The sequence below is a fragment of the Solea senegalensis genome, linkage group LG12 (assembly GCF_019176455.1).
Source record: "Solea senegalensis isolate Sse05_10M linkage group LG12, IFAPA_SoseM_1, whole genome shotgun sequence".
Taxonomy (NCBI): Eukaryota; Metazoa; Chordata; class Actinopteri; order Pleuronectiformes; family Soleidae; genus Solea; species Solea senegalensis.
Window position 1 is genome coordinate 17,650,060 of NC_058032.1, and position 60,948 is coordinate 17,711,007.

The 60,948-nt window shown below is 40.3% G+C and overlaps 5 protein-coding genes across 5 annotated transcripts; 4 read left to right on the plus strand and 1 right to left on the minus strand.

Annotated features, from left to right (window-relative positions):
- The first annotated feature begins 28,141 nt into the window (after nt 1-28,141).
- tmsb2 (thymosin beta 2) lies at nt 28,142-30,292 on the plus strand. Its single transcript, XM_044039734.1, has 3 exons — nt 28,142-28,285; nt 29,431-29,535; nt 29,806-30,292. The coding sequence occupies exons 2-3, from the start codon at nt 29,436-29,438 to the stop codon at nt 29,841-29,843; spliced, it is 138 nt and encodes a 45-aa protein (XP_043895669.1). The 5' UTR covers nt 28,142-28,285; nt 29,431-29,435; the 3' UTR covers nt 29,844-30,292.
- A 4,508-nt stretch (nt 30,293-34,800) lies between these two features.
- Nucleotides 34,801-36,780, plus strand: LOC122778710 (protein Wnt-8a-like). Its single transcript, XM_044040798.1, has 6 exons — nt 34,801-34,871; nt 34,978-35,011; nt 35,122-35,260; nt 35,547-35,672; nt 35,767-35,909; nt 36,058-36,780. Exons 1-6 carry the CDS (start codon nt 34,801-34,803, stop codon nt 36,622-36,624), a joined length of 1,080 nt encoding a protein of 359 aa, XP_043896733.1. The 3' UTR covers nt 36,625-36,780.
- Nucleotides 36,781-37,142: 362 nt separating this feature from the next.
- LOC122778736 (protein Wnt-8-like) lies at nt 37,143-39,634 on the plus strand. Its single transcript, XM_044040831.1, has 6 exons — nt 37,143-37,207; nt 37,295-37,328; nt 37,441-37,570; nt 38,280-38,405; nt 38,512-38,654; nt 39,077-39,634. Exons 1-6 carry the CDS (start codon nt 37,143-37,145, stop codon nt 39,632-39,634), a joined length of 1,056 nt encoding a protein of 351 aa, XP_043896766.1.
- Nucleotides 39,635-47,781: 8,147 nt separating this feature from the next.
- Nucleotides 47,782-49,323, minus strand: syce3 (synaptonemal complex central element protein 3). Its single transcript, XM_044041053.1, has 3 exons — nt 49,284-49,323; nt 48,915-49,023; nt 47,782-48,277 (listed from the first exon to the last, which is right to left on the minus strand). The coding sequence occupies exons 2-3, from the start codon at nt 49,021-49,023 to the stop codon at nt 48,123-48,125; spliced, it is 264 nt and encodes an 87-aa protein (XP_043896988.1). The 5' UTR covers nt 49,284-49,323; the 3' UTR covers nt 47,782-48,122.
- An 819-nt stretch (nt 49,324-50,142) lies between these two features.
- On the plus strand, nt 50,143-52,357 carry foxi3b (forkhead box I3b). The gene is made up of 2 exons (XM_044040679.1): nt 50,143-50,923; nt 51,117-52,357. The coding sequence occupies exons 1-2, from the start codon at nt 50,323-50,325 to the stop codon at nt 51,689-51,691; spliced, it is 1,176 nt and encodes a 391-aa protein (XP_043896614.1). The 5' UTR covers nt 50,143-50,322; the 3' UTR covers nt 51,692-52,357.
- Nucleotides 52,358-60,948: the final 8,591 nt, after the last annotated feature.

The following is a 60,948-nucleotide window of genomic DNA, read 5'->3' on the forward strand; positions in this document are numbered from 1 at the left end:
CATTCAACATCATTTATGTTTGACTGTGATGTTAATGTTAATGTTGTTCCATTTTCTGCAGGAGACCGGTGCTGTGGAGCCTGTGGCTAAGGTCTTTGAAGCAGAAACGGTGCATATCTACTGCAAAACAACATCATGTAGAATATGAAACAAGTTTCAACAGATCTTTAAAAGCATGTTCAAGACAGCTATGGAAAATGGTGAACAAACTAGAGGAATGGCTAACCTGATTTATTGCAGTGTGACTTTTTGTTTTTCAGTTTTGTTCTTCTTTTTTTCTCATTTTTAGTCTTGTGTCGTTCTGAATGTTTCTCTGACATTTGGATTTGACGTTTAGAGATTACATTATTGTTGTTTTTACTGCATTTGTGTTTATTTTGTTTTATACTATCATAGTTGAATAAAATGAACTTAAACTTGAAATATAGTTTGCAGACTTTTCCTGCATTTTCCCCTCTTTAAACTCACATCCAGCAGCAGTCCAAACACCAAATTCCCCTTCAGCCTTTTGCCTGTGTACTATATCATGCAGTTTTTTTTGTTTTTTTTGCATTCATCTGCAGCCAAGTTCAGCCTTTCAGATCAGAGACCTTGATTTAAATGAAACCTGCAGGTCCAGAAGCCCTCTGATTGATGTGAACAGGGGATAGGAGAGGAGGCAGTGTGACTCACTTTGATATTACTTGTTCCAATTTAGCCTCTGGCGACAGGTGAGTTTGATGAGAAGTGTCTGTGGTTGTGAGTGGATGCTCATACTGTAGATCCAATGGCCAATAATAAGGGTCGCTTTTTTACAGACTGTACTGAAAGGAAGTGGTGTTGTGACAAACAGTTGTATGTCAGATGCACACAAGCAGAGAAATCACAAACTAGCAGTCACGGAACACCATCCACATCTTCTTTTTCACAATTCTGTTTTCATCCGTGGATTGTCAGCGAGTGCAGTACTGTGACTCTCTGGTTACCCCCTTCTCTGCTCTATGTCTGCTGGCAGTAGGGAAACTGTGTGGCTCATTATCCTCCATTAGGGTTTTTGGCTCAATCAGTGTGGAGGCAGCTCTGGGCCGGATAATGAGCGTGGCTGAAATCACAGAGGACAGGCTGAAGCTAACAGCCTCACAGAGCAGGTGCCGCTCGAACACAAATCACACTATGCTCTGCATCTTCACCAGGACTGCAGTACAACAGCAGACATAGCCATATGCATAACTGTATATATATATATATGAAACATGGTCTGCACAGAAATCAACAAAAACAACTCCTTTTATTGACTGAAAGGAACCAGGCTCACTATGATGCCATTTGACATATTGTCTTCTTCCTCTTTTCTCGTTCTGTTCAGAAAAACACTGGCACCACAGAGGTCTCACTTACCCCCACTTAACACTTGCATCACGTAATAAACGCATCCCAAAGCTTTCTCTGCCATACAAAATAACACCACTTCATCTATCTTGATTCCTGTCTCTTTGTACGCAGGCAGAGGCCGCAGGGACTGCACAGCCACACTTTCAGCGCCTTCAGTTTATTATTGGGCCGCTCTGAAACAAATGTTAAGGCAGTTAAGTCTCCATCCCCTCACATCCTGTGCATCTCTCTCTGCTAACGTCAAAAGATGGAGCTTTGTACGAAGTGGAACCAGAGAGTTCTATCACAAATGATCACACCTTCAACACTGATGATTAACTCCATTACCCTTCTCAGATTAGATGTTATCAGTAAATTGTTTTCATGCTGTGGATAATCTTGTTTTGTTCATAATTGGTGTCATCTCGCCCCATTTCTGTTTGAACAGCTATTTGGACGTAAGTGTGGATGTGGTTTGTACAACAGCTCTTTGTTTGGATGAAACACTGCAGTTACAGTGTTTGAACTGTAAACAACACTGCACAGGGGACGAGAGATTAAGCATTCACTCAACTTTCTCCTCAAACAGTGATGTCCAGTCATATTACAGCAACTGTTATGTGGGCATAACACATCTGTCTTTTTCTTATGTTTATGTCTAAATGTGCTGCTGCAGCCTCTGGGGACATAGTAAGAGTAAAATAAATTAAGGGTGATACATTTATCAAGTTAACAGACTGTTTTCTCTCTTAAAATCAAACTTTATAACAGTAAAACTGCAAGGAATGAGTCGAACTGCGCTGTAAACGCAAACTGCATCTCCTAAAATCTACTCTCATCTCTGCTGAAAGGAATCTATAGCCAGTGCCTTAAAAAAAAAATTGAGTTCTTAGTATTTCCACAATGTAAAATTACTTATTTTGCTCAGCGCTGATTATTCATGCCTATTGTCACTGTAAACTGCATATGTTCCTTGTGAGAACAGAAAGCTTGACAGACACAGCGACAGAACTCAAGGCTTAGCAAACAGTCTGTTGATGATTTCCTTGCCATAACATGCAAACTATCTTTTCTTTAGCCGAGTGCTTTACCGCCACAAGCACAGGCACGTACGCTTCAAATGATACGCAGACCATTTCATGACAGTGGATGCTTCACGAGCAGCCACCGCCGCTGAATGCCACACATCTCGTCCGCTGTGGCAAAAAAGTGATCAACCAGCACGATACCTCCCTTTCTTTGTTGGCAGTGAGGCTTACAGACTGAGGCAGAGACTGAGGCACACAGTGGAGGGCTTAGGCTGAGATCTGTTCATGAGCTCAGCCATCTAAGCGCTACAAATGACCCACAATATGCTTGAGTACCCACAGGGGAAATAAAGCTTCCAGACATGAGACTCCATCACCACCACGCTCAAGTGCGGGAAATGGAAGGGCAGAGAGCGTTTAACCATGCTTGCTTCACTGGCCTCCTGCGTCTTGTTAAAAGCCTATGGCCACTTATGACAGAAGGGATAGCAGAGATGATGGAATGTAATGGGCCAAGAGGAAAGGGGCTTGGCTGAAGAGGTCTGCTAAGTGAGGGGGAAGAAGATCTGAGAGCAGATGGTAGATATGAATGTCTTAACGCAGAAACGAGGAAAGTTACGCTCTGCCCACACACACACGTGGCTGTGTGTGTGTAAAAAGTTAGGCCTAAGGGTACTTAAAGTAAATGACAGTGCTGCTTGTTTCAGCCAGGGCACTTACAGTAATACCTGTTGCAATGTTGTACAATATGTGATATTGCTGTTATTTTCAATTATTTTCTCTGCAAAAAAAAACAGCACCAACAGCTTCTTCACATTTATTGTCGTTTCAAACGACATAAAGCCAGCCTCTGTGGTTAGCTCTACTAATAATCTGAATTCCTAGAAAAATAAAAATATATATGTATATATATATATATATGTGTATATATGTGTATATATATATATATATATATATATATATATATATATATATATATATATATGTATATATATATATATGTATATATATACACATATATATACATATATATATATATACATGAATATAAAAAGCCTAATTGAGATTAAAAATCTCTTTTCTCAAGGCAACACAACAACAACATGGTTTCTACACATGTACAAAGATCGACCAATGTGAGAGTCCGCGTACATACAGGGATGTTTTGAAGGAGAAAAGTTTCTGCAGTTTCTGATCATGATGATATCTAGATACTCGAGTGGTTGAGATCTTAAGAAAGTTAGACGGTTGTTCTTTGCCAGTGGAAAACAACACCAATTTAGATTTTTCTGCATTTAATAACAGCGAAAGTTCAGTTAGGTAGGTATGAACAACTTCAAAAGGCCAATTTCAGGTGTTCCACAGGAACAGTACATTGTATCATCATAGAAATGGCAAGCAGCAGTTGTCCCATAGATTGTTTACATATATCGAAAAAGCAGAGGTCTCAAAATGGAACCCTGGGGCACACCCTTTTGATGCTTTTCCACTACACACTTCCAGCACGACTCGTTTTAAGGATTTTTTGCTTTATCATTAGCGATAGTATCTGGTACCTGGTACTTTTTTAGTACCTGCTCCGGCAAGGTTCCAAGCGAGCTGAGCTGATACTAAATGCGCCGTTGACAGACTGCCGGCCACTGATTAGCAGAGTGTCGGCACTGGAGGAGTCAAGAGCGCGACGTCTGACTCAATATCCAACAGTTAGTAAGGAAATGTCTAAAATCTCAACATGTAACAGTCTGTGCTCCGGTCATGTTGGAAGTAAGATTCTGTGAACAAATCTTTTTAATTAGTCTAATGATTCAGTGCACCAAAAAGAACTGCTAGTCACTAGTTTGCAGTTGACTCCGCCCACGTTGAGGAGGTACTATAGTAATGGAAAACTATGAGTAGAGTCTAACTGAGCCGAGCTGAGCCAAGTCGTACTGGAACTGTATCGTGGAAAAGTGCCTTCCTGACGCAGGAAGACCCAGCGAACTGAACACACTGAGTTCTAGCTGAGAAATAGTTTGGAAACCAACCTCGTGTATGTTGTAGTGTTACAGAGGTGACGGGGTCTACAGTGTCAATATAAAGAGCTGCACATTATTTCCTGCAGACCAGCACCTGAATAATGTAATGGAACCAGACTGATGTGGAGATAAAAAACAATCTTTGAGGAAAAAATTGCCAATAGTCAAATTCAAAGTAAGAGACATAAGATAATATGTGCAATACTTTATCACAGTAGGAAAAGCCCAAGTGTCACCACTAACAACAATGGCTAAGTCTTATTCATATGACAGCGAACCAACATAAAACTAGGATTCAAAAACCAAAGGAGATGAATGGAGTTAATCTGTCAGCAAGTTTATTTACTATACTTGCATTTTTACTGTTGTGCTGTGGAAAAGGCACCTGGCTCCTATGCTGGCAACCAAACTGCAACAACAAGACTCCAGGATCCTTTTGTTTCCTCTAAAACTCCACTTTAATGATGCAAATCACTGTCAGTCTCTCTGTCATTTGACGTGCATACCAACACTAAAAAACTGTTTCAGTTACCTTTTTTTGTAAAACGAGTGCTCACTTAAGGCAGAACTGACTCCCGGCGAGTTTTAAATGTCTGACTGTCAGAATACACATGTTGGCCGGGTCTTGTTGGTTGTCACCCCACTGTGAGAAGGTCAGCCCCTCGCTGATTCAGAGAGAACATGCAGCCTCCTCCAGACTGAGTCCCAACCTCATCAACATGCTTGATGGCTACCGTTTGTGACAAGACAACTTAGGTGTTGTGTCATGCTGACCAGTGAAATATCAGAAATATCATATCTTATTTTCTGCTGTTTCGTTCTTGTAATGTACAAATAAAAATACCAGTTTCGACTATGCATTTGTCCAATATGTGACCGACAATAAAACAAACGACAACCTGGACTAAACTGTAGATACAAGGGGGATATAATTTAAAAAATGACAGGACAACTTAAACATTTAGGTGTTTCAATCTCGGGAACAATTCTAGAACAGTCCAACAGATGACTTAAAGAAGATTAAAAACAGAAATCAGTTTAAGAGAATATGCACAATACAAATTTTAGATAAATATAAGGCTGAAGAAAAGCAGTCTAATCCTGGACAGTAATGGAAATGACAGTGTTTAAAGTTTAAATGATGGCGTTGTACTGACAACATTAAGAACACTGTAAAAAATGTTGTGTAAATTTGGTGATGGGATAAAGTAGTTAGTAGTAGATGAATTGAGTTGTGTGTAATAGGAATGTGGTAGGAACATATAAGTGTATGCTTCTACCTTCTTTTTTTCAAACATGTGACGAGAAGGAAATGTAAATGTGTTATGCAAAAAAAATAAATTGTGAATGAAATAAATTTTGTTTAAATAAAATATCTATCCATCTATCTATCTATCTATCTATCTATCTATCTATCTATGTATCTATCTATATGATTTTAAACAAGTACTGTATGTGTGCTCACAATCACACTGCATCTTGTAATACATCACAATCTGTGTTTTCACTCCTCTACGACTATGTCTTCTGGCAAAACATCTTCCGAGCTAGTCTCACCGGATATGTCCAGGAGTGGGATAATGTAACTAAAACAAAACACGAAATGTTCAAGCCTTTGGCATTATACATATATACAGTATATTTCATGTTTACCGACAGGCAAGCAGCACGGCACAACAGCACTGAAGCCATTTAATGCTGCAGAAGATCAGCTGTTTGGGTTTCACTTTCTAATTCCACAGTCTGGCAGCATGGTACATCACTTAACATGGTCAAAATATAGCATGCAGTTAGAATGTTATTGATTTTGTCAGATGGGCGACAACATGTTTTCTCTGCTGTCCCCGTTCACAGCGAAACACTGCATAAATCCCATGTCTCTTTCTCAACAGGAAGCACAGGAAGCACTGTCAAGTGTATTGACAATGGAAAGGTACCTCATACACATCCACATCAACAAACATGAATTATCCTTCTATAAAACACAACTTTTTCTGTGTATCTCAATATAGGTGTGATCTTGTGATACTGGGCAGAATTCCTGCGCTGCACACAGGAAGTGATTTGCATTGTGCTAGTAAAGTGAGGCGGATGCAAACAGGTATGGAGATTGACTGAAAACACAAAGAAGAGGTCAGGAAAGGTTTCTTACATCCCTCCTGTGTGCAGACTGGGTTATTATTCCTTGACAGAGCCTGCTTTAAGATACAAATAATGTTACATGCTTTTCTGTTCACAAAGACCAAACCAAGGCAGAATAATAACATCAAAACAAACAGAACCATCACCAAAGGTTACATACTACAGCTTTAAAGGTTCCACGTGTAAGACAGGTGAAATTTTTTCCATTGTGCAGAAAAGGAACAGAATCATATAGTGTTTCTCTTTGTGTGTTGCACATACATCCAGGACCAAAATCGTCTAAACCACAGGAAGTGAGGACATTTTGACTCGTCCTCACATTTGTTCACATCTATAAAGGGCTGTTTATGGGTTTGAACAGACTTGGTTTCAATCATAACTGAAGGACACCATAGATTCTCCTACATGAACAGTTGCAACAGCTTCACCCATTGATGCTGCTAAGTCGTACACACAGAACCTTTTTAAGTGAATTGTCTATTCCCATGATGACATGTTTTATTGTGAACATCATCATGTAGTCAGCTACATCTTGAGGCCTGCTGTAAATTATCATGGAAATCTGAGCTGTGTTCACACGACAAGTCAACATGAAAACATTCTAGGAAGCTGACACTCCACAGTGAAATGTCATGTTTGATAATCTCAAATCCTCAAAGGAGCTGGACGCCGTAAATTAGGAGGATTAAAAACAAAATAAAAAGAGATGTCATTTTCTGCACGTGTACTCTGGATATTCAGCGTCTAGATCGTTTAATGCATGTTTAAAACAAACAATAATTGGAACCTATTATTTACACTGCTCACCTGTTAAATGAAAAACTTTCCAAACTTTGAACAATGATTTCACTCTAACACTCGTTTCAGTTCAGATTTTAGTCAACTGCTTTAATGTGTATGTTATGTAAATGCTGTTAATGGTTATATGTTATTTATACTTTATAAGGACATAATCAATCTAAACAACCAGCCTTATTAAGATTTAACTAATAATATCTGAATATGCCACTGGGTTACTGTGACTTCACTCGAAGGGCACAGCTGCAATGAGAGTCCATTAATCAATTCATCTGGTGAAATAAAATTGTTAAATGTTGAGATTTGTTCTTAAAGTCACATTTTGTGAAATCTGAACATGAATGTTTTACTACTATTGATAAAAAAGTTATTCAGTGATGTCAGTGTTTGGAGGAGGAGCTGTAAGACAGGGTTCAACACAGAGAAAGCACAACTCTCCCGGGCCACATAGTGAACATGAAACTACAATTGTATGATTGCTTACACAATACAATCAAAAATGATGTGCAACATTTGAAACTCGATACACACCAAGCAAAATGCCAGCGTCTTTGCACAACTCCAAACACACATCTCGACATGAGACTCATCATTCAAAACTGCGCTAATATTTTTGAAATACTACCACAGAAACACCACACTCAATTAACAACCGGAACATGTGACTCCACTGGTAGAGAAGTTCAATCCTCAGGTCTCACTCATCATCTTCAATGTAAACTATTCAGTCTGTTAATTTGGCTCTTTTTGGCACAGAAAGAGATGCACCAACCCCAGCTTTTGTTTTCATTGCTTGCGGGAAATTATGAGTGGACACCTGAGTCAAACCCTGTGCTCCTCTCAATCCTCAACTCTCCTGACCACCGCTGAAAGACGCATTAAGACTTTTGTCACCAACAGTTTATAGTTGCAGTTGCTTAAAGGGGACATATTATGCAAAATCAACTTTTTAACCATTTCAATACTTATATTTGTGACTCTGGAGGCCCTACCAGTCGCCAAAGTGTGGAAAAAGAATACTCAGTCATGTTTTCGTGGTCCCCCTTAGTGTAAGTATAGGCGATAAAACACTCGATGTTGAATTCCCTGCGCTTATGACGGCAGCATGCGCATTTCACCGCAAATGTTACCACCCACCAGTAAGTTTACTTCGAGAGCTCCACCTTAGCTCCACCTTGTCCCTGCGAGAGTGCAGGCGAGGGAGGAAGAGCGGTATTATGTCAACGCAGAGGGACAAGTGTGCTGTTGGTGGCTGCACAGTGGAGCACAGTGTTTTACAGAGGATTTTATATATGAAGCTAATGTGCCGGATAAAGTCAGCAAACGTGTGTTCGCACCACTTCGCATCAGACTGTGGCCAACAGTCGCCGTATTTAGTCAGCGAACGTATTCCAAAGACGTACAAACACACACATTGTTAAGAAAAGGTCACACAGAGCTCATAACTGACCATTCTGACACGTCCTAATTAAAAATATTTGTTCAGTACGTCCTCCATGACCGGAGCACAGACTCAGTCTGATACAGTCACATACAGCGGCTGTTTATGCAGCTCGCCACTGACGTTCAGCGGTGGTGAGGTCTCCGGAGCACAGTCTCCGGTCTGATACAGTCACATACAGCGGCTGTTTATGCAGCTCGCCGCTGACGTTCAGCGGTGGCGAGGTCTCCGGAGCACAGTCTCCGGTCTGATACAGTAACATGCGGCGGCATTCAGCTCGCCGCGCGCCGCTGGCCATCAGCGGTGGCGATCAATGGTGCCGTTCCTAAGTGTTTTTAACTGAATGACAGTTGGGCACTGTTCGGCTCGATCCTTATGTAGGACGTCTCTTCCTGTGACGGCACTCTCGCTGTTTTCTGCGCACGCATGTTGATATTGACAGAGAACTATTGGAGGGAGGGGGAGACGAATAGAGCTGTAAAGCGCTGTAAAGAGGACAAATCAGAAACCCCCTGGAAGAAGTGGGTGTGTGTGTTTGCCTGTGTCTCATTTGCATATAAAGGGACCATGCACAAAACCGAGCGTTCTGAAAGGGGCGGGTTTAGCAGGGTTATTGAACTACTATGATGCTTCATCCTTATGGTATTTTGACCAAAGCATGTCACTGACATGTTCATTAGGACACCAGGGAACTATTTTAATGGGGGAAATAGGGTATAATATGTCCCCTTTAAGACTTAGCTGTAGGGCAAGGTTTAGAAGTGGGTTTAGATAAGGGCGATGGTTAAGGTTAGGGTAAGGGACTAGATAATGCATTATGTGCAAATGTGTCTTTGCAAGTGTGAAACTGTACAATTGTACTTATTAGAACTGTTAACTAGGTGTTATACGTGAACTAGTTCATAATAGCAATAATATTACTCAGATAATTCCTGATGCTTCTTGACTTCACAAAATAGTTTCAAAATAGATGTGAAATGATTCATGCATTAGGCGTCGCAGATGTATTATTTCTGTTCTTTTAATGCCTCTTAAAATAAGAATTTGCGTTATTGCTTTTGCTCCTGTTACTTGTGCCAGTGCCACCTCCTACCCTGTTACCCTCCAGGGGATTTGTGCCATCTTTGTGTTTGAGGAGCGAGCTCAGGGACACATAATCTGTGTTCAGCTGTCAAAATGATTTATCCAGCCAGATGCAAACATATGGACTTGTGAGTGTGAGTCTGTGTCGTCCACATGCGCGTGTATACGTGCAGTTAAGTGCACAGTGCTGTGCGCTTGTCAGCGTACGTCAGCGGAAAAGAACAGCATGACAGGGAGCAGAAGTACTGGTGAATGTGGCGAATGTGCTCATCCAGAAAAAAAAGAAAAGCACTTCACATGAGCACGGCAGTCATTTTAAGCCTCTCTGGGAGTCATCAGGTGCTGCATTCACTGCAGGAAGATAACAGGCTGATGTAAACATACATTTCTGTGTTTTATTCTATTTGCCCTTTAAAGCCCACTGCTCCCATGTATGTGTTGTGCTTTCATGTTCCACGAGAACAAACCAGAGGCAAACATTACAACAAGACCTCGTTGCTGTTAATGTTTGATGCACTGCACATTATGACAACGTGTCGACCCCCACCCACCCCAAACCCACTGGATACTTGCCGTCACATCCTCAGTGAGTGTACACACTCACCTGCTGTCCCCACAGCAAAGCCTGTCCAGAGGCTGCGCCTGCTCCCTGTGATAAACCCTGAAACCTAGAATGACATCCTGAACACTTAGGGACACACACACACACACACACCCTGTCTCGCTTTTTTGTCACTCTTGTAACAGAGGCATGGATCTCATACTGTTTCAGGATTTCTTTACATTTTGTATTGCGAACAACTGTTGTTGCTTTTTTTGTGAGTAAATGATATGAAAAGATTATTCCTAAACATGAAAGATGATGGGATCTGTCAAATGTGAAAAACAACAGTTTGTGGGGTAGTTCCAGGATTTTCTGGATACATTCAAATAAAACTGAACAGTGCTCTGAGCTTAGAAAACACACGGTCACTTAAGTAAAAGTGAGAGATAGTTCGGTAAGTGGCAGAGTCTTTAATGTGTTGTCAAGAAATAAATTAAACTGGGTGAGGTCAGAGGGAAAACCCTGAGAGTATAGATGAATTTTCAATCATGTAAGTTGTGTGCAAGAGATTTACAAAACCTGAAATAGGGCACAGTGTTCATGTTTCCTGATTACATGCAACATAGAGTAAAAGATTTGTTGCCATGGTAACACTTTGCACTACAGTACAGTAACAAAATGTTGAATTATTGTACTATTATCTCCCCATTACCCCACTAGTATCACTGTTATTACCAAGCTGGAAATGGCTTTACAGATAATATGGTATTAGCATAATATAACCATTTAGTTACTGTGTTGTAAAGGTTACAGTTGCCATCTCTATTGATACAAAGCCGATTAAATTCATTGAATCTGAAACCCAGGATGCACTGCAATGCGGTCAACAGCAAAATGTCTGCTTTAACATTAATAGTAGACTGAGCTAAAACAGAAAATAAACATCTTTTTCTCAGATGCAAACAGCAGCTGGTTGATGAGATCAAGACAAAACCCCAAAACAAGAGGAAAAAAACCCACTGAGATTATCTTTTGTTTTCCTTCTCTGCTCTGATCATGTGATTCAGCACATTTTTCAAAAAGAAAAAAAAACAGTAACAAAACAGTATGCCACAGCTATCATAGAGTTGTAAAAGGACACGGCTGTGAATTCTGCCTTCAAGGATGACTTCAACAAGTCAGGTGTGGCTTAGAAAACAGTGCGTAAACTGTATGTAGCACCTTTCAAGAGCATGGATGTCACAAAGTGCTTCACAGTGGCATTAAAGCCTAAAACCTCCAACAAAAATAAACAGAACATAAAAGTAAATCCCACCAGGGGTCTGAACAAATGGATGCTGAGTCCTTGCTCTTTAAAAGACTCCACCATTCCACAGAACTGAAGTCCAATGGGAGAGTTTTAAAGAGAGCTACTACTTCTAAATACACAGTCCCTTTAGTTTTAAGCCAAGATGGAGGAGCTCCCTTTGACCCGAGGACCTTGGAGACCTGACATCACTGCTGATGTTGTAATAAAGTCGGCATACAGAGCAGGCTGTGGTGGATGAATGGGTCAAAAGCAGGACTATAAGCGACTGACATTCAATTTTTGTTTTGTTAAGATATTATTTTCTGTTGTTGTTTATTATTATTATTTCTTAGTTTTCAGCTGCAGTTTTATTGATTCGAGCATAGGTTCTGAAACCTGATTTTAGAGCTTGTTTATACTTTGCATCTCTGCCAAATGTCGCCCTTGTGGTTTCACATCAATTCTCACCTTCGTCCGAGTGAATCTGATGACTCCGTTACAAGACTCCAATGTGAGCTCAACAAGTCTCATGTGACAAAGCACTCATTAAAGTCTATAAAACGAGACTCACAACTTCATCTGGAATGTACCCAATGTGCCTCGTAGTATGTGAAACTGAAAATACTATAGAAATCAAGGATGCAAGAGGGTGTATCATGATGTAAGTTTAGGAGCCTAACCAAGAGTAAAAGCTAATTCTTTGTATTATTTTCATTATCAGTGAATCTCTTGGTATGATGAATATGTCACACACAAGGTGAAAGAGACACACGCTCAGATCAGCGAATATTAACAAAGCCTAACCCGGATATTTATCCTAACTCTAACCCTGGTTCTATCCTGGCCCCTAATCCTAACCCAATCTCTGATTTTTATGTTACCCCTTCTCTGCTCTGACAGTCTAAATGTGCCACCAGTGGATTTACTAAAACACTGGTGTGTTACCTTGTGAGGTGAGGTTTATGTCTCATCATGGTGAAAACCACCTCACAATCAATACTTCCTTCTAATAATTCCATCTATCCCTGAATAATCACTTTATTCTCACGTGTGTTACATTATTAATCCATGTTGGTGATATTACAGTATTACATTACTGGCATATTATATTGCTAGTGTTTATAGTATTATATTTTATTTTATTGTATTTTTTTTGTGTCATTGGCACAATATTAACACTGCCTTTGTCATTTTGACATTTTCAGTAAAACCAGACCCGGTCACTCACGCTCACTGATGACATGAGAAAGGACAGAAACCACTTAACAAAAAGCTTGCCTGGCAAAAAATAAATGCATTATGCCTTTAATCATAATTGCAAGGCAAATGTAACCTTTAATTGTAGTCAATTTTAGCTTTTTTAATTTTGCAAAACTCTCTATAGTCTTCATTGTTTGAATTGGCTGCACATGATTCTATTATAAAATACAATAAACTGCAAAAAAGTATTGAAAGTAGTAACATATGTAACAACAGAATAATCATGAACACGAACCAGTGTGGCAAAGGAGGGGCGGGGGGGTTATACAGGAAACCTGAGGGAGAGGAGAGGTCAAGCCTGGACTCACAGCCTGTAGCACTGACTCGAAAATAACACAGCTAATCAGATAAGAGTAGGTCAGGTCACATATACTGCATTTGTACACTACTGTGACATATTTACAGGCATGAGAGAGAGGGAGAGAGAGAGAGAGAGAGAGAGAGATGAAGGGAGGTTATCAGCAGACCATTTAGAAACATCTGGGTGTGCAATCAGTATCTCCCTCCCTCTAATTAACTTCCCCTGCATCCTCGTTTTTTCCCCCTCTCCGTCCTGTTTTTTCTCATCTTGTGTCTTTCTCCAACAGCAAGATCTCTCTTTTCTCCCCCCCCACACTCCTCACCCCCTCCCCTCTCCTCCCCTCCCTTTCACTGCACCGCGAGGCCGCGTAGTTCTCCGGTTTGGCTTTAATAGAAGTGCACGCAGAAGCAAAGCTCGCACAAACATCACAGCAACACAGGAAATACACACACGCGCAAACACAAACACACACGCACACATAGGGTTTGATGTAAGGTTGGTTTCTAATGCCATCGTCATGGTAACACTCCCTCGCTCCTTTGCTCGCACAAATGAAAAGAGCACATATCCCAGGAATCTGTGTGGATTCTTATGTAACGACACAAACCCCACGCATGTACACAGAGACAGACAGACAGACAGACAGACAGACAGATGAGAGTGAGTCAGTGCGAGACCACATAGTGAGAGCATCTGTCATCAGCGTTATACCTTTCCTGTGACGAGAACAGTATGTACCACTGTGCGACTTCTGCCTCATTATGAGACACACTCCAGCAAACACACACTGTACACACTTGTGCACGCATCAGAGGCTTCTTCAGGGCTTCACTACATAGCGAGAGGTGGAAATAGCTATTTAACTAGTTGTGGCAACACCACAGGCTCATGTATCAGCATAGTAATTACTACTTTTCCTCCCTGAGGGCCCTGTACATGGATATGGTGCCGGGTAAGTGAGGAGAGGAGAGCTGGAGAAATGAGAATGGGGTCAGTAGAGGCATCACTATAGATATAATGAAGTGAGTGGTAATTTCTCATGGCAGAGCAGCATGGGAGGGAATCATGGAGGAAACAAAAGGGGAGATAACGACTTGTACTGACCTATTTATATGCGGCGTATGGGTTTATGTGTGAAGGACCGAGCAAAGTGCAAAGTGTGAGAGCACATGAGCACACGGCATCCTTCATGGACGCTGCTCTCCACCTCCACAGCTGCTTGTGTCCCCCCGTGGAGTATTTCTCATCTGTAATGACACATTCGTATCTGCAGCGAGGTGATGTATTGTTATCGCTGGTGCACAATATGAGCGGACGCACAGCGGATGTTGTAGATTTATAGAACTGGATGCCGGATGGGTGAGTGGGTTCAGAAGGGTTTGATGAATGGATGGCGCTCGTAAAAGTCTAGATGATTTTTAAACGCCAAAGGTCAACTGTTCATTTCTTTATTTCTGCTGTTTACTGTGGACATGAACTGGCTCACACCTTCCCTTTTTAGCAGATGTTCCACAAGAGGGAGCTGCTTGGCCATTGTCAGACAAGAGCTACACCTGTAACACCAGCAGTTCTTTGACCCTGCAGCTTTAAGACAGATTTAGACAATTAGTTAAGGAGATAGTTCAAGCTGTTTTGAAGTAGGGGTGCATAGGAGTAAATGTGTAAAAATGAAAATGGTCATTTATAGGGAAATGTGCCGACTTCTTTGTTGATTTATAATATCTGCAAGTATTTTCCTGAGAGCGTGAATGTCTCAATTGCTAGTTTCAGGTCCCATTTTGAGTAAAACAGAAGAGAAAACATGGCAGATTTGAGTACAACACGTGAGCTATGAAAAAGTGAAACGCGTCAGTGAACTTCAGAGCCTTGAGGCTTTACGACGGGAGACTGTTTTGCAACCAGAAGACAACGTCCACCTCTTATACACAGTTAACATTCAAACCACGGGAAAGATAGCAGTCAGAAAAATAAAGGTGTAAGATTGTGAGACTCCATCTCCATATTTCATTGAGTCAATTTCTCTGTCACCAAACAAAACTGACAAGCACTTCAGTCTCTGTACAGTTCTGTCTCAAGTTGCCTGGAGTACGTAGAGGTGAGGAGGAAAGATAATCAGTGGCCAGTGGCTCACTCACAACCGGCTCAGTCTAAATCATCATGTTTGTTTCCTTAAGGAGCAGTGGGGCCAATCATCTCTCCTCTTCTCCGCGAGAGTGTGTCTGTTTTGTGGAATAGCCTGTGGTGCATGAAATCTGACTGTCAGGGTCTGTTGACACACCTGCCTGCAAAAACACACACACACACACCCACAGAAGCCGGTAATTGGGCTCATGAAGCCAAAAGGACAAGAACGGCAAAATCTCACTTTGTATCTTTGTATAAGTGTGTGTTGAGTGTGTAAGTGGTTTTCAGTGTTTCAGTTCAAATGCCCTGGGATGCGCTCACCCTCTTAAAACCAGGCAATTTCCTGTGAAGCCAACGGAGTGTGACAGCAGCAGGTGCCTAATGGGCAAAGCTTCGGAAACGGGGCATTACCAAAATCCAGCAAACTCAATTGTATTAATCCACAGGATTAGCAGCTTTAATTCTCAACACAGTCCCTGTCTAAAAAGTCTTATTTCCCTGCTGAAAATTGAAGCAGCTCGTGAGGTGACTGCTCAAATATTTCAAGTGTTGCAGAGGAGTTTTTGCTCCTTGTTTTAGATCAGAGGTGCCAAATGTGGCCCGCCACTTAATATCATGTTATGGTGAAAACATGACCTGCATCCTCCTCTTCCTTGTAAACATATATGTGGCCAAGGCACAGCTGCCAATGGAGTGAGACTAAATATGTTTGTATGCAATACTTGTGTAATAATTATAGGAGATATTCAGTTGTAATTGTTATTTTATTACATTTATTACACAACACTTATTAAATTATACATGTATGAATGTGACCCGGGTTCGAGCCATCATAATTGTCTTCCTTCCATATCAATACAAACACTTTTACTTTGAAATTCTGTGAAATATCATCATCAATATCTTAAGTGCGATATCATGATGGAATATTGTCATAATCTTAAGCTCTTAAGCCTTTCTTTTCCCTAGTACAGCCCCCTTTTGACCAGAGTAGATGCTCATTGGCCCCCACGTCATTTCAGTTTGACACCGCTGTTTTAAAAGGCAAAAGAATGTTGAAACTTTGGTCTTAAGACTAGTTTTGTAAATCAGAAAGTCCTCTCACTGTGTTTTTTTCAACATACTTCAAACGTCTGGTTCACCTGTCACTTTGGTGTTGAGCACGGTTCTTGCTAATTAACCCTGCGATCAATCCTTTGCTGAGACTAAAGACCCATTATCTTCACCCCACTCAGCACAGTCACCCTCAGACCACCGGAAACTGTCAGTTATAATCTCGCTTTCCTGCTGCCGTCTCAGTGTCTCTCTTACACACACATGAATGCGCGCGCACACAGCTTTCAAATAAGGGTGAGCAGCGCTTGCTTCATGTTGATGAAGTGTGTGTACTCTGAGGATCGGCCTTATTGGAATTCATACGATGTTTGTTGACTCCCTTCATATAAACAGGTGGCTGTGTGGAGATAACGTATAGCATATTGTGACAATGACACACACACACACACACACACACACACTGCTTTGTGTGTTTTTCTAATGCTAAAGCAGAGACAGGGACATTTTTTTGATCTCCCTATTTCAGAGAAGAGAGTGTCAAAGCCTTTCAGGTCTATGAGCAGCGGGTCCTGAACAGATGTCACCTTGTATTTGCCCGGTGTGGAGCCGCAACAGCAAAACAAAATCTGTTTTGTTTTGCTTTGTTGCCGATGCTACAGCAGTGAATAAAAACAGGCTCCACCTTTCTGTTTTCTATATACTAACCTCCCATTTCCTCCCCGCACGTACTTCCAATTTAGTGTCCTGGCTCAATTTGGACTGAACTGGATGTGCCTGATAAAAATGATGGGGAAAGAAATTCAAAGAAGAAGACAGGTGGAACTGCACACAGTTTTATTTTTATTTTAAATGTGAACCGCATGCAAATGGGCACGCACACACACACACACACCTCTATTTGACTCCTCATTGTCAAGGTAACAGGAGCCCAACTATCATCTTAAACTGTGGATCAACGACCGTTTCTCTGAAATCTGAGGATCAGAACTAAACTGAAGCACAGAGTATGTGTATATTTGTGCATTTGTGTGTCCTTTGTGAGGTCATTTTGACATTTTTTTCTTGTCCCCACAATTGTAATGGACTTTTTCTGGCCTAAACACTGACCTTTTGTCACAATGTGGATTTTACTTTGGCTATTGTATTAGGAGAGTAGAGAGGACAAAAGGGAAAGTGATCAGAACAGCGCTGGGTGAAAGTGCTAAGTAGCTGTTTAATGTCACGGTGGTGCTGAAATGACCACCAACTCTGACATTATTTCTGTGGCCACACGGCGGAGTAGCGGTTAGCGTGGTCGCCTTGCAGTAAAAAGACTTCTCGTATTATTTTTGCTCAATCAAAAAGACACCCACATACACCACTCTATAACTGTTGCATCCCAACAGTCTCAACATTACATGGAAAAAGTCGACTCCAATTAATCAGCTCCTATTTGTGTCCATGACAGGCCACCGTAGCTGTGCCAGAGACACTGAGACATGGAATCATTGCTGTGACGCCAATACACATTTGAAGAGTTAAGTTTATAAAAGACCAAATGCTCCTTTACCAAATATCCTTCACTTTCAAAAAGCCAGTATGACTCACTCAGCCCACACTGCATTTATATGAATGTTACAGTAAACCACTAATAGCCCTCTTACTGTACACAGTCACAAAGGACTACATTAACGTTGGCTATTGACAGATGAGGCTGAGTGGTTGGACAAAGAAGCATGAAACAACAAAAACAAAAAGGAATGAGATGGTGGGAACAAAATGTTTTTGTCACCGCTCAAACAAAAATGGTGGAATACTATAATATGATGAAAGTATTGCTTCTGCTATATCCATATCGCGCCGAAATGTGTCCCAAACTGACTCACTCATGACAAAGATGAAATAACCCGATGCAGGAAAGTCATCCAAACCACTGACTTCAAAAGAGAGGCTGAGCTTCTGTCTGCGTCATCCCAACTGTCATTAACATTAACATTAACAAGGAAATTGATTGAGTTGGAAAAACAGTCAATACAACATGCACTGCAGGGATCGTGAGACCTGACGTCCCCCCCCGAGACGAGACAGAGGTGACCCTTTAAAATGACAGTGACGTGTGAGGCTGCTCAACATTATAATGTCTACATTTTCCTCAGAAACAATGCTAACTGGTGATTAGCTCATGACGTTGCTACAAAATGACACTGTCCTAATGTTTGCACTAAATGTTTTTTTTTAATCATTTACAAGCCTGCACACATCCTGGCCTGATACTGCAAAGAAAAACTGTTAAATGACTGCAAATGAGCTCACATTCATTTGGAGCAGCTGGCTTGTGTTAACTCTGTTTAAAACTTTAATGGCCATTTCTGTAGATCTTTATGTAGTTTGCCTTTGGCCAGAAGTTTTCTTAAAAAAAAAATGTATGTGGGACTTTGGTTACATGGCATTAAACATTCATGGGGTGAATGGTTAAGTGAGATCCCAGGTGAATTAAGCAGAAAATGCACGTGCACAGCATTTTAATACTGAATTTTAAGTGGTGCCGGGGTTTTGCTGATGGCACGTTTAGTGTGCAACACCGTCCCATGTCTTTGTTGACAAACCTCTTTAAAAAACTATTCTGAATATTTGATATAGTTAGTAATTCATGATCTATTATCATGGGCTGAGTTTGGGCGGTGGTGGGGGACTGTGCCCCCAGTGGCTTAAATATAAAACTAAATTAAATCCTTGTGTGACGGCTCATGTTCTCTGCAGTAAAATCACCATTTGATGTGGTTTATTAAGATCATCTAGCTGATCACTTTTTGTGACATGATGTTTTTTAACTGCTGCTCCCCCTCATTTTACTCTATAGGCTTAATCTTATTACGATTGCTTGCCCATTTATACAACAGGAGGTCCTGGTGTGAGGTTATTGCACACATAATGCCATCCATCCATCACGCAGGGTGCAGGTATCAATCTCAGCTGACATAGGGCGAAAGGCAAGGTACAACTTGGTCCATCACAGGGCCACATAGAAACAAACAACCATCCACTCTTACACTCAGAACCTACGGGCAATTTAGAGTGTCCAATTTACTTCTGCATGTTTTTTAACCATGGGTGGAAGTCGTAGAAAACATGCAAACTCACAAAACCAGGTCTTTTTACTGCAAGGCAATAGTGCTGACCACTACTCTGCTGTGCGGCCACATAAATGATGCCCTTTTATGTCCAAATTGGTAGACATTTCAGCACCATGGTGACATTAAACAGCTCCTCAGCACTTTCAGTGAGCACGGTTCTGATCACTTTCCCTTTTGTCCCCTCTACTTTCCAAATACAATAGCCAAAGTAAAATACACTTTGTTGGTTTAGTATATACTGTGTGTGTGTGTGTGTGTGCTAATACTAGCACCCGTTGTTATATTGCTGGTTGGAAAACATGTTTCTGTTTGACTGTTTATCTCCTTTATTTAATTGATAAGTATTGCATTGAAAACTATATTATTTGTGATTAAATAACAGTTGTTGGTTATGGTGGATGACTTTACTACTTTCATGTGCGCTCGGCTCCAATGTAAATAGGCAAAAAAATAGGCAATTAACACCACTTCCAGTGGTTGTTCTGCCCTGTGGTGTTCTGTTTTCCTCCCTGTCTCACACTTGTGTGAATTGTGATGTCACAGATGTGAACACTAACACCAGTAATGAGGTCCCAAGTTTTCAAAAGTAAGGAGTGTTAAAAACATTAATACTAAAAGCTATACTAATGGTCAGACAATGAATGCATGTTGTAGCGTTGCACTGGACATGTCTCATCTTTAGCAAAAAGAGAGGAAACTAATAAAAAATGGCCATGTTCACCAGGGTCTTAGGGTGCGCTCACACCAGCCTCTTCCACTGTGGTTACATCAAACATTGCTGCATTTACCCAATTAGCACAATTTGGGTTAATGTGATTGTACAGTAGGAGGAGATTCAGATCAAACAACTGGACTCTGGTCCGCTTGAAAGAGGTTGGTTCAGGTACACCACTGGTGTCTATCCACCCCTTTCACAACAAGTGTAGTATTTACTACTGCAAGCTCTGTGTTCTCATCTACACCCACAAGTGAGGAGAGGGCAGAACCTGGAAGAGAGACACTGATAGACGGAAATGAGAAAGGCACATCCATCCATCCTCCGTGTCTGGCAGGTCCCTCTCTTCTTCCTCCTCCTCCTCAAACAAACTAGCACATTTAACCGAGCATCTTCACCCCGAGGCGCCACAACACTGCAGACTCGCCACTGTTTGCTGAAAGCAATGGTTGCATTTGATGTGATCTACTCTCAATCACCATCTCTATCTCCGTCTCTAATTATTTATTTGCCAATGTTTTTATCTTTTCTGATCTCTTTTGACATGTTTGTGATGTAGATGATTTTCTATCCTTTTCTAGCTTTTGTGTCATTATGAGTTACGGTTTAATTTGTGTCATTTCAGCTCCCTCTCCTGATCATTTATCTTATACTTTTGGATTAAACATGCATGTGTTGGTCTGTATATGCCAGCAGATTGGATACACACTCTGCCAACATATGGGACAAGCTCCTTATAGAGCCACACCATAAAGTTCTGAAGGAATAAACCAGATGGCCTCAATTATAACAACATAAATCTATAATATATGATCATCAAACATTATATAGAAACCGGTTTAAAAAGGCTTAGAGAAAAATTTGAGAAAATTCGTTTTTTAATACAAACTTCCACTAGGACTGTTCCCAAAACAACACTCGGGATAAACACAATCAATCAACAAGGAAAAGATGTTTATCTGGAAAACAAACAAAGACTCAAGAAAATCAATTCTAGCCGTGGAATTAGGAGCCAGGGTAAAAGGAAGGGGCAGAATATTTTACCTCTGAATAAGCAGAGAGAAGATAAAAAGCAGTGACAGTGAATATCCACAGTCTGGTCATTTCCAGACAAACATCTAAGAACTTTACAGGTGGCTATGATCACTTTACAGCATCAGAGTGAAAGTGAGATGTAAACGTGACAAAGTCAGATTAGAAAGTAGAATAAAATATAACATGAATATTGACAAAAACCCAATTCAGACATTTTTGTATAGATTTTATACATTTAAATTCCTAATTGTGTGCTTTAGGAAATATTGATCAGTGTTGAAAAATACAAAAATAGGTGTCATGTTTAATTTCTAATACGATGTTATTGTTACCAGGGTTCCCGCGAGTCCTTGAAGGTTTGTAAATTTGAAAAAAAAAAGTTTTTGAAAATCGTTTGAAAGATTGAAAGAAAGTCAAGAAAGAAGTTAAACTGATATTTAGGTATGGCGCCACCTACTGTTTCATGCCATGCATTACTTGATGTACGCAGACTAGGCCGACACAGAACAAACGCTGAGTTGTATTTAGTAGCGGTGTTGTGGACACTGTCATAAAAATAAAAATAAAAATAATGATCATACTAATAATAATAATAATACTAATAGTGATAATGATAATAATAATAATAACAATAGTAATAATAACTATTATTATAATAATATAACAACAATAATAATAATAACAATAATAAAAACAACCACAATAATATTATGATTAATAATACTAATAATAATATATAAATATATAATAGATTTAGTGGCCGTTTCTAAACTTTAATCACATGAGGATATGATATTTATTAATTTGTATTTCTTTCTTTAAATCCCAATCTTGCAGGTCAAGACTGTTTTTTTTCCCTTTTCATTCTTTAATTTAATTCCCAAATTAAATAAGGAATAATAGATCCGGATGGGTCTACACTCCTCTCCCCTTTCTGAACTGAAAAAATAACTTGCTGCTCAGACCCTGTTATTGTTCAGTGGGAATCACAGTACGACATAACTGAATTTCAAGCTTTTACACTTTTACAGATTGATGTCTGCACACCACAGGAAGTGCCACTACAGACAACAGCAATAACTTTCCAGCACAAAATTAAAGTGAGGACGGTGAGTCCAGGAACACTGCAAGTTCATGTCAAAATCAGTTCTTTCCCCCGCTCAGTCTATTTCCTGTTGCCTTTTTAGCATAAAGGTTTAAACTAAAATCCTCCTGGTACTTGGCTTATAGAGCTGTGAGTTCCGTTTCATCGTAATCGCCAGTGACAAACAACTTAACACACACAATTTTCTACTCCTTGAGGCAAGAAATCACTTTTTTCAAACTGCTTTTAGATTTAATTTGAACAAATGAGTAAATCCGTATATATGTCTCCTCTCTCAATTGTTCTTTTAATTTAAAGGATTGATCACTGGCGTAATCCAGTCAAGTCCTCACTGTGTGCATGTGTGCGTGCCTAATTTATCGCAATTTATCCCTGAGACAAAGTAGTAAAACATCAGAGGAGGAGGTGAGAGAGGACAAGACGCAGGAGGATATTTACTTTGATGTGTTGAGCTTTGCAAACAAAGCTTATAAGCTCGCCCTAAAAGTAAAGATATTTCAAAGCAGAGTGTTCTCTCTCTCTCTCTCTCACACACACACACAAACTAAAAGACTGTCATTTCTCCACGATACCTGATAATGTGCATAACAGATGTGTTAAGTGTTTATAGCAGCGCTCTAATCTTCCATCAATCTCTTTCTCTCGCTTGGTTCCTCATCCCTCATCGCTGTCTCCATCTCCTCTCCTCCCTCTCTTTTCATCTCTGTCACTGTCCTCCAGCTGGCTCGGTGAGATAACTCCTCCACACCGATACTCTCAGCTCATTGGCCCGGTGATGGAACGCGGAGCACCAATCGAAGGCTGGTTCATCAGTCGTGGAGATCATGAAGTGTGCTTATCTGGTCCGACTGATTGTGCACTTTCCCGGCCCGTCTTACACACTCTCTAAACGTACTTCCCTGTGCTTTTGTCTCTCCACAAAAGCTCTACTTTGTTCAACAGCTAATATCGAATAATAATTTGAGAGATAACTCAGTGCTCTTACACTGACTGACAAAATAAAAATAAAATATCTCCAAGGCCTCTGCAAATCCGAGTTAAATAAAAAAGGTCCATTGTGTTGGTTTAAAGCTAGTAAAAAGTGTTTGGTAGGATTTAATCTGCGTGGATGTTTTTTGGTAATTACACTTCAGCCAGAGTTCCACTTGTTGAAAAACAACATTTATTAATTTGTACTCTTGTCTACCAGCTGACATAGGGCCTGTGGACAGGTCATCTGTCCATCGCAGGGCCAACACATAGAGACAAGTGTCCAATTAACCTCTGCGGGCTTCCTGGGACTGTGGGAGGAAACCCGGATAAACCTGGGCAAAAACGCAACCACTATGCCACCAATGTTCCAAATCAACTATCCACTCAAAAGCCCAGTGTGTCAGACTTGGTGACAAGGCAGATACCACCTGCCATTATAAAAGGCACACAGTTTTGGATTTAAAGCAATCCCACTCTTGTACTAAAATACTTAGAGTTAATATGTTCAATTTTCAAACATAGTTATTCAACAGTATATTCAATAAAACCTACTAAATGTTACACACTTGACCACCAAACTCGTCTCTTGCCAATTTATATGATGGAAAGTAATATAAGCTGCGGGCAAACAAATTTGTGCGTGAAAGTGTTAACATCGCATGCATTTCCCTCAAGCACATTTCCCTCTCTGCGTTCACTGACAACAGACATGGCTGCTGACACACACAGTGGAACATGGCGAGGAAAGAAATGATGGAAATAATTGAAGAAAGAGGAGAATTGATTGGTGGAGGAATGGTTTGACATTTTGGCCCGATTTGTTTTCTTTGCCTGCAGTGAAATTAAATTGCTGAAACCACTCTCTTGTCTTTATGCTAAGAAGTTGCAGGCAGAGTTGCTGGTTAGCTTCACTTGACTTTCAGGACACGAGGGCAAACGGGAAGACTGGCTGTGTTCAGAGGTCACCAACTCTTGAGCAAGCCTCCGTTATTCAGTTAAATGAAAGTTCTCAAGCAGAGCACATTGTGTTTCACAGCCAAAATGTGAAACTATATCATGAAAAATAAAGCTATTTCAGTTCAATGTTAGAGTGATAGTTAAAGACGTTTTGAAGTGACACACTGACATAAAGTCAGTGTGTCACATACAGCCGACTGTGCTCAGTGAAAACATGGAAGCCAGCAGGAACGTCAGTGAAAAAAAATGATGAAAAAGGCTCATATGATGAAATATATGCCTGCATGAGCATACGTACGTTGCATTGACAATGCAGTTTATCTCACCATTCAAAATCCTTCTCTGACTGGAAATTGGAGTTTTGTAACTCCCCCTGCACATAAGTCCAGGAGTCCTGAGACTGAAAAACACTGATTTTCTCTATGGACTTTTGTTATTAAGATAAAGTGGCAAACCTGTTTTAAAGTTGGCTTATTTTGTTTCCTGAATTCCTCACTAGCATCTATGTGTCACTGAGTTTGGGCCTTCTGTGGCTTCTAAGCACCGGAAGAGCACAGATCTGCTAACCATGTGTAAGTACCTCATACAACCACAATTCAAAAAAGCTGAACACTTCCTTTAAATCTAAGGGATCCATCATGACAGAAGAGAAAATGTCAAATAATCAAACACTGAACAAAGATTCCTAAATCATGTGCCTTTTTTCTCTCCATTAGCCTCATTTTTACAGGTTATCATGAGAGCATCAAGCATATTCCCCAAAATATCAACAATTATATTGAGCATAATATCCATTTAAATCCAAATACTGTTCTTCAACATAAAAAAACTGTTAAGTTATTTAACTTGTACAATGCTTTTGTCTTTAGACTGTTCATTTTTACTAATAAGCTTCAACGTGGATTCAAAAAGGCTGTTGTAAATGAGCAAATCACTCAGGTTTTGCACAGTGGTCTTTGGTTTACCATCATTTAGAAAAGTATGAGGAGATTTTTATTAATGACATTAGTGACGTTGTCTCTTCCAAGCAGAGCTGGGGAATGACTGCCCCCTAATGGTCTTTTATCGGCTCTCCACCTCTCCTCCTAAGTCTTAACCTGAAGTTGAAAATAATCCTGTGCTGCCATCCTGTGTTAACATCATCTTTAGGCAGGTCTGCTCACTGTACACTAACACAGACTTCCTATATGTCTGGGTTATTGTTAAATCAAGGACAATAAGATTACATTAACACAATAATCGATTTATTTTCAGTGTATCTGTAGAAACAGTTCAAACTCCAAGGATGCTGCTATCCACCTACTGGACCTAACACTGAAATGTGCTCATCACTGGCACTGTTGGTCATCAAGACGCCGTCTTACAGCTCAGACACTTGATTCCAGGAAAGGTTTACCGGTCAATTACCGTCAACCGACGAGCAGCGTGTTGTCCAATTTTTCTGACAGGTCGTTTGGCTGCCGAGTCTGACCTTTGTCAGTGTGCATCCCGCGTCTCCGCCTCAGATGTGCTACGCTCCAAACAGAAAGGTTAATAGTAGGGCTCGGCTCAAACTGAGATAAGGTCAAAGATCTTTTTCCCCCTCCCCCCTCAACAACAACAACAACAACACAGAGAAACAAACAGCTCATCTGAGTCCGTGAGTGACATGAAGAGCATTGAAACATCATTAGCTCCACTGGGGCGGTCTCATAAGTTTGTCTGGGTGATTAGGGTATTGCATGTAGCACTTAGTGAGCCTTGTCTCGATCTAACTTGTACCAAAAACAACCGCATGCTACATTCTCTCTGTTTCTGAGGCCCACGTGCACAATGGCTGCTGCCCAGTTCCAGACTTGAGCCAGCAGGTGGCAGCACAGCCTTGTTTCAGAGCACTCTGAAGAAATGTATGACCTCAGTATGACGTGGATGCAGTCCAGTAAAACCCAGAGTCATCCAGGAAAATGAAGTCACATTAACAGGCCCGACAGAAACACACTGTGCATCAGCCTGCTTGGCTCACTGCATCATTTTCAGGGTTGAGATCATATCAGACTCATCTTCACTTTGCTATTCTGGGATCCATGTGCTCAGTGGCAGCATCAGCAGGTTGAAACTTTACCTCTGGGGAGATTTAAGAGAAAAGACCAGGAGGGTTTCATGATGTCAGCAAAGGAACATGAGCTCTGCACATCACAGCTTTATTATAGCCTGATGTCATCAAGAGTTGTTGATCAGTCGCAAAATCAAGGATGTGACACACTCAGGATAAAACCAGACTGTGTCTACTGTACCAACTACGGTTGAAACCACTCATTCATTAGTCGTCAGCTACTAAACTGATATCTAACTGTTTTGATAATCACATTTAAAAAATGTGTTCTTTTTTTGAATAAAAAACAAGTTCTCTGACCTCAGCTTCTTAAATGTGAATATTTTCTGTTTCCGTTGATCCTCTATGACACTAATCTTCAAATCTTTGGTTTGAGATTGAGACACACTGGTTGACATGTGCTATTATTTAATGGAGCAAACATGTAACCGACTAAATTAGGTAAGAAATGACAAATAATGAAGTAATCGGTGATGAAAATAGGGGTGAGTTGTGGCTCAAAGTACACATGGCTGTACGTAGAGGTATTTCAATTTCAAATTTCAATGTAATAGTGACAGTACAAAATTCAAAAGAGGTACAGTTTACTCTCATAGGGGAAGAAACAAAAAGAGCAAAAACTCACATTTAAAAGCCTGATAGTGGTTCCCCTTTAAAAATGACTTTCAGTATTTAGTATTAATCACACTGGGAATTATAGCACACACACACAAACTGTGGTATATGGCACTAGTCCACTGTCATCTATAAATGAATAAACAAAGATAAATATAAATGTCTGCAGTGCTCTACATGATGCCACTGTCTTTAATTATATAAACACCTGCTCATTTTAGCAAATAATAATATATCACTGAAGGGTAGAAGGGCTGTATAAAGTACTCATGAACTGGAAAATTATAATTAGTCTCGCTGAGATGTACATCATTTATATCATTGTCTTCATGCTGTGTGTATGTGTGTGTTAAGCTGTGTTTGTATAAATGTCCTTTGACAGACAAATGCAGCAAACTGGCTGAGGCTATAAAAGCTGTGGTATGCAACACTGGTCCATGCCATGCATGCTTGTCCTGGTAAAAAATAAACATTAATTGCGTTTTATTTAGTACTCTATTTATATCTAATTCAGTGTGGTACACGTTCTTGTGACAAACATGAGAGACAAGCAAATCTTTTTTTTTTTTCTACTATGGTCCTTGGCCCTTTAATGATTTATTAGTAGTTTCTGCTTTAGCTTGTGCTAACATTGTTTTGATCTATATTATTTGTATTGTTCTTTAATGTGTTACATGTTACTGTGCAACTCTATGTATTAGACTGTCCTGGCTAATAAAATAGATTATAATCTCAATGTGACTTTCTAGAGAAATAAAGGGTAATGTAAAAAAAAACACACACACACACATCATGATGGTACGTCTATGATATCGATAAGTGCAGTCCTCTTCCCACCATGCCAGACATGCATTATATCCATGAACCTGCGCTCAAAATCACTGTAATAATAACAACAATAATGTATTACATTAAGAATTTAACATAATCAATCATACATAATATACGCATTACAGCTGTTTCCTATTTGGGATGGCTTTCCTCCAGTCTTTTCCCCAGACAAAAATTAATATTGATGACATAGAGGGAGGCTGACCAAGCTCTCTCTTGCTCGCTCTCTCTCTCTCTCTTTCTTCCCCCTCCCTCCCTCCTTCTTAAACCCACACCCTGGATGCTCTCTGGCAGGCGTGCACACACCGGTAGAATCACTCAGCTTCCGCATCGCTCTGCCGTCTCCATCTCTCGCGTCTCTAACTGCACTCTCTCTCCCTCCTCTGGTGGATTTTTATCCCACTGCTTTGTGGAACTCTGGTAAGAAAGACTCATGTGTCCTTCCGTCTGTTCTTCATGTGTCTGTGTCCGTGTGTCAGTCTCTGGATTACGTGTTCACAAGGAGTCAGACAAAGGATTGGGGTGTGGCTGGATGAGGAGAAACTGGCCGCTGATGGCAGCAGTGAGATGTTGTGAACGGCAAAGGTTGAGGACGATGATGATGTGGTGGTGATAAAGGGACAATGGCACAGAAGTAAATGGATAATTAGGTTTACTGATGAAGTGGAGAAAGGAAAAGGCTGAGATTGTGGCTGCTGTTGTTCATGTCAGTGTTTGGAGGGGTTGGTGGGGGTGTACAATAACAGTAGGCACTGTTATTGTAGCTGAGTGTAATCCAGATATTATTCGGTGAGCCTCTTTTCAAGAAATTGAAAATGTAAGAATTCTGGGCATGAGCCCAGCATGACTATGTAACACTGATTCTATTAGGCCTCTTTTAAATTCAGACCAGCCAGAATGATTTTTACAGTAGCTTGGTTTTCAAATGACTGGCTGCAGGGTAGTGGGCTTGTACATCTGCACAGAGCCGGTTCAAGCAGGCGTGACTGGTCCAGACTGAGCGAGACGTATTAGTGAGACCTGAGGCTGGGTCTGGATTATGACTGCAGAGGAGCCAGTGGAGCATCGCCTCCATCCAGGAGGCTGCAGCAGTGGATGCAGAGAAAAGGAGAGAGGGGGTGAGGAAGGCAGAGGGAGGATGAGGAGGAGGAGAACAAAGACCTCAGCTTCAGAGTGGGAAAAGCAGAGACAAAGGAATGAACTAACGGCTGTTTTTGTGTGTGTGTGTGTGTGTGTGTGCGTATTAGCTGCAAAGCCATTTTGTAGAGAACATGTAGGCAGAGCATGTGTGGGAGGCGCAACAATCCATGTGAACATCTCAGCTGCACATGTCGTATAGCCACTCCCTTTCTGTGCACTTGCTCAAAATTCCCAATATCAATCAGTGACTTCAGGATTTTTTGACAGCTCTCATTTTAACCTTTACAACATTGTCCTTGGGCGTTCATGTATATCCCATACAGCTTGTGGACAATTTCATGATTTTATGATGTATTATTGATTGATAATGGCAGACAGGAAAAGTCCAGCCTGTGTGCTCAGCTATTTGTCCTCATCTTTTACAGCCAAAATGTCTGACAAGCCTGACATGACCGAGATCGCCCGCTTCGACAAGACAAAGCTGAAGAAGACGGAGACAAAAGAGAAAAACCCTCTTCCCACCAAAGAGAGTGAGTATCGCCCGGGTGCACGTGTGTGCGTTTCTGAGCGATGCTGAAAATCCCCTGCAACCATTTTCCTGTCAGTGGCTATTTACCTCATCTCCAACGCTGCTCAAGCACCACATGCTCAGCAAGCAGAGCAGCACAAATTTGCTGCAGTATCAGCACATGGCTGGTCTACAGCAAAATAGAAAAACTGCATCGTGCCCTTCACATAAATGACTAAACACAAGCCTGCTGATCGACAGTTCAACAGCATCCTGTGCTCTTCTTTTTCAGCCATTGAGCAAGAGAGGAAAGGCGATGCCACACCTTGACTTCAGAGCACATGAAGAAAAGACGCTGAGATGCCACAGCAAAAAAAAAGCACTTTCTTTTGATTATCACAGTATTACCGTCTCTTGCTTTGTCTTCAGAAATGTGTGCTTGTGAGCTCCCTGGGGTGCTGTAATCATACATGGCATTCTCACATGGGGAGCTCTCCTGCCACTTGGGTGGATTAACTTGAGCCTGGGTGCCTGTCTTGCACTGTTAGCATGTAGCTAACATGTGTACAATATTGCCAAAATAGGAAGTGAAGTAGTATAGATAGAGTGAGAGATAAAGGCAGGCATCCAGGCTGAGGTGATGGGGGGCTGGGTTGGGGGTGTGGGGCACTTTGGACATGGGAGCAATCGGAGTTTAATCATGTGGGATTTTTTCTTATCAATCTTTTTACTTTTTCTTTATGAAATAAATATGAAGACGTGAAACCAGTCGCTCCTGAGCATTGTGTTGTGTCTCCTTTATGTCCCACGTCTAATACACACACTAATAATGTGAATGACCAAGCAAGGTCACAGAATAGATAAATAAAAATAGAAAGTATTAATCGAGACTGCTTGCACCAGGCATGTAGGGTCTATAAATCATTACACTACTGCGTTACTTAGTTAGACCCATAAGACTGGATATTAGAATATATTAGTAGACTGGTGTCCACTCATATATGCTGTGCTTTATCATCTATTTTCCTCTAAATTGACATCATGTGACATTGAAGAAGACCTGAAACTAGTGAGTGGGACCATTAGTTCACCAATGAAATGTTTACTGCTGTCATAAATCAAGTGAGAAGCCCATGGACTTCCATTGAAAACTGAGTTGACTAACGAGCGGAGTTGCCTCCTATGACTATCTGCAATTTTTGTCCTTTTTAGTTTGTAAACCAGAAGACAAAGTATATTTATATGCAAGTCTTATTATTATTATCTCACAAATAGATTCATAAAGTTTTCATCACTTTAGATGTTCAAATGTTTAAGTGTACTTCTGTAAACCAATCCAACTTTATTCTAAAGCACTTCAAAAAACAACAACAGCTGAAACACAGTGATGTACATCAGAGATTAACAAAACACTAAACACTTATAAAACTTATAAAATACACAACCATACAGAAAACATACCATTAGTAATTGTACAGTAACTATACAAATTCCCCAAACTCACCTCCTAAGTATGACTACTTGCTGGTGCTTCAAGCTAACTTTCATGGCGTTTACTTGTTAATAAACATCCATGATTGCTGACTGAATGATTTACTCAACACTTAATCACCTATGTGTAACATTTTGGCAGAATATTCCAAATACTCAGAGGTTTCAGTTTCCAAAATGTGTTTTAATGTTGTTCTTTATCCACTTAAAATGTTGTTTTAAGGCATTGACAAAAACAAAAGCATTTTGAGGTTTGGGGAAACTGAAATGAACACATTAATCAGTGTCATATTTATGATCATACACTTTATTTGTTTTTCCAAACAGAGACTGTTGTAACGTGCACTGTTCTCATTCTCTGTCATCTTAAATAATTGAATATATAATGTTCATGAATGGTAGGAAGACTCGAGTTAGCCTGTGAGATGCTAACAATTAGCCATAAGCTAAACTGGAACCTGCCTGACTCACACTAATAAGCTAAGACAGGGTGTATCGCCACCTAGTGTAGTGGAGGCAGAGACACTTCAGTAAATAAACAACCGTGCAATGAGATTTAACTGTAGCTCAACTTAACTGGACACGAAAAAGTACTTTTGTTGCTGTGGCTAAGAGGACCTAGCATGCTAACTAGCAGATCCTGAGAGGACAGTGATTGGTTATTATTTGGAAAAGAGTGATATTCACCTAGAAAAAGCTATGAATTTCCACAATGACATCGTTAGTGTTTTTCTTTGAATAAAAAAATTAATTACTTACAATGAAGACTGCTAAAATATCATGTGTTTGTAGGTACAACTCACTAATCCAGTGAGTTGTAGCTAGCCAGTTAGTCTGAGAACGATCACCATGGTTACTCAAGCTTAAGAGGAAGCATGTTACATTTCAATACTTGCATTTGCATTCAAATGCAATTCTTGTATTTTTATCTACTTTATTTGAGAAATGTGTGAATAATATGTAGACTACTAACATGTAATTAAATGTGAACGAGCATACATTTGTGTCAACATGGGCAAATTAGGGTCACAATAAACATGAAATCAATAACATGCATCATTTTCTCTAACATAAAGAACAGGGTTACATACAAATCCGTATACGTGAGAGATGATATTGTGATGTCCTATGAATTGCCTACACAATATTATTCTATTTTGAGGGGGAAATTATGTTTTATGTGTTAACATTATACAATTTGATCTAGACAGTAATGGAAGGGGGAGAGAGTCAAATGTCGGAAAGCTTGCTGCTAACTCGTGGTTGAAGGATTAAATACAAAGATAATATTTCCATTTTGACCCCGAGTTTCAAATAATATTTAGTGTATCAATATGTTTGTATAGTGTATGTTGCAACTATACTTACTTAGTGATTCTGTCTTTGCCTAATACAAAATTAAACTCAAGATTCCATTAGACAATTGTTAAGAGAATTTTGTTTTGTTTTTAAGTTATACTTTCTGTGTTGTTTGCACATAATGTTTAGGTCAATTATATTTAGGTTTGTTATGTTGCATTGTTATTGCATGTGAGGTCTTAAAATAAATACATATTATTTATAATGATTTACATTTATAATTTATAATGATAGCTTTATTTATATAGTCCCTTTTAAAAAAACAGAGTTTACTATAAAAGAATAGATAAAAGAAAGTCAAAAAAAGATGACTGACAAGAAAATAAATTCAATTAGCAAATAAAAGTATGAAAATACAGGTGTTAAAAATATAAATAAAACAATTAAAAACAAGGTTAGATAAGATAATAAACATCAATATAAAGGTCAAAATAAAAGTCAGGTAAACAATATAGCAATAAATAATAATAAATGAAGAAATAAATACAATAAGAATGCTAATCCAAAAAACAAAAAAATCTGTCAGAATGACTGGAGATTTATGATAAAATGTGACCTAATTATTGTTTTTTTGTCTACTATTTTGCGTGATACATATACACATATACATGTATGTCATAATTCATTGTGGGTTTTTTTTGTTGTTGTTGCTTTGTTTGTTTAATTCAATAACAATAAAGCACTAAAATGGTAATTTATGGCCCGGTGTCATTGTTGGTGTTGCTGACTGGCGTCTGCAGTCCTGTCACCCTCCCCTCAGCCTGTGGAAGCTGTCACCTCCTGCGCCTTTATTGCTCGATTTCTATCACTCGGCGCTGCCGCAAATCACTCATTTAGCGCGCAATGTGTCTGAGATGTCTGCAACAACAATTTAATTAAGTTGCATTTTAAAACGCCGCGTTATTGTAACATGCACACAGTAGATGTATATACGGGGTTTTTTTTTGCAACACATGAGCCAACAATCTGTTTAAATGAATAAAGGTGTAATTAAATGTCAGTTGACAGCCCACGTGACTTGTCCTAGAGAGAGTTTCGATCTAATGTGATGTAAAAACACGCCCAGTCGCAGACAGCACCATTGTTTGAGTGTTATTAAGACATTAAAATATTTTATTATTAAACGGCTCAGATTGATTTTTTTTTTAAATGCTCTGTATTATTTCTCGGACAGGTGATAAGGGGCTCTAGGTTTCTGTCTTATTGTCGCATTGAATGTGGGTGATATCTAATTAGTGGGGATTATCCTCACCTACACCTCCGCCCATTCACGGACCTCGCCCATGCAGCAGTCCGACTATTGTCCACGGCGCTGAGTGGATCGATGCGCATTCAGGGATTTTGAGTGGATAAATGGGGATTTGACAAGTGTTAAGCAGTTTAATTTAAAATTATGTGTAATAGTAATCAACTGACTCGGTCACTTCTCTCCCATCGAATCACAGTGTGGGCATGAAATGACAGAAACTGGCATCAACTGGTGTTGATGATGGCAGTGATTACAGAGAATGATCAGCAACTCTGGATAATCAGGAGTTTGTTTGCATTTTAATCCAGCTTGTTGAACAACACCAAGATTTTACAGTCGACATTTACCAACGAACTAACTTAGTGTTTAACGGCTGCAACATTAAAGCGCTTATGTGTTTATGCTCCTGTAAATTCCAGACTGTTTTCACACCAAGTTGTGTCTCAGGGAAACATCTATTATCCTATTATCACAACGATGCCAATGTCGCCGATGTGTGAGGCAATATTTACATGACTATATACCGTCACGGCCTGAAAGACTTTATGGCTTTGTAGTCACCGTCTCTCCCCCTGGGACGCTGGTGCCATTTCCCAAACGGCTCCAACTACACATGAAGCCCTTACCGCAGCAGTCACTGCAGCATTTCCTTCATACATCACACGTGTTTGTGTATATATATCTATATATATATAGATATAGATATATATAATTTGTCACTGACGTTTTAAATAAGAAGACACATTTTGCAGACACTGCATCACAAAAACAATAAAACTGCACTATAATATAATGTGTTTATCTGTGACTCCTTGTGTCACTTTAATAAATCTGGAACTTAATGGCTGTATGTTATGAGATGCAGCTTCCTATAATATAACCTCGTGAAAAGCGTCTCACGATTAGAGCCTGGGAACGAACAGGTGAATGGATGAGCCACTGTTTAATGGTCTGCGTCATTTCTTTGAAGTGCACTTATGCGTCGACAGCGGCAATCAGCGTCGTCGTTGACACTTTTTTTCACAGTGAAACGTTACCTGCAGGACAAATCTGTCAATCAAAGGGGCAATGGCAATATAAATATCATCAGCGTGGGGTCTGGCTGCATCCTCAGTCGCCTTCTTCCCTCTTGGTCCTCTACATCTGGGAGAGGAACACGCAGGCCCTCCGCTTGGAAATACAGCTGCAATGGGACCATTAAACCTCCTCACAGCTTTGGCTCTATCCGTGTGCTGTCACGTTCAGTTTGCGACGGCTTGGTATGTCGCTTAAATTTGGATGAATTGATTTTAAACACAGTGTACTGTTACTTTTGCTGATAGCGTGACATGGAATTAACATGACATTCTTGTTCTCTTTCTGCAGGACCGTGAATAACTTCCTCATGACTGGACCTAAGGTAAATAAGTATTCCCTATTTGAGCAAATCCATGCGTAAGATTTATAAAAAAAGATAAGATGTATAAAAATGCAACAATAATAAAAAAATCATTTTCTTTTTCTCCCAAGGCTTTTCTGACGTATGCCAGCAGTGTGCAAGTGGGCGCACAGAGTGGGATTCAGGAGTGTAAACAACAGTTTGCGTGGGAGAGATGGAACTGTCCAGAGAGCACGCTCCAATTATCCACGCACAACGGCCTTCGAAGTGGTAATGCACTTTCTTATCCGCATATTTGTATCATATGCTGCTGCGGGATTATCATTTAGTTCTGCAGTTGCTCTGGAGTCTGACCCACCGGAGATATTAGAGTTTACTTAGAGTGGAACCACATCTGGAAAAAAAAAAAAACTACTACAGTATTAGCGTTCTGGGATATCTTAACGCATCATGCACGCGCCTTTTACGCAAAGTATCTGCAGCTATCACTCAACGATTGTGCCAAATATAATTTGACAGCAACATCATGGTCTGTTTTCTTTATCACCCACTGCAGCCACAAGAGAAACATCTTTTGTCCACGCTATCAGCGCAGCCGGAGTAATGTACACGCTCACCAAGAACTGCAGTATGGGGGACTTCGAGAACTGTGGCTGCGATGACTCCAGAATTGGACAAACAGGTACATTTTTGATACATAGATTTTGTCTAAATAGCGTAACTATGTTTTATTTATTTTTTTTAACTGAATAATAATGCGTAATCCTCATCTCCAGGTGGCAGAGGGTGGATTTGGGGAGGCTGCAGTGATAATGTGGCGTTTGGAGAGAAGATCTCCAAGCAGTTTGTGGACGCGTTAGAAGGTGGACATGACTCGCGCGCAGCAGTCAACCTGCACAACAACGAGGCAGGCAGACTGGTAAGCTGTGGTTATAGAGTTATTATGACTATGTTTTCAAATTAAGGCATGTCATAATAAACCAAAAATGACGGGTAGTGACATTCTTGAGTTAAAAAAAAAACAAAAAACATTCTGTCATTCTAAACTTCTTCCACTCTCCTGGCAGGCAGTGAAAGGCACCATGAGGAAAGCCTGCAAATGTCACGGAGTGTCTGGGAGCTGCAGCATCCAAACCTGCTGGATGCAGCTGGCAGATTTCAGGGAGGTTGGAAACTATCTGAAGAAGAAGCACGAACAAGCAAAGAAGCTGGAGATGGACAAGAAGCCCGCGAGAGCTGGGAACAGCGCAGACAACAGGGGAGGCATTGCACACGCGTTTCGTGGCATCCCACGGACGGAGCTCATCTACCTGGAGGATTCCCCGGACTACTGCCTCAAGAACCAGAGCATGGGATTCCAGGGCACCGAGGGACGGGAGTGTCTGAAGGGGAACAAGAACATGTCCCAGTGGGAGAGGAAGAGCTGCCGCAGGCTGTGCTATGAGTGCGGCCTCAGAGTGGTGGAGAAGCGCATCGCGGTGGTCAGCAGCTGCAACTGCAAGTTCCACTGGTGCTGCACAGTGAGGTGCGACAAATGCACGCAGATTGTCACCAAGTATTACTGTGCGCGCAAAGAGAGCGGGAGGAAACAGCACAATAAAGCCAAGCGCAGGCACCGTGGGCGCAGGCACTGATCCTCATCTGTTGCAAAGACTATGCAGCCAATTCTGCTCATTACTTTTCATTTATGGACACAGTTTTCTCAGCTGTCATGTTAATTGGAGATTTTATAATGCACTTTATCTAAATTAGTTCATCCTGATTGTTTATATGCAGGATGAGGACCAAACTTTGCCTTTCTGTACTTGGTTTTGTTGATTTGTTTGTCTAATTTTATTTGTACAAATTGAAAATGTTAATAAATATTTTAATAACATTCATGACTCCCGTCTGGTTCGTCAGTGAATCTGTTGATGGTTTGTATATTGGTGGCTGGTGTCATAGGGGAAGAAAATAAACCGTGACCTGTGATGGCAGCCTTTGAAGTGCGCATAAGGCGTTTCCTGAACCTGTCACCCAATCAGCTTTCTCGGACCTTGAGGGACAAAGCACGGGAGTCCCATTTGTTCTTCATCCATTTAACAGAGAAAGTTTGGACAGGCAGGGTCAAAGTAAGCAGATCTCTCCACGTTTTGAGCTTTAGCAGCTGGAAATGGTGCAGTTCATATTTTGGCTCCTGCTGCCTCTTTTACACAAAACGTGTCCGGGACATGCTTGGTAAGAAACAATTACGGCATTTCCACCTTTCCATGCATGCGTAAAGTTAAAAGATATCTGATTATGTCTGCTCTCTCTTCTCCTAAGGGTGGCCAGTAACTTTCTAATGACGGGACCTAAGGTAAAAAGAAACGCTGGATTGTTTTTTACTGAGTCAAATAAGAATTTAAAATGCGTCCGAGAGGGGGGAAAAGTAACATTAAAGTGAGGAACTGTCACTACCTCTCCCGCAGGCCTATCTCACTTATGCAAGGAGCGTGCAGGTGGGCGCGCACAGTGGGATTGAGGAGTGCAAACAACAGTTTGCGTGGGACAAATGGAACTGTCCTGACAGCGCCACTCAGCTCAAAGGGCTAAGACGCGGTAGGTGCAGACACAAACATGCATTTCAGGAAGTTATATTTAAACACGTTTAAAAAGTGTTCTGTATTTTATTATCTGGTCACCTACAGATGGAAACTGTCTCGTGGTCAAATCTGGAACAAAGCCTCTTTTCACCGAGACTACTGTAGTTTAATGTTCCTTAATAAACTATATATATAATACTATATATTAAAATAAAATTTTACATTTATGAGCAAAATGCACCATAGTTGTTGATAAATGCATGTACAGTAAGACCTATGTCCCTTTACATATGCAAAAGTCTCTATTTCTCAAACCATTAATTAAAAACACATCCAGGAAATACTGGAAACGCACAGCAGTTTTAAAATATAAGTATTTAGTGTGACCTACTCTTACACTTGAACAATAGCATGACCCTAATTAATGTTAATGGTGAAACCTGTGTTTGTCCAACTATATCTGCTGTGAAAAAGGTCTATTCACCACCACCAGTTTATTCAAGACATGCTTGAGTATTACACATACATGATGCATGATTTAAACTCGTTGACAGCTTGGTCATATATAAGACAAACTTTAAGTCACAATCCAAAATGCCAACACTGCAAGTGATACTTGTTAAAATCATCACATTAATTGCATGAATTTGACCAAATTATTCAAACATTGAAATGTATTTCTGTTTAACCTTCATCAATAAATAAACACAATTGCACGTCCACAGCCACAAGAGAGACTTCCTTCGTCCACGCCATCAGTGCAGCAGGGGTCATGTACACTCTGACCAGGAACTGTAGTCTGGGAGACCTGGACAACTGTGGCTGTGATGTGTCCAAGAACGGCAAAATAGGTAAAAATGACATAGGACATAAAACTTTTTTTAAAAAAACATGTTATTTTCTTTTAATAGTGTTGAAGTTGGTGATTTGATTTGCAGTGGTTTTTGTGTGTGGCAGGTGGTCGTGGCTGGTTGTGGGGTGGCTGCAGTGATAACGTGGATTTCGGGGAGAGGATTTCCAGACAGTACGTGGACGCGCAAGAGACTGGTCAGGACTCAAGGGCTGCAGTCAACTTACACAACAATGAGGCCGGACGGTTGGTGGGTAATATATTCACAGTCACAGTGCAGAGTTTTTTAAGCCGTTGACATGGGCTGTATATAAAAAAGGAAATATGTTTTCTGGCTGGAGGTGATATGCTCCTTTTTGAAGTTTTATGGTTTGACTAAGATGTCAGTTTTTGAAACCAGATGTTCACAGACATCACCTGCAACCAGGCACTTACTGGACTGCCATCAATCACACTGAAATTAACTTATATGTGCTGTCAGCACATATCTATTTAGTCTATTTTCCTCTAAATGGGAACATAATTTTACAAAATCTTGAAGAAGACCACAATCTAATGATTTGAGACCCTTCTTACTAATGCAATAACTCATGTGAGAATTAGGCAAATTTAGGCAAAGACTGTCAAAGGTCGTCTGCAGTAAATAAATTGTTTCTTCCTGATTTCCAACAGGCTGTGAAGGCCACAATGAAGCGAATCTGCAGATGCCACGGTATGTCTGAGAGCTGCAGTGTCCAAACCTGCTGGATGCAGTTGTCAGATTTCAGAGAGATTGGCAACTACTTGAAAATCAAACACCACAATGCCCAAAAGTTGGACATCGACAAAAAGCGCATGAGAGCGGGCAACAGCGCAGACGGCCGCAGTGCCATCATGGACGCATTCGGCAGCATTGCCAAAACTGAGCTCCTCTACCTGGAGGACTCTCCGGACTACTGCAGGAGGAACGTCAGCCTGGGCCTGTACGGCACCGAGGGCCGCGAGTGTGTGCAGCATGGTGAGGGTCTGACCCATTGGGAGAGGAGGAGCTGCCGCAGGCTGTGCCACGAATGCGGCCTGAGGGTGGAGGAGAGGCGCACAGAGGTGGTGAGCAGCTGCAACTGCAAGTTCCACTGGTGCTGCAAGGTGAACTGTGACAACTGCTCCCAGGTGATCGTCAAACATGTGTGTGCCCGAAGGGAAGCCGGAGAGGGACATGGCTTTAGATGGAGGCACCGGGGACCCAAATAATCAAAAACATAAGTTAAATGAATCTGTTTTATGTCTTGTTAAACGTCTGTTTGCACTTTCCAATCGTGTGTTTTTCTCATTTGTACTTGTATAAAGACTTGACTTTCTATTTATGATCAAAATAAATAAAGAATAATTAAAAACAATGCCATGTCTTCATTCACTCAACAGAATTATAGAACTTAAATGTCAAGTGTGTAAGAATTAGTGACATCTAATGGTGAAACCGCAGAATTGAACAAATGCTCATCCCTCCCTTTCCACCTTTGCATGCCAGAGAAGATGTCATTCTTCAGTTTCTGCTTCAAAATGCATTCTCTGCTGTAGACGCATGCAGCATAAGATGGCAGCCTCCAAAAAGCAAGGCCCTTGCTTCAAGTACATCCAAAAGGCAGTTTTATACAGAATTATACACTCATTAGGGCTGCATCTAACGATTGTTTTCACATTAACGGAGCCGCATGACATTGGGGAAAAAAACTTTGATTCGAGGCCACAAAATACTAATGCTTAATAGGTATTATGTCCATCCATCCATTTTATACCGCTATATACACCACATGAGGGTCGTGGGGGGCGCTGTGCCAATCGCAGCTGACAGGGCGATAAGCGGGCTACACCCTGGACACATCCACAAATTAGTATTCCAGCACACGTTTTACCTATTTTGTGGGAACAAATTAGTATTTTTTGGCCACGAATCAGAGTTTTTTTTCCCCCATGTCATGTCTGGTGCTCTGTACACATTAAAATAGCTAGTTGGATCAATTAGTTGTTTTGTCCATAAAATCGTGATCATGTCTCTTTTAAGTTTAGTTTAGTCATATTCAAGAAAATATTCACACTTTAGAAGTTGAAAAATCAGAGAGCCAGTTTAATCATTAAAAGAAACACAGCTGAAATGGTTGCAGATTAAGTAATCGAATAATCGTTGCTGCCTTAAGGCTAATACAGACACACTTAAGCCTAGCGTATTTAATTTCTGCCAATAAACCTGACTAAATGCTAAACACATGGATTTTAATAAATCCCAGGTCAACACAACTTGTCTGTTAGAATAAGAATGAACTGAATACACTAACAGCGGATTACATGGATAACATGGTGCATTCCACACCTAACCAAGGTGTTGATCCACTACCACTTTGATGTCAACGTGTATTGATTTCATTCAAAGAGCAGCGAGGCTTTGAAAGACAAATTAGGAAGAAGTATTTCCACTTCTACAAGTTAGAGGGTATTTGGCCTGATAATCCTGCCTATCCTGGCCTTTGTCACATCCCACAGGCAACGCAAATGTATCACAATACATCAAAGCTTGGGGACGGGGACGTTGACTCACTGTCAAAGAGAGAAATTTGACTTCCATTTACAGGTTCTCACACTGACCGAGGTCCAGTTGTAAGACTGTGAATCCATCCAGAGGAAAAAAGAAAGAAGAAGCGTGACTCGCGAACGCAAAGTTAATTTATAATCTTATAATTTGCAAGTAATTAGGTCTGAGAGGAGCCTCGTCTCCGCCCACTGGCCTATCTGTGTCTTAAGGAGTCATTCATTTGCCTCCTTCCTGCCTCTACCCCCTGTATCTCCAAAAATCTGCCTCTCAGCTGGACGTGTCATAAATCTGTCACAGACTCAGCATCATGAGTGATGGCATGGATATTGCCTTCATCAGGGGGTCCAATGCCCTGGGGGGCCGGGCTAACAGAAAGGGGGCTGGTTGCATGACTGTTACACACTCTTTTCAGAGCAGTAGAAGCAATACACAACCAGTTTGACTGAGAAATGTCAGATCAACTGACGTTACCTGATGGCGAAGAACTGAGGCAACAACATACACTAGAGAAAGCCCGGGCCTCTCACTTTCCCAACATGTCGGTATATTCTCCTGTCTCACAAGTTTAACCATTGTTTTAAAAACAATCCAGAAACCAGATCACCTCCAAAATCTCATCATTTATTCCTTGGGCCACATACCCCAAAACATTTTCATCCAAATGTGGTTTTAGTCGATGCTGCTAACCAATGCTAACAACTCAAAGTCAAGTCAGCTTTATTTCTAAAGCACATTTATAAACAACCAGGGCTGACCACAACAAGGCACAAATCATAAAACAATAAACAGAATATAAACAGACTGTAAAATTATATATTAAAAAATACAATTAGATACATTGCAGGACAATATTCTCCCCCTTAAGTGCAGGCCATGGAGAAAAGGTGGGTCTTTAAACGTGATTTAAATTATTCATTATTCGGGGCAAATTTAAGTTCAATGGGTAAGTCTTTCTATTCCATAGTTTGGGGGCAGCTAGAGAGGTTTTAGTCGGGTCTTAGGCACCTCTAAAAGTAAAGCAACCAGTGAATTGACCTCAGAGCTTGCATTGGGGTACAAGGATGAAAGGTCTCAGTGAGGTAAGATTATGTCAGTCCATTAAGAGCATTAAATTAATCCTAAAACTAACAAGAGGCCAGGCAAAGTGGGGTTATTTTGTATCATTTTCTTTATAGGAGTACAATGCAAACTGATATAACATCTGACATTTATTTTTTTTGCATTTTCACTCAGAATTAAAGGTCATTATTTAAATATCTGACATTTAACTTTAACTAAATATTCATATTAACAGATTTGTCACATTTTTATTGTGATAACACTTTTGGTTATATTAGTTATGTTGAAAGCCAGACTGGAGCTAGATTTACAAACCGTATAAAGAAAAACACCAACAAAATATCAGAAGTTAACTTAAACTACAACTTTCAAGGATTGAAAGTATAATTTTGTGGGGGCCAGTCTTGGTAGAGCTGACAGCCTGTGGGCCAAAAACTTTTGTGTGTCTTCACCCTACATCTCTTTTTCGCCCCCCTTTCACCATCCAATAAAGGTTATAAAGCCCCAAAATATCTTAAAAAGATTATTTTTATTATATATTCAATTACACACACACACACACACACACACACACACCAGAGGACCTAAAGGTCCAACATGCATGACCTCAATGAGCCATGGGACCCAAAACTGCATTGGTTTGGACCCTGATCATAATCCTGCTTGCAGGTCTACTACTACTAAAAATTGATTTCACTCCATTCAAGAAATGATATAAGAAATGATGAGGACCACAATTGAAACACAATTAAGTCCACATTCAAATCAAGAGTATATGGGTGAATGGACTTTTATTATTATAACGATATATTAAGGAGATTTCTGCTAGAAATTGTCAATAAAACGATAACACTAAACACAGAGTAGAAAAAAATCCTGATTAAGAAGGAACAGGTCACACTTCCACAGACCAAAACACTCCGTCTCATCATTCCCCATTTGTCTGTTTGCTTGTGGAGATGTCCTGTATTTCCCATGACGCCCTGCTGTGTGTTAATGAAGGTTTTGCTCTACTGGAGGCCCTCACTGCTCTGCCCCTTATCTCTGCTCTCACTGGGTAACATTATTGGTTCCATTCAATGCAAGCAAGATGACCACATGTTTCCGTCCATCCAAGCTAAAAAAACAGCATCTTTTCCAAAAATCAGGTAATAAAAATGTTTGCGTCCCTTTCAGATAATGTCAATTTGTTTTGGAACAATCAATTTGGACATTCAGATTATTACTTTACACTGATTACTTGCTTTATAATTAAAATAATTGTTTTCCAATTATTTACTATTTCATGCCACCTCTACAGTGGCAGAATTGTGTCTTTCATATGTTTCAGGACAGAGGAGGGAAACTGTGGGAGGGTGGGAGATCTCCTACAAGGACCCCCCAGGAGGACTCATGTATTCACCCAGACATGCCTGAGGGTCTAGGGGGATCTGAGCGTGATTGATCATCCCCTTATCCCCCTCTCCCCACCTCTCTCACCTGGGTGTGAGATGCCAAGAGTCCTAACATGGGACGGGCTGTGGCTGGAGGAAAGGATCCGACAAACACAGCCTTTCATATGGCTTTGCTGTTGATAAAATAGAGACCCGACTATAATTCACACACAAAAAAAAAAAAACATTAAGCACAACCCACACAGCTTCAGACATATGGCTGGCATCTGAATGCAAGTGAAAGGAAATCAGCAGGCTCTATGTTTACCGAGTGTGTGTGCACTAATGACACATCATACAGTACACGTGTGTGTGCTTACAGGCATTTGTGTCTAACTTTGAGGTTGAGATTTGTGAGAGTACGGAATGCACAAAGCGTTGCTGACTGCATGACGAAGGCGACCAGTAAAGATAAAACACCACACTTTTTATATCTACGATCTTTAGTCTTGTTGAGGTAATCTGACATTTACCTTAAACTATCCTGTGTTATACAGTGCATCCACTCTGAATGTGTCACAGTTTATGGTGAGTCTATCCCTAATGTTTGCAAATGACTGAGAATGACCCTCAAGTGTTTCCATCCTTTTACTTTCTGTGAGTCTAACTGTAATACTGTACACATTGATTAATAATCCATTAGTAAATGTCTTTTAAGGCACGAAGCTTCATTTGTGGCTATAGACAACAGGATGTCCCATTCTTAAATATCATCGTCATGCTTCTGGGTGCTATTGTAATAAGAAATATACAGTATTTGGGTAAAGTTATGGTTGTGTATCTAATCACTAAGATCCAAAGTGAAATAAATAAAGTGGAGCAGAAGAGGAGGGCCATCTGTTGGAGGTAAAAAAATGATTATATTTCTTTTTGTGCAGATCAAAGCCATGGTGATGTCCACATCATGATAAAAAGATAAAAAAGACTTCAATTCAACTATGCAACAGGGATAAATAATTTCATGAGAACAGAATATGTACAGGATGAAGGAAGAAGTTTGGGACATGGGGCAAAGGGCTCATTGTAGCGACCAGGATTTGATTCCACCCACACTCCCTTCTTGCTGTGTGTCGACCCCTCTCTCACTCTCTCCCCTTTTCATGCTTCTCCCTTGTCTAATAAAGGCAGAAACGCCCCAAAAATATCTTTACAAATGCTGCATATTATGCCAAAAGTGCATGCTGTGATGTTGGTTGCAGTTATTTTGAGCATATGCTGTGCTGTGGGCAGGACATTCAAAGTGAACTTGAGGGTTCATACCAGAAGGAATAGATGATTACGCAACAATATCTGACCAAGCCTCAAACAGATAAGCAACAAGACGGTGACTCTAAAAACGCCGTGAAGACACCGCCACACCCCACAGTGCACACTCACGCTGCAGAGGTAACAGAAAAGGTGATTAACACAAACAAATGCAGTCACATGAAGATCTGATTTTCATGATTTCAAACTTATTCAACTTCAACCAGGGTTGAACCCTTCCCCATTGTGCCCTTATGTTTGTATTTACTACATTTAAGTACTCCATAAAACCTAAGACCATTCAAGAAATTGTTAATATTTCAGAGGTGTTTTGATTCCGAACACCAATCTGCATCTCAACAGGAGCAAGATGCCTGGACAATGTGGCCAATCCCTAAAACACCTTCCAAAATCAAGTATGCGCTCAATTGTTGCCTTTCCATTCCACACCATACATAATGTCCACAAGAGGGCAGCATTGTCATGGATCATCCACCAACCAGCAAGTGGCTACAACCAAGAACCTCCAGACCCACAGATGTGTCTTACAGGTAGTCAAAGCAATCAAGGAGTAGAACAAGCATTTTATACTGCAGAATGTAAATATGTTGTTTTTTTTGTTTTTTTTCAATTATGCCATATGTCATTTTTCACTCAGAACATGTGAACTCATGCCACTTCCTGGAATGTCAGCTCAACCTACTATGATGAAAAATACAGTCTCAGAACTAAAAGAGGCGGGAAAAAGGAAGTGCTTCAGCAGAGAATACATCCACATAATTATGCTGGGTATCTTTCAGACCGACCTCTCAATTATTCCTTGAGATATTTACATCTCATAATTGTTTTTGAGTAATCCTGACCAATGACAGAGATACCATGATGTTACAGATGAGCACACCTTTTAAGCATTTTCATATGAGAAACAACAGATGGGGATGTTGTAAAAAAGAACAATAGGAGCTCATTTGTCAGAGCTTTTGAACTTCAACAGATTTTATTCTCTGGCATGGGTAATTAAAATGTTTTTGTTTTGTTTTTTTGTTACTTTAAACATACACAAACATTGTGTTTTTTCACCCAAAAAACAATAAGGAGAAAGGGTTTATTTTCCTTACTGTGAATGATTTATGGTGTATCCAGGTTTTGGATGGCAGCTGGCATGAAGGAACGGTGACCAGACATCAAGCTGAAGTCGCTCTCAGAGAGTTCATCAAGGTCAAGTGCTACCTCTCAATTCTCGCCCATTTCCTGAAGGAGAATGACAAACATACATAACCACAACTGTACCATTGAAACATCACAGGGATGTGTGTGCTGATTTGTCTTTGGAATTGGGCATTTGTGGTGAGGGACAATTCAAACAGACGGCTCAATCCTTACACCCAGATGTTGCTGAAATAAGGCAAAGTGCACAACATTAGGGCCCATAACCAAGGAGACAATGATTCCCTTAGCACTGACTGCAACACAACCAAGGTAAACTAAAAATAGTGACACCGGTGTGTCTAATAACTGTTAAAATGAGAAGGAAAATGTTGGTGTGCTCCCTCAGAGAAGACCTAGTTCACATCTTGTGCACCTTAGGGAGGGTCTGAAGCTGACTTGTGTTGCAATGTGTCATTAGGTCCCAGTCATTTTTGTGTATGTGTGTGTGCTGCTGTGCTGCAGAGTCTCCCCAGGGTGAAGGAGATGATTAGCTATCACACACACACCACTGCTGCTCATTGATGCCACAGACCAGACCTCTGAAGCGCAGAGCCAATGTTGTCTGCTGCACCCTGCGGGACTCTAACCAGCAACCAGCACTGGGTCTCATGGGTGTTTGCGTCTGTTTTAGTGTTTCTCTATGTTAATTTGTTGTACTGCACATATTTCTAGTTTAGAAGACTTTTAAATCCAAATAAATGTTACAACAAGTCGGTGTCATGTCATTTATGGCGCCTTCGCATACACGTTTGAGTAAATAAAACAAAGAGAGAAAAAAAAAACACATTTGCACAGTGTATGACTTGATGAAATCCGTGTTTACACACAGCATTACCTCCGTTCTTCATGCCTCTGACTAAGGTCAAGCTGGGGGCTGCTGCTTCACTGCCTCGCAAAAATGCCGGCTTGTCAGGACAGCCGATACAAATGATCAGGTCACACTGCTTCAGCTGGGTTCGCACTGCAGGCAGAGCACAAACACGTTTGTAAATGCCTTCAAGTCATTTAATTTCTTATACACTACTTCCAATACAGTAAACAATAAGGAGACACAGCATAACGCTTCACAGTATATATACATATACATATATATATATATATATATATATATATATGTATTTTGAATTAAAAAAACGTTTGATATGTTTCCAGCCTCGAAGTTCAAAGCAAGTGCACAGTTGCAATTAAAACGACACAATATAACGATTAAGCTGACTGCCACTTCACCCGCATCTATCCCCCATGGCAAAGAAAAGGAAGTTTCAACAATACGCCTCATATCAAACAGCATGACGAAAACCCATGTGTTAAATCCTTCAGTTACTCCTATCTATCCATCAGGAGGGTGCAATCTGACAGACGTCATGTACTATCATGTATCTTTACACCACTGACATCTTCAAGAAAGGATAAGCTGTGCAACAGTTGGGTGTACAATAATTCATTTTTGGCTATCACATTTCAGATCTGGGATAACAGTTACATCATACGATTTGCATATTTGTAAATCAACGGGGTCATCTTACTGACAATTTGGAGGTGTTAGAGGTGTGGACAGGGATGTAAAGTTAAACATAACATACATGCTATTTGGTTCATAGAGTTAGTCAGGTAGTCCAGGCCTTTCAGGATGTTTTCCACATCCATGTCACCAGTGGATGCGACTTGCTCTCTGGTCTTCTCTGGGTTTTCCATCTGTCACAAGATATATAATAAAATGACTCGATTATAACAAATGGCATACCATTTAAACTTGAAGTCAAACATAAAATTAACTGATATTAGTGCAAACAAAACAGGTCGATTAAATGAAAAAGAAAACAGAACACATTTCCAATTTTTTTTTCCTTTTATTTATTTATTAATTTAACATGGTAATTGCATCAAATCACTTTAATACAAACAGGTTGCCTAAACCTAACATCAACAGACAACAAATTAATATGCTACGAATCTGAATCTGAATACAGATTGCACTACGGAACCAAACATCCCTTTTTAAGTAAACAGACAAGGAAAGTCCAAATACTTCATTTCTCCTTGTGAATAAGAGACTACAACAAGTACAGTTTTTACTTGAAGCACAATACAATTACAATTCAGTGCGATATTACTTTAACAAGCTTCCCTCCTTTTCCTCAGTGCAACTCCTTTGAAGTGGAAACTGAAAACAACTTCACATGTGAGAACATGTCGCAGCAGCAGTTTAAGGACGTCCGTCCCTCTCAGGCTCCTGGTCACGTTCTCCATACACAGCCACTGTGCATCTGTCACAGGCTTCCTCCAAAGTCTTCATAAGGACTCCCAGCTCAGGACTGGTCCGCAGGACCGCCATGTCATATGTCATCCAGGTCAACTGCACTGCAGGTCGACAGATTGATAAGATTAAAAAAACTCTTTATTTTAGTGCCGACACAAGGAAATGTACAGTGTCACAACAACACAGATGAAAAAAGTACAGGCAATAAATGGACATTTTAAATATAAAATATATAAAAAATATTTAAAAGGAAAAATCAAGAAAACAGTATGCAATATAACCAGTTTGAACTGAAACTATACAACATGGGCATAGTGTGTACAGTGTAAACAGTGTAAAGACGGCATATGAAATTAAAGTGCATTTATGCATAAACTGCACAATCATTGCATTAAAATGAGATGAATTGCATGTGGCCACCAAGAGCAGCAATACGAAATCTATAAACAATAAGTTACCATACAACTAACTTAATCAATTGTTATAATTAGATCCATTAATTAGTTTTTTGACGCAGATAAGGTGTTAAACACACCACAAAATGTAAAACAAGAACATGAAGTTGCATGTATTCACTTAAGGAAAAAAAATAAAATAAAACGTCATTATCAAAAACGATTGCCACCCACGTAAGACACAATAACGCAGTTTATGTGAACTTCGTGCCACTCTAGGGAAATAAAATCCATCATTACTGTAGCGCTACGTGAAGTTTAGCGAGAATGCACTTGTACATACCTGATATGTTTTCAGCGTTTTCAATCATGCTCTCTAAGTCATTGTTCAGCTCCAACATGTCCTCCTTGTTTTCCTGAAGACACTCAGGAGGCGAAGACAACTCGGCCATCTGTGTCAAGCCGACAGTTTATCAGACAGATGCACCGACGCTAAAGCTAACAGGCTAACAGTCCTGATGACAGGTGACAGAGCAGCCATGCTAAATGTTTGGTAGCTAACTATCAACGCTCGGGAACGCGGGCACCGTCCAAACTCTACGTTTGAACTAATTAAACATTTCCACGAGTAGGCGCAGTTTTAATAAGCAGACTACGGTTTTATGTGGCTGTTAATCAAATAGTAATTAAAGAAAAACGTAGACAAACTTACGGTAAAAGAAGTGTCCTCGGGAAATGAGTTCTCGCGGCAATTGAGGTTAAAAAAAATGCTGCTTCGAGAGACAGGAAGCACTGTATTGATAAGAATGAAAAAAAAACAGTTTTGCATATATATAAAAACAATGAAGACTAGCTCATCCTATATTTGTTTAGAATTTAAAATTGACCTATAGTTACATAGAATATCCGAGTCGGCTAAATATTATCAACATGTTATCCCATTTTGCTGCATACGTGTTACTGTTTTGCTGGAATTATTTGTCAAAAGGCTTCTCCTGTGTTTATATTTTTCATTCTTAACTGGGTTTTACTTTAACATATAATTATTTATACAACAAACATCCGACCATTATATATGATAAGATAAGATAGTCCTTAATTATGTGGTGTAGAAGTTGCAACCAGTAAATATTTGTAATTTCTGCCTAAACATGTCAATCTGTGATATAGTAAATATTAAGTAAACACATGAATAATATTAGACTATTAGAATATTAGGATGTCCACTGCAGGAGAGGATGATTCATTTTCACGATGACTAAGCTGTACATTATAGCAAGGCTGACAAGATAGAGGGCAAAGTCATTTAAAATGTCCTTATCTAAATATGGCAAACAAATCAAAGTATATTTCAATAAATCTGCATCATAATCATTTGAATATAAACTGAACTCAGCTCAAGTGGAAAATTATTAGATTGAGGGCGAACAAAACCTGTGCATAAGATGACAGCATGGAAGGGGGGGGGGCTCACCTGGAAAAAACAGCCAATCAAAAGGGAATGGGTGTTTCCAGGGAAACAGATAAAGCCTGCGTGACAGGTGACATCTTGACATAAACCAAGGGCAAACAGACAACAAAGGGGTAGTGAAGAGTAGCCTAATACTTGGAAAAGACTTGCATTCTATTACCAACAAAGGACCGAACAGGGACTTTCAGAATTGCCACAAAACTTGTTTGGTATCAACAGAAAGTGCATCGACAGTCAAGAAATTCAGAAGAGACACCGAAAGGTGAGAGGAAATTTTGAAATGTCTTCATTTGAGACCCAGGGCCAGTCTCCTCCTCGATGTGGCCCACAGTTCCCCAGTCTGGGACAGGAGCCACCTGAGCTCAGCATGTACAGTGACTGTTACTACCCTCCTCCTTCACTGCCGAGTCCTCAGCGCACCACTCCGACATCCTACGACCTGAGTGACTACACCACCTCCTCCCCGAACCCTTACCTGTGGTTCAACGGCTCTGGGATCAACACACCACCGTACTTGGCGACGACCGGTCCCTCTGGCAATCCTGGCCCTCCCTTTGTTCCTCAGCACTATGGCATGCAGAGGTCTTACCTAGGTCCAGCTGGAGCTGGAGGCCCAGGAGGGGAGCTGAGCTGGTTCTCTCTGCCCTCACAAGAAGACCTGATGAAGCTGGTTAGGCCCCCTTACTCCTACTCTGCTCTGATTGCCATGGCTATCCACGGAGCGCCAGACAAGAGACTGACGTTGAGTCAGATTTACCAGTACGTCGCTGACAACTTCCCCTTCTACAACAAGAGTAAAGCAGGCTGGCAGAATTCGATCAGGCACAACCTGTCACTCAACGACTGCTTCAAAAAAGTGCCAAGAGATGAGGATGATCCAGGTAATATTATAAAAGCAAAGTAAACTAGTTGGTTTTTTAAATTTTTTAATATGTCTGTCTCTGTGACAGAGAATGATAATTATTTAATTAACCATCTTAATTATTTCTATTTGCTGTTGGATACTAATGCTGTTGTTTCCATGCTGTTTTAATCCTAACTGAATCTCACCAACTGTCACCTCTTATATCACAGGAAAGGGCAACTACTGGACGCTTGATCCAAACTGTGAAAAGATGTTTGACAACGGAAACTTCCGCCGCAAAAGAAAGAGAAAGTCTGACACCCTCCCCGGTGGTGACGGCAGTTCAGGGCCTCCAGAATCAGGCGACAGTGAGAGAGGCAGCCCCAAGCATTCTGGAAACCCTGCCCTTAGCATGTCCCCCACACCTGACAGGATCCCATCGCCTACATCGTCGGGTCCTGCACCTTGTCTGAGTAGTTTCTTGTCTGAAATGTCTGGTGTGACGTCTGCGTCAGTCACTGAGGTGGGAGGCGATGTGTTAAGCCGGCCACTGCAGATTAATCTTCCTTTAGATGGGCCCAGACCTGCACAGCCTGGAAGCTTTATTAACTACTCCCCCAACTCAGTGGGGCCAGAGTGGGTACCTCAAGTGCCAGCTCCCCCTGTGCTCTCTTCATCACCTACCCACTCTTCCTTAGGGTACACTAGCCCTATTCTCAGCCAGTACACTGGCTCCAATGGGCATTTCTACCCCACACTGGGCTCAACGGGAATCATCTATCATCGAGAGGGCACAGAGGTGTGATGTTTGGCTTGAAAAGACTCTTGACAGGAAGTTATACGTGTCTGTCTGTTACTTGTGTTTTTAGAGAGGTTCTCACGTGAAAGACAATACGCACACACACACACACGCACACACAGCATGTTTGCGCTGACAGAGACGGTTGAGATCTGTAGAGTGTGTGACAGCAGAGTACGGAGGCTTTGATTCTCACAGGAACTGCTGAGTCAGCAGCAGCAGTCGACAAGTGTCCCTCCCTGAAACCGTTGTCAGCCTCTCTATCAGATCCTCAGTCAGCTTTTATTCAACCTAAAGCCAGTCTCTATCAGATCTGACTCACTATTAACAGATTCTAAATCTGATCTGCTGACATCAGGTCATTCCACGCTGTGATTCTCACACATACAGTGCCCAGACAGCACATTTAAAGGTGTAGTTAAATGACAGCATTGTCTGCATTTTGTGTACACTCAAAGACAGACTTGTTTTCCTGCTAAGTTAAAATCTCTGATGAACTGACAGTCTTATTAGTCTGATTGTTCTGTGTACATACTGTGTCTCTGTGCTGTGTTATGTTATACATTTATTATGTTGATTTGTTGGTGCAACTGTCGTTGCACAAAATTGCCTTTTGATGTACATTGTTTTATTTTGTGTTTTTGCTATGAATAAAATTATTTTAGATGTCAACATTTGCTCTTTTTTTCATATTATTTAATGAAAAATAAACGCAAGAGTTGTTACTATAGGTTTCCTTATACCTCCCCCCCCAGATATACACACATACACAAACACACACACCCTCGAGAAAGTTAAACAATACTGGGAGAAAACAGTTCTGCAAGAAAAGCAGTGACCAGGAGTGAAGATCCTGCATATCATGTCAGTGTAACCTGATCTTTGTGTGATTGATAGTTAACTGATTCAAAACAGCAAAAATACACATTCCCATGCTGTCCCTCCTCGCTACACCAAACACTGAACTCCAACTCTGTCACACGATCTGAGCACAGATACTGCTGACTGGACGCAGGCCGAGGGAGCAACGGTAAAATGGCTGTAAAGATGCTGAAACATGAATTAACTGCTAAATAAATACAGTAGCTCACAACACGGTGATTCATAATTGCCCAATTTTACCACTGTAGCTTGGAGAGTTGTTTATTTTAAAATATAAAAAAAGACAACTGAGCCTCTGAATTCTGTGAGGTAAACTAAAAGAGTGTAGGCTGAAGTTAAAGCTCTTTACCTCTCTTACCCCACACAATCATCACTTTCACAAATGATGGTTATGGCCACTACAAGACAATATGTCAGTACTTTACATATTTCCATTAAGTTCCATTTTTAATCATATATTGCAATGATAAATTATCGTTAGTGTTTAAGGCTGTTTAGTGTACTGCATGAGAACAAACTTCAATATTTCACAGTTTTGACCCCGTTACTGACTGAAATAAATGTCTATACGGATAGTTTGAATGTTTTTTTGTTAGACTTACGATACTTGGTGGTGATTGTCTATTTCTTTGCAGAGTTATTTTTAAAAATTCCAAATATTAACATTGGTACAAACAAGATTTACACATTAAGTCAAAGGGAGGCGTTTTATTATCATATGAACACAGTACATCAGGACATTACATGCTTTGTTCTGTGTTTAGTATCTGTGTGCTTTAAAGGAAAACATACATGTGCCGTTTATATGAAAATATAAAACCAAAAATCTCCATATGCTTGATGCAGCCGCTGTAATTTATGTAATAATATGAGTTTAGATTTCACTTCATACACATATAAATGTTTTGTGTTTGTTGTGTTTGGCCTAATATGTCAAGAAAATCTGGTCAATCAAAACTGTGGTTGATTGCTTGTTATTTTAAAGTTGTGCAAGTCAAAGGTGGGTCAACTGTGACTTGTACAGTTTGTTACTGTTATTTCCCCGGTTTCCTTCTTCTCAGTTCTTCAGTTATTCTGCACATGTTATTGAAATAACTATAAATGCTTAGATTGCTGTCAGCCTTAGGCCTTTATTTACCCTGAAACACAGGCAGCATGGCAGCATTTACACTAAACACAGACAGATAGACAGACAGACAGAGAGAGAGAGAGAAAGAAAGAAAGAAAGAAAGAAAGAAAGAAAGAAAGAAAGAAAGAAAGAAAGAAAGAAAGAAAGAAAGATAGAAAGAAAAGTGCAGTTGAGAGTCATTGGCTCAAGAGGAAATTGACATCCTGCTGTGAAATAAAAAACAAGTGCATTAGAGGTTGGAGATTAGGAGGTCAACCTGCCCATATTTGCATAACTGATTTCAAAACAAGTGATGAGGTTGATAGATCATAAGTTCAGCTGTATTAGTTGTGACAGAGCCGAAAGCAGATTTCGGCATGCAATCACGATTGTGCCAATATAATACGAGAGGAGTTGAAAAGACACTGTCAGCGTACAGAGGGAAGATCAAAGAGAAACAAGCGAAAAGTAGAGTCAATAAAGTTATAATTCTCCATGCAGTCCATCTGGATTCGTGTTTGACTTATTCATTTTTTTTCTCCCCACATGTTGTTCAGACTTTGTGCTGACAGGAAAAACACATATCACATACATGAGTAGCAGTGGCCTGTGGCCGTGTCTTTTCTGTGAGTATCTGCCAAAAGAAACATCATAGGGCTTTTGTCTTCCTTAACAGCAGACGTCTCCTTCTGCTGTCTTACCCAGACAGTTTCAGATGGATGCAAATTTGTAACAGTTAAACACTCCATGGATGGGGATGACAAGGTTGAAGGGGAGAACGCTGTATTCCAGATGGAGATTCCTGGATAAGATGGAAAAAAACCTGAGGGATTTACTTTACTGACTCCCAGACACCAAAGTCAATTTGCCTTTCTTGTACACAATGCACAGTTCAATTTCTTGGAACTTCCCTTGTCTGTTTTTCAGTTTCTTGTATTTGTACCAGATGTATTCTTTATTTGGACAGTTACTTCAACCACCAATTTCACACATTGTCAACCATGATGTAACATCTGGTCATTAAACCTCTGCTTTCCTCCTGGTGTTTTCTCCTACTCTACATTTGTCTGGTGGTTCAATCGCTCACCAGCTCAGCTGTTTGACGGTCTGCAAACGCGTCTTTATACATCGCAGCTTCAAAATGAAGCTGTGATGTATCGTGGAGGAGGCTAATATACATGTAGTGTGGAGCACAGCTGTGTCTGCATGACTGAGGGATACCCAGCACAGCATTCATCAATCACATGTTACTGTAGCTACAGACCTTCCTCGCCTCAGGCAGTAGAATTATTGCTCAACAGAGTGATACGATTAAAATCTATAAATCCTCATCTCCACCTGCCGCCTGGCTCGTGGCAGTCTTCCACACACCTGTCGAACTAACGGAATGTGCCCACACACACACACACACACACACACACATATTCGTTTGTGTGAGTGTGTGTGTATGCGTTGTTGCAGTGCAAGGCACTGTATGATGTTTATAATACAAACTCAGTCAGGGAGCGATTCCACCTGAGCGTCTATGCATGAGGGACGACTGTTTGTAAGCGCTGTCCTGATTATAGTGACGCAAAAAGAAAAAAAGGAAAAAAAAAAAATCACACTTGTACTGGATGAAGATTTTACAAACTCTGACAGCGAGTAAATCTGTTCAGGTTAATTCACTTTTAAGTGAGGCGATGCACCTTCACTTTGGATAACTGCTACCTGAACGGAAAGCTAACTGTTCTGGTACCAAATCAACCCACAACACACACACACAAGGGCACACACACACTCTTTGTATTTACTAAAACAGTCATGTCCTATCAAGGCTGTTTAGTAAACGGCAGAAGAGAACAGCAAGCCTGGAGACATGTCGTCATGCCCGGTGCTCGAACTGTGCATTATGCTTGATGTGTAAACACAGAGACACACGCACAGAGGTGATGAAAGAAATGTACCTTGCCCTCAGTCTAGAAGTCATTGAACAACCTTTCTCTTTCGTGTGTCCCTTAAAGGTCAGTGGAAAATTCTATGATTTGCACAATTTCCTCTGTTGATAATAAGTGCTGCTGGCTCCAAATGCTCTTTTATCAGAAATCATTGTTAAATCACCACTTCCAGTCCAACCTAATGTCCCTGATCCTATTAATTGCTAATTAAAATAACTCTCCAATACTCAGACGCCAGGTTCCCATTGACAAATGTCCAGCAGCCAGTGTCCAAAGAAAAAGTCCCAGTCTGCCCAGATCCAGTCAACATTTCCTTCATAAAGGTATAAAAAGGTCCTGCTTTGTAGAACCGTGTGTGTCCCAGTGTCCAGACAATAAGGCAGTGAGTGATCTCCACATCCCAAACATGGCTTATATACACGATTTGGGGTAAAGTGAAGTTTAAAGACAAACACAGAGCACAGTGAGTGTGTGTGTATATGAATCATTGCTATTTCACCCTAAAATATTTTTCATGTCAACATGCAGCGAAGACGGCGATATGAACAGGGCTCTGCAGTGAGGGAGGGAGAGGAAGGAAGAGTTAGAAGGGGGGAAATTTTGTGTCCTGCCTCCAGGGCATATTAATGGGTGCACTCAGAAATTATAAAACTAATAAAATAATAAAAAAATCATTGCTTCCTATTATGTACACCCCCCCCACACACACACACACAGACACACTACATTTTTTTCATTTTCTTGTCCACTGACTTTAATGTTTTACAGTTTAACAGAGGACATGCAGGGCTGATCTAGGTCAACCGGCCCAAGCCTTTATGGGGCCCCCTCCCACCACCTCGTATTCAACTGTGCCTGACCGTTATTGATGTAAGTGTAACCTATGAACTGCATTCATTATTATAGTGTGTTTTTTATACCAAACCAATAGTGGTGTGGGTTTTTCTTTTTTAAATTAAAATCACAAATGTGGCCTCGTATTAATTTGCACTTTCATATTTTAAGTACTTGAATTGGAAAATAACAACATACAACAACAGACACTGCAATCACCGTAAACAAGTGCACCAGTTTCACGGCTTTTGTTCTTAAAACTTAGTAGTAAATTATATCATTGAGTATTATTAAGAGGAAAAAAAGGAATTTATTAGATTCAGTACAGACCACCATGATCCCCTGATTTGTTGCCTGTCGTGCCAATAGCAGGTTGATGTTCTTGTATTTTAGTGGAGATGGATTGCACAACACGCCTGATGAATTGGCGCAATTCCTACTACCGACTTTCCCTGGTCACTGGAGAATGTATCATAATCATAACGGTCCCATGACCTTGACCTTCCCTGTGGCATCTTCACATTTACAACCTGCTTGTTGTTGTTGACAGAAAACAACCCGGGTTTTAAATCATATTCTTGTAGAAAACTGCACCAAATAATGTGACTTACGACTGATGCCGATCCACTGCGACATCCCTGTAGTGGAAAATAGTCACAAAGGAATATTATACAATAAAGGCTAATGTGAAAATAGCAGTGTTATCTTGTTGTACATTTTTAAGTATCTCACTTATTGCCAACGATTTAGTGCAGCTCGCTGGCCATACCTGGATACCTTAGAAAAACGGTGGAAGTGGAAAGATGAGAAGCAGAATTAATAATGTTTCCAGCTGGATTTTTATCTCATACCAGACGAAAATTAAAGGGGACATATTATGCAAAATCAAAATGACTTTACGAGTGTAAAGCTGCAGCAGTTTACATTCACATTCACGTGTAGATGCCTGCTGACTCACACACGCAGTGATTATGAGGCTGTTGTTTAGCATGCAGAGCACTGTGTATACTGACACGCGCTCTGTGGGAAAGACTTACATTTATTTCAATTGACCAGTTTGGAAAGTGTTACCAGACAACATGACTGAGATCCAGAGTGTGTTGACTTAGATGGTGAATTGCTTAACAGCAAAGTAAAACCAATAAGAGAAAGAAAAACAAACAAGATTGGATCAGGCTCCCAGTCTGCAACTCCACTCATTAACCTCGAGACATCAACTCAGCTTAGCCTCAGGCATAAGAATGGCTATTAGCATGTGTATTGTTCTTATAGCTGTGGTTTTGGATCTGCAATGCAAAGCTCACTATTGCTTTTTTTAGAGCTTGTTTTTTTGTGTGTAGGCCATGGTTGTTGCACACAGTCACCGTTCCTCACACCCAGCACAACGTATCCATTACATTCTTGTCAAATTCACTCTCATCAATACAGGCTTGTGCACATGTTAAAGATATAACTGTATAGTTTTGTTTTAAATGTTGCACGCAGATGAATGATCACAGAATAACTCAAGTGTGTTTGAAAGCACTGGTAATCCAAATTTGCATCAGATAGTCACCTGCAGGTGTCATATATCCTCCTATACAAACATACATGCATATACAGTACACACATACACACTCAGGTGTGCTCAGCAGTTCCTTTTAGGACACGGTATTGGCTTCTATTCATTTGGAAAGCTAGATTAAATAAAGCCTTATCCCTAACCCAGTCATTAAACAGTTAAAGGCTACCCCCTAACCTTAACCTAACCACAATCCAAAAGTTAGTCCTGAACCTAAGCAGTTCCTCGCAAATTAACATAAATGAGCACACACACACACACACACGCACACGCATGCTTGCACACACTTGGCACTTAGTATATTTACTAAGTGTGACGCCGCTCTGTTATTGTCAGAGCATGAAGTTTAGCCGTGATGAATTACACATGCTTTATGAGTAACTGCAGATATATCACTCGGTCACATCTTCCAAACCCTCATAACCAGTGTGACATGGCACGATAAACAAAGTTTCCTGATCTTTGTTCTGATGGTGACATGGTTCATTTGGTGCAGTGGTCCTCCTCTTACAACTGCCTCCTACCATCATACACACCCCCTCTGTATGAAAGTTGGTTGTGCCAGGTGTTACAGCACATTGCAAAGACCGTCTTTTCTTTGTTTTTCTACTTCATGCTTTTTATCGGAGTTGCAGAACAATTCTGTTGTCTCAACTCCAGATAGAGTGTTGTTTGGGAAATGCCCATGAGGAGAATACCAGACCAATGCAGACCCTCAATCTTAGTTTGCCTGCAGCTGTGTGCAGAGTCAGAAAGCCTGAAGGTGTAAAAGTGTTCAATAAAGGATGAAAAAAATACTATCAATCTTTATAGAAAGCTTGGACGCAACATTTTCCACCTGTGTTTTCTGGAGAGTGAAGTAACCTGTCCAGGTGTGATGTGTGCAAGTATTTTGAAGTAAAAGGAAAGAGTCCCTCTAGTGGTCACTAAAAGAAATGATCAAGTTCAAGAGTCACAGCATTCAAACTAATCAGTGTAACATACACACACCCTCTGACATAATTAATGAATTATTGCACAGCAAGAAAAGGGTTAATGAAGATGCAAAGGCCTTCAACCTTTCGTTACATATACACATTTGATTTTTCATTACCGTGCACATCTCTTGTGTTCAAAGCTAGAATCAATTGCAATTTAATTACATGCTTTGTTCCAGTGAAATGAGGGTTTCACACACGACTGCGTGGCATCGACAATCAATCTACCAGAGATATGCACTCCTTCGATAATGGCCACTTAGTGAGTCTACAAACATGGCACAAGCAGTAATTTCCAGCAAATGTATGATCATGATTATGTACAACCACTGATTAAGGATAAACTGTATGATCAATACAATCATATTTATTAAGAGACATATTTGTGCTCTTATTCTGTGCTGGGGTAAATTTATCAACTAGAGATTGGACCGTGTATGTAAAGTGATAATTGCTTCATCATCCAAAGCATACAGTATATGTTTGGATGGCTCAATAAAAATCACATGCATTTACTGTACATATCTATATCTCACATTTCTACTACTCAATTTACTTATAAATGTGGCACATGACACAAGAACACACAGAGAGTAATATGACAGAGGTGGGTTTTCCATGACTCTCAGGGTTTAAAGGCAAAAGAGAGGGAGAGAGTAAGAGGAAAATGAGGGAATAACAAGTGAAAGTGGATGTAAGGTAATTATTCACAAGTGTCCAAGACAGGTGTTAGATGGAAACAGTAAAAAAAAACACAGGGGGAAATTTGTATTTGTATTGAAAAAACTGCTGAAGTGTGACATGAATTCCATGGAAAAAAGGGTGGCTCCCAGAGCATGAATACATGAATTTATCATCCACAGGATATTCATTAAAACTGAATATATCATCCCCTTTTCACTGCTTGTATAAGAAGCACAATGTAATGGCTACTGTGTCATGACATCACCCGTATAATGTATCTACCATGTGGATTATTTACAGGATATGGGATTTGTCACATTTAACGAACATTTGTACAAAATAATTTCCCCTGACATATTTGAGAGATTGGAAATGTACATGACAAAAACGGCTCTATTTTTTTAAGTCATAGTGAAATGAAACTGTCAAAGTGACATTTCTCATACACAGAATGAAAATTGTAGGAAACGTTTTGTAATTATGTAATGAATATTTCAGCAGTGGGCCATTTGCTGAACAGCTATTTTGAAAAAAAAAGTCAGCTATGCTCAAAGAGGAAATCATTTTGCCTCGGTTAATTGCTCCAAAAGTGGCAGTTTGTCCACATAATGGGGATTATGCATCATCAGTTTGACAAGTGAGGAATATACTGCAGATGAATTAGCCAGAGGAAATTCATTTGTCCTGACTTTATGGTCGACATCTATTCATCAAAGCGTGGGAATTGTGGCTACAAAAAGCGACAATGTGAGTTTGATACCTGTTGTGCAATAATTAGCTGTTTATTCTGGCTGAAGTCATCGCACATTCAAGAAACAACCATGTACCTTGTTATTCTTAGAGCAGATCCACTGATGCCCAAGAAAGACACAGCCTTTTTACCCCTCACTGGGCTTTTCTGCAGTTTTTGTGTAAATCAACTGACACACTAATTGCTATGTCTTCAGCCCTGTGGCAAAAGGAGGACCAGTATGTGTCCATAGGCATGTGTATGTGTGTGTGTGTGCAAGAATTTCTTTTGACCATGCAAATGAGTTGTGTCCCTCAATTGCTGCAGGTAAAATCCTTATTTGACAGCTAACATCAGTAGCTGTATTGAGGTGCTGTCAGCTTACTCACTGACTCACTCACTTACTTCCACACACAAACACAAACACACACCACATTTTGCCTTGATCCATCATTTTACAAAATAAATATGGATATATTGTTAGCTTGAGTTATCAGAGCCATGCAGGTTATTTATCAACTCAGACATTTGTGCGCCAAGCTAAGCTAGG

What these genes read in the sequence shown, in the direction of transcription:
- tmsb2 (XM_044039734.1), top strand. Translation starts at nt 29,436, where the DNA reads ATGTCTGACAAGCCTGACATGACCGAGATCGCCCGCTTCGACAAGACA. An exon ending in CCCTCTTCCCACCAAAGAGA is followed by an intron (nt 29,536 to 29,805) that starts GTGAGTATCGCC and finishes CTTCTTTTTCAG; the next exon opens with CCATTGAGCAAGAGAGGAAA.
- LOC122778710 (XM_044040798.1), top strand. Translation starts at nt 34,801, where the DNA reads ATGGGACCATTAAACCTCCTCACAGCTTTGGCTCTATCCGTGTGCTGT. An exon ending in GTTCAGTTTGCGACGGCTTG is followed by an intron (nt 34,872 to 34,977) that starts GTATGTCGCTTA and finishes CTCTTTCTGCAG; the next exon opens with GACCGTGAATAACTTCCTCA. An exon ending in ACAACGAGGCAGGCAGACTG is followed by an intron (nt 35,910 to 36,057) that starts GTAAGCTGTGGT and finishes CTCTCCTGGCAG; the next exon opens with GCAGTGAAAGGCACCATGAG.
- LOC122778736 (XM_044040831.1), top strand. Translation starts at nt 37,143, where the DNA reads ATGGTGCAGTTCATATTTTGGCTCCTGCTGCCTCTTTTACACAAAACG. An exon ending in GCTCAAAGGGCTAAGACGCG is followed by an intron (nt 37,571 to 38,279) that starts GTAGGTGCAGAC and finishes GCACGTCCACAG; the next exon opens with CCACAAGAGAGACTTCCTTC. An exon ending in GTCCAAGAACGGCAAAATAG is followed by an intron (nt 38,406 to 38,511) that starts GTAAAAATGACA and finishes TGTGTGTGGCAG; the next exon opens with GTGGTCGTGGCTGGTTGTGG.
- syce3 (XM_044041053.1), bottom strand. Translation starts at nt 49,023, where the DNA reads ATGGCCGAGTTGTCTTCGCCTCCTGAGTGTCTTCAGGAAAACAAGGAG. An exon ending in AAACGCTGAAAACATATCAG is followed by an intron (nt 48,278 to 48,914) that starts GTATGTACAAGT and finishes GTCGACCTGCAG; the next exon opens with TGCAGTTGACCTGGATGACA.
- foxi3b (XM_044040679.1), top strand. Translation starts at nt 50,323, where the DNA reads ATGTCTTCATTTGAGACCCAGGGCCAGTCTCCTCCTCGATGTGGCCCA. An exon ending in AAGAGATGAGGATGATCCAG is followed by an intron (nt 50,924 to 51,116) that starts GTAATATTATAA and finishes CTTATATCACAG; the next exon opens with GAAAGGGCAACTACTGGACG.